The following is a 72,089-nucleotide window of genomic DNA, read 5'->3' on the forward strand; positions in this document are numbered from 1 at the left end:
AGCTTGACAGGATGTGACAATGTGAGGTATTGCCATTTGTACCAGGGAAAAAAGGGCAGTGAATGTGTGGCATATGCCAACATGGTTAGCTGTAGTTTTGTAGATAATTTTGTGTCAATTGACTGTCAAACTGACTTGTACAGATGCCTGTGTTAAAAATGTATCAATAGTGTAACTGATTAAGTGTATATGTTTAACCAAAGAATTCTGGAAGGGAAGAGTAGAAGTTTTTGAAATTGTTCTATAGTTATTAGATACTGCAACAGATCTTAACAAAGCTCTGAGTGTGTATTGTACCACAGTTAGGTGATCAAATATGATACTATTCCATAACCAGCACTGAGAGGATGGAGCTGTCACAGCAGCTTGCTTTGTTTTGTTTTCTTTGGAATCTGATATAAAAGATGTATGTCAGTTATCGCATTCAGTTAAGTTCAGTTCAGTGTAAGTTTGAAGCTCATCACCTAGCCTTGTAGAATTAAGCATCTCAGCATCTTATCTTGCGTTGCTGTATTAAGTTAGCAAGGGAATGGTTATTCTTTAGACAGTCAGGAAATACAGTGAGATTAGTTAAGCATTGTTTTTCTGCATATGTGTGAATCTGTCCAATTGTATTATTTTTATTTCTCCTGTGATTGAAACCCTGGTGTTTATTGTACTTAAATATTTAGTATTCTCATGTTTTCTATTTTATTATTTATTATTAAATATTTTTATACCTTTCATTGTGGCTGGTCTATTAGAGAATACTTTTAACATCTTGAGAGTACTTTTGCTTATTTTAGCGACACCTTGGACACCCTGGACACTCCAAAAAGCCTTGCTGCTTTGGTTACACTCCACCATTTATATTAGTATTGATTTTACTCACTATAATTAGATACTTTTGTAAGAGCCTTAGAATGGTTGACTGATGGCAGTGTGGCTACCTAATAGTCTGGGCAGAAGGGATACAGCTAGTAAATCTGTATTGACCTTTCCCAGGAGTGTGTATGTGTGAAAATCTGGGTGTGGGTGTGTCAGCTACTTGGAATTGGGATACAGTGCTCCAAAATGAGTCTTGTTTTGGGTCTGGAAAGACAAAGAGTCCACTCCCAGGTCTGGAGAATGTTCCGTGTGTGCTCTTGGGGGAAACTGTGCTTGATAAAGAGAACATCATCTGAAAAATCCTGTTTAAATCCATTATAGTTTTTAGTGACCACCTCTTTCTGTTGTCAGTAATGAGGATTGAGACTCCTTGATTGCTGGCCTGGGGTAGAGAGGCCATCACACAGGCATTATATATTTGCAGTGACATTCTTATTTTTCAAGACTTTGATTGCAGCTACAAAACATATCACTGCCACAGGCATAATGTCAAGACTATATGATGCATGTTATAAGTGTTATAGAGGATAGTGCTTAGGCTAACACGAGGACCAGTTGTTTTATGGGGTAATGCCAAAATTTATCCACTTTTGAATACAGTTTATTATCTGAAGAGGCAGGCTTTGTCAGCAATGCCTGACACACTTGTTGAGTATGAATAACTTAAGGATTGTTTTACTGGTCTAGGTTATCATCCCCATACACCCAAGAAAGTCCTCTGGATATATTTTACAAACCTTCAAAATCATTTCAACAAATTTACCACACTCATTAACATATTAACATTTCCATCCATTCCTGTCTGTTTGACCTAACACCAAGCAAAATAAATCAAGGCACGAATGTCCACACAATGAAATTTATTGTAAAGCCCTCGAGTCAGTACTTTTTTTCAATACGCATAACTTCAGTAAAAACTATTACTTATATATTCAGTGTCACCCAATCATATCAGAGACCAAAATAGGTAATTAAGCAAGGTAATTAAATAGTTAATCATATACATTTAAGTTAAACACAGATATAAAATTCTTCTCACATAAAAAGTGTCACATATAAAATAACATTATTAGACATAAGAATGTTTAAACTTTAAAACAGGTTTAATACTGTTGACCTTGTTCAGAGCTGGTGGCATGCCTGCTCTAAAATAATTAATCCAGTTGTATTCAGCTCTTTCAGTTATATTAACAATATCCTCACCTCTTTGATTTGCATAGATTCTCTGAAGTACCCTGAGCTTAAATGTATGGTCATTACCATTTTCCATAACATGCTTACATTGGGCATTTGTTTCTATTCCCCTGCAAATTTCTGAAATATGTGAAGCTATCCTTTCTTTCAATATACAGTTAGTATTACCTATATAGAAACATGAACATCTCATGCAATTCGCTAAATATACAATATTCTCACTAGTAAAAGTAGCAAATGTTTTGAAAGAAAATTGTGTTTTAAAAATAGGATGTATAAACTCCACATCTGTATTGATGTATTTACAATACATGCAGTTAAAATAAGGAACTGTGTTCCTAGTTTGTACCTGAACTACTGATCTATCATATCTAACATCCTTATAACAAAATATCTGTTTTAAGTTCTTCCCTTTCTTAAAAATGAAAAAAGTTTTTTTTTCCAACTATCCTTTTTATATACTCATCAGATTGTAAAATAGTCCAATTTCTTTCAGTTATACTCTGTATTTGATGGGGATGTCTGTTATATTTCATTATATAAACTAAATCATGTTTCTTAGGTATCCTAGCTGTAGTATTATCACAAGCCATGGTATTCATTCTGTGCAAATAAGGTTTAGCTGAACTACAATGTTCCAATGCAACATGATTGGCATTATTTTCTAATAATTTCGTATCATAGCCTCTCAATATAAAATCATTACCCCCAGATTCACGAAACCTCCATGTAAGACTAAAAATGTCTTACTCGGAAACTGCAGTTCAATGGACTGACGTCAGCATGCCATGCATATTCATGAGGGCATGCTGACACCAGTCCAAGTCTAACACGGACTGTGCAGGGAGGCAGGGGGCATGTCCGACTGCCGAGCAGTCCTAGGTACACGCCCCTGCAAGTATGTGAAATGTGAAAAGTGTAATAGTCCGCCCACATGTCAACACACCCAACACAAACACCCCTCACATTGTAAATCCCCAGTAGAGTTATAAAATGTAAAATGGAAGTTTTAATCTAATTCCCGATATAGCTGCCCGTATTTGTGCATGATTGTGCGGGTGTGCACATAGCTTAGCTAGAGTCAGCAATGCTGACATTGTAGAGCATAATACCAAATGTTTATGCAAATCAATCTAAATAGCAATAGCGTAGTGGTAGAGCCTTCGCACAAAGAGGTGGCATTCACGGTTCGACACCCACCACTCCTCACAATTTTATGTTTTAAATTAGCACATGAAATAATGCCTGACATATATATGACTAAAATATTAGTAAAAAGCATTGAAATGGCCTATGTATCAGTGAACAAACTGTAAATATAGAAATGTAAGAAGGATCTTGACATATAAATGCCCGTAGCTAAGCAGCGCTTTACCCAGCACAATATATTTGCCCACAGCTAAGCAGTGCTTTACCCAGCACAATATATTTGCCCACAGCTAAGCAGCGCTTTACCCAGTGCAATATATTTGCCCACAGCTAAGCAGCGCTTTACCCAGTGCAATATAGTTGCCCAGAGTTAAGCAGCGCTATACCCAGCACAATAATATTGCGCAGAGCTGCGCACCATGCTAACCAGCGCACCGTAGGGCAACGTGAAGCAATGTTGGGTAACGTGGAGCAACATGGAGCAATGTAGAGCAAAGCTGCCTAAACACAGTCACACCCCCTAGCCTGCCTGGACAGTATTAAAAAAAAAAAGCAATGACAAGGTTCAAACCCGGGACACTGTGCACCATAATCAAAGTACTGAACCACTAAGCCATGACAGCTTAGGATAAACATCCACTGTTAACATGCATATACTTATAAATGGTATGTTAACTATTGCTAAGCAGGTCTACAGTCAGCCGAAATTTTTCAAAAGCGGCCAATCACAAAAAAGTGTGAAAAATGCAGCATATTTAAGCACCATAGGCGGGAATACTCACCATATCTGATTGTAGCTCACATCTGCAGTTAGAATGTCTGGTGTTGGAGAGGGTAGTCACTTCCGAGCGCAATACTGGGGCATCGAGGAATCAAAATACATGGTTTGGCTCCTCGTCCACCATCATGAGTCTCGACTCCTGCAGGGCCAGTTCCAAGGAACGGAGTATAAACCAGAGGCTTGGAACCGGTTGGCTCATGATCTCACCAGTGTCACAGGCGTCCCAAGGACTGGTGAGCAGGTCCGTCACCACCATGCAGACCTGAGGAGACAGAAGCAGGACCTACTGAAAAAATGGATCCAGGAGGCCCGTCGAATGCACGATGCCCTAGTACTGAGTAGGTAGCCATGGAATGCAGTATGTAAGACATGCTAAGATAGTCTATTAAATGGATAGGTATGTCTCACTATCCCTTCATTTACTCCACAGCTGCAGGTGTCTGTGCCGCTAATCAGCAAGCCTATTCAGATAGGCTGCTAAGGCTGCACCACCAGGCAGGTTAGTAATTATTCTGCATGTATTGTTATATAATAAATGTCAGAAAGCATGAAAAATGTGTTGTAGCCTAATAATACAAATATAAAATGCCCTGAATAACTTCACTGCATGTACTGTTACATAACATAAGTCAGAGAGCCAGGAATAGAGTGTAGTAACCCATTAATAAAGGTAAAATAAGTCTGGGATAGTATCTCTGCATGTACTGTCAAAAAATAAGTGAGTGAGCCTGAAAAAGAGTGTTGTAACCTATCAATAAAGGTATAATATGTCCTGAATAGGTCTTCTGTATGCACTGTAAGTACAAATAAAGGAGAGAGCCTGTAGAAAAGACTGTTCAATGTAATTAATAAAGGTATAAAATGTGGAGTGTGTCTGTGTCACTCACTTTGAAATGTTGTTGTACCCTTGCATTAAATGAATTGGACTGTTGTATTAAGTGCTGTCAATCCACAGTTGTGCAGTCCCATATAAAGTGGATGAAGGAAGTACTAGTAGCTGTGAAGCATATAACATTTATTCCCTGAATAAATTCTCTGCCTGTACTGTCATATAACATAAGTCATAGAGCCAGGAATAGAGTGTAGTAACCCATCAATAAAGGTGAAATAATAAATGTCAGAAAGCATATAAATGTGTTGTAGCCTAATAATACAGATATAAAACATCCTGAATAACTCCTCTGCATGTACTGTTACACAAATAAGTCAGAGAGCCAGGAATAGAGTGTAGTAACCTATTAATAATGGTAAAATAAGTCTGGAATAGTATCTCTGCATGTACTGTCAAAATAATAAGTGAGTGAGCCTGAAAAAGAGTGTTGTAACCTATCAATAAAGGTATAATATGTCCTGAATAGGTCTTCTGTATGCACTGTAATGACAAATAAAGGAGAGAGCCTGTAGAAATGAGTGTGCAATGTAATTAATAAAGGTATAATATTTGGAGTGTGTCTGTGTCACTCACTTAGAAATGTTGTTGTACCCTTGCATCAAATAAATAGTACTGTTGTAATAAGTGCTGTCAACCCATGGTTGTGCAGTCCCATATGAAGTGGATGAAGGAAGTGCGAGTAGCTGTGAAGCATATAACAGTCCTCAACAGTAGATAAATGGCTGGAATGCATAGGTAATTCTGGCACATGAGTAGCTTGTCAAGGTGTTATCCAGAAATGTGAGTGTGCTACATGAAATGTAGGGTTCAGTAGAAATGTAACTGAAAATGTCACGTGAACACATCCAGATATGTAGATATTGAAATATAAATAAACTATATAAGTATGTAGCAGTAACATCTGCAACCTGGACAGTTAGTATGTCATATATAGGTCAGGTTTATAAGGAACTATCCAAAACCATTACATAATCTAATGCAAGTTGCCTAGTGTAATAATACATGTAGGGGATATACACCTGCAGTCAATAGTAATGTAGTGAACTGTAAAAGTACTTATAAGATGTTAATGGAGGTTTCTTTTTACACCCTAATCTATGTGCATAAACAATGCAATTCCACACCTCAATGGGTATGTTCATAGGTTCATAGGTTCATACTAGGCTATCTGCCCAAGGTCATTTATAAGCCTAGCCCAGAGTTTTTGTGGCTTTCGCCACCCCTTTAGTTTGAAGAAAACTATGCCCATTATTTTGCTGTGCCTCTGTCAAGCAGTGACACTGAGGTAATCCCTGGGGTATATCTGCGATCTCCCATCCATTGGTCAAGATTTCTCTTGAACATGGCCAGCAAGGTGCTCTGCCTCACATGTACCGGGATTTTGTTCCACAGCATAGGGAGTCTCTAGGTGATGAATCTGTCCCTCCAGCACATCCTATTAATAACCGTGTCAAGGTTTAAGTCTCCCGCCCTTGTAGTTCTGAGGGATCTAGATTTTTTGAGGTGAAGCATGTTCATCAAATCTGGGTTTGACATGGCCTTGTATGTCAGGCACAGGTCACCTCTGAGCAAGCGGTAAGCGACTGAATAGAGCTGGAGTTCTTTCAGTCTGGCAGCATAAGACATATTTTTGAGACCCTTTATCCTTTTGGTGAGGAACTTTTGGGGCCTTTCCAGCTGCTGCAGGTGTCGGGTCAGATACATTCCGAATGGGGCATTGTACTCAATCATTGGTCTGATGAGTGATGAGTACAGGGGGATGATGACCTCCCTTGATCTAGATGTGAATCCCTTCATGATCAGGTGGGCAATGTAGAAGGTCTTCCTAACTACTTTAGCAATGTGAGTGTCAAATGAAAGGTTACTGTCAACCTGGGTCCCCAGATCCCTGATAACCTCTTCTGTGCTCAGTGGATTGCCACCTATATGGTAGCTAGGGGTAACCTTGTTTTTCCCGAAGGGTATGACTATGCATTTCTTGGCGTTTAACTTTAGGCCATGGCTCTGGCACCAGTTATCCATTTCTATGAGACCCTTCTGAAGGATATCTGTGTCAGATGTGTTTTTGACTATGGCGCCGAGTTTGCAGTCATCTGCAAACTTTGTCAGCCATAACCCTCCTGTGTTTGCTTGTACTTCAGAAAAGTAGATGCCGAACAAGAGTGGGCCCAGGACTGAGCCCTGTGGGACACCACTTGTGACATGGCGCCAACAACTCTGACCCTGTGGGTTCTGTCACTTAGCCAGTTTGCAACCTATCTTGTGATGTATGGGTTTACATTTAAGCTGATGAGTTTTTCAATGATACCTGAGTGGGGTATTGTGTCGAAAGCCTTTTCCAGGTCGAGGTAGGCTGTATGGACTGCCTTTCCCTCATCAATGGCCTTGGTGACTGTTTCAAAAAAGTCAACCAAGTTTAAAAGGCATGATCTGCCTTTGACAAAGCCAAACTGGGTTGGATCCAAAGTCTGCAAGTTCCCTATGTCTTTATTTATGAGTTCCATTATGATCCTCTCCATGGCTTTGCAGATCAGGCTTGTCAAGCTGATGGGACGGTAATTTCCAGGGTCCGTGGAGGCACCACCTTTGTGAAGTGGGACCACAGTTGCCGTGCACCACTCCTTGGGTACGTATCCTGAGGTGAGGCTGAAATTAAACAGCTGTCCTAACTGCGGGTTTAATTCCTCATTGAGTTCGTGGAGCACACAGCCGGGGACACCATCCGGTCCCATGGATACTGTGTTTTTTGCATTAGAGAGAGCAGTTCTCACCTGGGCATTAGAGATGTTTGGGGGGCTACAATCCTCTGGTATAGATATCTCTCCTTTTGGGGGGGGGGGGAGAAGTTTGCACTGAACTTGTCAGCCAGTATATTGGCGATGTCTGTAGGTTCAGTAATTTTCACATCATTTTGAACTAATTCTGAGCATATCTGGGAGTTTCCACCCAGGTTTCTAACATAGCTAAAGAAGGCCTTATGATTGTCTTTTGAGTCCTTAGCGATTTTTCTCTCAAAATTTTCCTTGGATGATTTTATAAGAGCTGTTAGTTTTTTACTTATAATGATCAAAGGTGTCTTACCTTTTAAGGATTTTGCTCTATCTTGTAGTAGCTTCCTCCTTTTGTTGTAGAGCTTGTTTATGGCTGGGGTCCACCAGACTGGACGCTTGCCTTTGGTACAAAGAGTCTTTGTTTTGTTTGTGTAACCTGAAAACATTTGTTGGGACATATGTCCTATTGTTCTATAAATAATTGCATTTACTTTGATGCATGTGCCCTGTTCAAACACCACAATCTTGGTGGCCTGTTGCCACCAATCATCCCTGCATGCCATTGTAATGTCCACTGTCGTTCAATATATGCATGTGCTATGCTTGCTGTTCAACTGTTGGAACCCTGGTGTGTTGGTATAATGGGAATATTACTGCATGCTGTTACAACTAATCTGGAATGCTGTTGTCTATGTTGTAAATTAACACACCCAAACACAGAACGTATGGGAAGGCCGGTCCCAGTGGACCCATCTCTCCCTCTTCAGCTGGTGATTGCACCTGGCACCAGCAGGTCTGGTGCCCAGCCAGGGCCACCCTCCTCTGTTGGTCTTGTGCCACCTTTGGGTGGAAGCGCTGCAGGGGATGAGGCTCACCCCCCCCTGCAAGCATGGGTGGAGAAGGGCCACCTGTCACCCTCCGAAGGGTCCGGGTTGTGGTGCGTAGGGAGATCCAGCGTTCAGTCGCTGATCCCCTACACCAGCTTGAGGCGAGAGTGGCATGTATCATGGGTGAGCCTGCCCCTCATATGCAGCCCCCAGCACAGCCACCCTCAAGGCTGTGAAGGTGCAGTGGAGACTGTCCATGGGTGGGGATTTCAGTCCCACTGTTACCATCTGTGGGCTCATGGGCTTGCGATTTCCAAACATCCGTCCCCATCAATTGTGTTCACCCACCCTATGTGTCATACTCTGCCGCTGTATGCATCTTGTTTGTCTTGTCTGTTTACATCCCCAACCTACCTCCCCAAATATACCTACTTCCCTACCTCATATTCCACTCTCACCTGAAAAAAAAAGGGCAATCTGTTCCCACAAAAATATTACGCCCCATACATAGCTGCCCATTTTGCACACTTGTCCGCTGGACATGTAAACAGATAATTAGAATTGGCAGTACAACATACTTTGTTGTCCACACCCCTCTCTCAGGGGTGGAATGTTCCAAATTTCACTCCAAATTAGCAACATATGCACAGCCATTGCTGGTAAAGAAATGGGCAGCTATGGACCTTCCCTACACCAGTCCTGCACATCCCGAGCTTGTTTTCCTACTGTCTTTCCCTCTTTGTGCCCCCTTTTTCACCACTTTCCTATCTCCTTATTTTCTTTACTTTCAAAGAAATTAGCATGGGGGTTAGCGGGAGTAAGCACTTTTAAGCAGAAGTAAGCGGGTTTGAGCGAGTGTGCGCATGTGTGCGCTTAGCTAAACTTAGCTAAGTATCACGCAAACCCACGCAAACCCGCTTACAACTGCTTAAAAGTGCCTTAATCACTCTGTATATCAGGGCCCTTGTTCTGCTCAGCAGCAAAAAAAAACACCTCTGTTAGTCTCGAACCCCAGACCTTGGACACACTAGGCTTTATGAAGTACCACTAAGCCACAGCAGATATACAATAACCTGCTGCTGAAATAAATATATCATGCATTACAATGAGTGAATGTAAAGGGAAAATAGGAAGGCCATAAAACAAAGCTTGTTTTGTGGATCCGTACCAGCACTTGTTGTGAAACTGCATTACATGAGTGCGATGTGTACAGTAAGATATTGCTGAAAAATATATATCATGCACCAGAATGTGTGAATATAAAGTAAAGGTAGGAATGCCATAACACAAAACATGTCCTGTGGAACTATGCCAGCAGTTGTTGTGGAATTGCATTACATAACTGTGATAACAGAACCAGACATTCTACCAGTAAATACTGTTACAGCAGCACAACACAACCACACACAGTTGAGTGTGTGAATAAATGATCACAGTATGCCAGTTAACAAACAGTTCATGTGCCAAAAGAATACATCCCAATAACCACTTTTGTATGGCAGTAAATTGTATCAGTAGAAAAGAAACTACATACCCCCATGTAACTTGTGTTAGCAAATGTAGGGGTGAGTACAATTCTACACTGAAAACTGTGTAGTGGAAGTGGCAACATCCAGGTCAGAGTACAATAATAATATCACTGGCTACACCCCTAGCGTCAGATATAAGAACCATACCAACCTTCTGACTTACACATCGGTCTCCACAGCAAAGAAGCATGGGCCCCACTCTGGAAAGCTGAAAGGGCTATGCCTACCTGACATAGCAATTTATAGCATTGGGTTGCTGTGACAGTGAATACTGCAATTACCACACAGCAGGCTGCATGCAATCACCAAATGGCGGCCACCAATTGGTGCAGAGGCCATCACATGCACATGCGCAGATACCTATATAAGCAGGCTGTACTTGCTGGCCACACATGCAATCATCACATTGCAGCTGCAGAGAGAGAAACAGAGAGAGAGAGAGAGAGAGACACACACCCTCACCCACACCAGTGGAAAAAAAATAAGTAATACAATATAAAAAAAAAAACACCATCAATCAAAGCTGAAGACACAGCAATGTGGGAACTACAAACACATACAAAGGAAAGATATGTAACAGATATGTATTTACTGGCATGTAGTAGATGTTTTTGAAGACTACACTACATAGTTTGAAACATCAATATGTGGCAGCAGTATGTATCTATGCACAGATGCCCTGCAAATATACTGCCATGGATATTTTAGTGTTTAGCTGTGTGCAGTGGGACACAAGTGTGAAATATGTAGCTGGGCATTAAATGTCAAACATCTGAACCATGTCATCTGTGTCCTGTACAGTAGTGTGCACAATGTCTGTTTGGGGGTGTATCATATACAGCTATATAACCATGGATGTGACACAGTAACAAATGCATGATAGTCATATCAACATGTAGCTTAGTATTGGCAACAGCTGTACCAGGCTAGTATGGCGAATAAGTAGTGTCAGCTATATATACACCCTCTAATATTACTGTGTGCTCACATGTGACACCTTTTCATGTTGCAGCAGGGCTCAGCAGGTCAGCTGTGAGGTCCATGGACACAGAACAGTGTGGACCTTGTGTGTGTATGGCACACACATATGGAGAGATCTGTCTGTGTCACATATATTAGCATCAGTACATGTGCATAGAGCAAGGGACATACTGCAACTGTTTGTGAAGGGTGGACATACAAATGTTGTTGAAGGCTGTTCTGTGCATACTCCACTGTAGGTTGTAGTGTGTGGCAAACAAGACAGCATACAGTGCTGGTATATGAAATGTGGTTAAACGCTGTGGGTATGAATTGTCAGGCTCGCAATGTTGCAGCCAGTGAGGCCTGCTAAAGCTACATGTGCTAAGAACACCTTCAATGCATTCCGCACAACACTGGAATATGAGAACATAACAGTATAGCTTGCAGCCTTTGCATAATTGGCATTCCCACCATGAAAGGTGGACCGTATATGTGCCTATATGGATATCACTATGTACACCAATGTTTGTTTGTGTATGCGTGTTTAAATATATGTAACAGAAACATATATATATGTGTGTGTGTGTGTGTGTATATATATATATATATATATATATATATAGAGAGAGAGAGAGGGAGAAAGGGAGAGAGAGAGTAAGAGAGAGGAACGGCTCATAGTTACTGTGACAGATGGCTGTTGACAAAGCCGTGGACCCAAGTTCAATGTTGACACTGCAGTGGCATCCCTACTGGAAAAAGCTCTGCACACATGAACCACCACATAGGTGGTAGTCTACCTAACACCAGAAGTGTGATAAAAGACCATGGGACACAGGTGGACTGTAGTCTCCCCTTCGATAATCACAGTGACACACTAGTCATGTAATCTGTCTACCTGCCACACCTCATCACAAAAGGTGTGTCATCCAGGGAAATATAGGTCAGTGTTCCCTTCAACCCATCACACATAAAGCCCATTACAGGGTATAATGCCCAATGTGGTATGTACCTCACAAGACATCCAGACCAACAGGAAATGACAAAGACATACCTCACAAAGAGTAATACCAGCCCCAAACAGATGCACTATGCAAACCATCCCACAAATCCACAACTACACTGTGTCGCATACCGCCTACCCAGAAGCTATGTAAAAACCAGAGCTGTTGGACATGCTGCACGTAATCAGATCATAATCCCTACATGCTACATGCTCTAGGGACCCAAACCTTCTGACCACAATAAACAGCACATGCTGGAGGGATAGGTTCCCATCACAGAGACATCCCCTACCCTGGAACAAACCAACTATCCATAGCAAACAAAGCTCTCAATCAGCAGTCATCATAATTAATCATGAAGATTGTATGGGAGATAGTGAATACAGCCAGGCATTCACCTCTGTGACACCATTTGACAGGGCCACGTGACATGCAATGACCTGTGTGTCACAGGCCAGAGTAGCATATGGCTAAGCTTCTATAGGCCCTAGGGCCAATAGCCTCATACCTACCTATGGGGTGATACACACCCACATGTACCTGTTACCAAAACTGCTATGTGAGCTTGACTGCGTGTGATGGTGCATGTGTTGGTGAATGTGTCAGAGTTAGGTTTATGTGTGCTAGCGTAGTCGGAAACTGTATTTGTCATGGTAGTATGTGTCCTAGCTGTGATCCCAGCAAAAGCTGTGTGTACAATTGCTAGGCTGAAAAAGCTGTATGCCATATGTCCTGACATAGTCGCTTGTTGTTAACTGTGGTGCCCATTGTAGGCCAAAGCAGTGCATGCATGCTTATTGAGTGCTACTGCTGGTGAATCCAACCCCTGTATGAACTGTAGTACTACCTGAGGCTGTATGCCTAAACAGCACAGTATGGCCTACGTCCACACTGATTGGAACCACTGTTCCATGTGTTCCCTGTAGTCCATATGGATTACATACCTTAGGTAAATGGTCTCGTAACTACTGCCACACAACACTGTAAGGTACACAGGTAAAGGTCACCTGTGTCACCATACCTATGTGTCCGGTATGTATGTCTGATGTGTGTGTGTATGCCTGTACCATGGCCTTGGTCATATGTGTGTTACAGGATATAGGTGTGTATCTGGCAACATGTATAGTGTAGTACAGCAGTATGCCACCTATATTCATCAATGAGCACATGTGTTAGGCAGGGGTCTGCCATCAACAACTAGTGTGGTATACTAGTGAGACTGTCACTGGACTTCACAATCATTGCAATGGATTACACTTATCATGATGCATTAGCATGATATATACCTCCTGTGTTTGGGTTGTGCATTGTGTTGCATACAGTGTGCCATGTACTGTTGTATAGTATTACATACTGTTGTAAGTTTGTTGCTGTGCAAAATGTGGCTAGATATATAGAGTATGCCAGGAACTGTCAGACGGTTATGTGTTGAGTACTGACATGTGGTATTGAAAGTGTGTATCTTCTGACAGCCAATAGGTTGCTATACATGGTGGTTAAGTGATAACTGTACATTAGTAATATACGTGTGCCTCATGACTTGCTCACACAATTTGTTTCATTGTCTTCCAGGGCTATGTCCCACCGTAGAAATCTTTCCTATAGCACGGCGGAGGAGGAGGTATTAACAGCAAGCCTGGTGCAGCAGTATTCCCTGCTGTTCTCCAAAACCAGCCAGGACCAGCATGAGCGGACTGCACTGTGGCAGGAGCTTGTCCGTTGGGTAAATGACATAGGCATGCATAACCGGACATATGAGCAGGTACGCCATCACTGCAGTGATTTAATTAGACATGCCCAGCAGCATGCGTCTGATATCCGCAGACAGCAGCTTGCCACAGGTGGGGGGGGGGGTAGCCATCCACCCCCCCCTCACCAGAGTGGAGGAGCTGCTCCTGAGCCAGGTGGCTCCTGGCCAACAACAATTGCAACAACTAACATGTGTCATCATGGAGGCTAGAGTCACCCAGCAGGCTGACACGGAGCATGCAGGTAACATGGCATAGCTGTAGAGCACTGTTACCACAATTGTTAGAGCATGCTTATGTGAGATGTGTACTGTGTAGTTATATGATGTGGTGCCTAGTGTCGTGCAATGGTAATAAATAGGAATACAATCTGTAGGCCTGTGACTGTCAACTGTTGTACAACTGTACAATTGCGAACACACAGTAGCAATGCCACAGTTGTTAGCACTGACAAAGTGTCTCATATCCTTCTAGGTCCCTCTGGTGTGACAGCAAGGCAGATGACCCATGCTGGTGAGTGTGTTCTACCTTTAATACTGCTAATTAAATGTGCATGTCATAGGTGAGGTGTAGACCATGTACACGTAACACACATATGCATAATGCATGCTGTGGATTTTTTCTGTGAGACTATGCACGTCCCAGTAATGTGGGTAGCTGCCTAAAGCACATAGAATACAGAGAGCAGTCCACAAAAGTGTGTCAACACTGATGTGGACATTGGATAGGCAGAGTTGATACACATGCACACAACACACACACCACTGTCATAAGCAGTACACTTTAACATGCCACACATGGCGTATTCACACGTCCACTGTAAGGTCACACTACAATATCCCACACTTCATCCACACAGCACACATAACATACCTGAGGGGTAGATGCCTCACATGTGGCTATGCAACACTCTTCGACACAGTACACATTCATGGTACACAATGCCCCCTATTGTGCACCTTACAAACCCATGTAACAACTGGCTGTGAAATGGTGAATGTAGCCATGGTACTGCATGTATGTGCTGGTGTGGAACACATTAGTAGCCTTGAGTGACCACGTGATGCTGCATGATGATGGCCCATGGTAGTACACCCCATCCAGTCACAGTGACCACAGTACTACACATAGCATGACCTGCTAGGCACCTCAGTGTTGTGTGTGTGCACACATAGGCACCTATACACGGTATGCATAGCAATCACCATTTGTACAATGTGACACATATATATCTTGTCATGCTATTGAGTGTATAGGTCACATGACACACACTGTGTCCATGTGATGTATAATGTTGCAGTTGTGTTGTACCATGCCATGTCATGTCTGGCACTGGCATGTCCACATACTGTCCTACATGCACCATAACCACTGTACAATGAGTATGTTGAGCAATGGTATTCCATCAGGTAGACATGCACTACTCATCCCGTGTGTATACACTGCATGCATGTGCTAATCCTGTGTCCACAATTATCTGCTGAACACACAGATGCTCTCATTAGACATGGCTATCCATGTGACACACAGATACACATCCAGCCATGGTATGTACACCTGTGTGAGATGGTGCAATGAACATTTTAGAGCTTATAACACTTGCACAGCACTGTCATGTTCATGTACACAGTGCATGCCAGGGTGAAGCCAATCAATGAACAACAACACACATGCATCAAACACATGTATAGTGTTACTGGCAAGCACTGTCAACACACGCACTGCATGCTGTTGGGAAACACATGTCCTGCATGCTGACACGTGTGATATAACTGCTTGCCTTGTGATGCTGTACCCCACCATCACACACTACTGAGTATGTTCTGGACTGCTGGTGGTGTGTGTGTGTGTGTGTGTGTGTGTGTGTGTGTGTGTGTGTGTGTGTGTGTGTGTGTGTGTGTGTGTGTGTGTTGTAGTGATGAGTGCATTTGTGGGCATGTTTGCCTGTGTGCATGTTTTCGTGTGTGCATGTGTTCATGTGTTCATGTATGCATGTGTGCATGTGTTCATGTGTGCATGTGTTCATGTGTGCATGTGTGCATGTGTTCATGTGTGCATGTGTGCATGTGTTCATGTGTGCATGTGTGCCTGTGTGCATGTGTTCGTGTGTGCATGTGTTCATGTGTTCATGTGTTCATGTGTGCATGTGTGCATGTGTTCATGTGTGCATGTGTGCATGTGTTCATGTGTTCATGTGTGCATGTCTGCATGTGTTCATGTGTGCATGTGTGCCTGTGTGCATGTGTCCGTGTGTGCATGTGGTCATGTGTTCATGTGTGCATGTGTGTATGTGCGCATGTGTGCATGTGTTCATGTATTCATGTGTGCATGTGTTCATGTGTGCATGTGTGCATGTGAGCATGTGTGCATGTGTTCATGTGTACATGTGTGCATGTGTGCATGTGTTTTAACATCCTGTACAGATGGTAAAGTGTGTTTCCTGTCTCCCTCTCACAGATCCTGAGGTAATGTTGGATGAGTGCAGCAGGGAACCTGACGTCAATGCCACAAATAGTGGACATGATGATACATTTGTTGTGGCACAGCCAACTTTGACAGGGTGTGTCATTGGTCTGCCAGTCGACAGTGCACAGCTTTCCACCCCATCTATGCACACATACATACTGCCGATGCATCCCTCAACACCAATGGCCTTAGCTGAGGAACAGCATAAAGTAGGCATTGGCCAGGATAGTGTGGTATCAATGGCACATGCAACCCCACACAGCAGCCATGCCCAGACACCTGGAATGGTACTACATAGGCATATGTCCAGGGGTTCTCGTGGGAGCACTGCTGGTTGTAATGCCCCTGGCAGACGTGTCCCCACAGGTCTCACAACCTCAGGTATGTTCAGGGCTGTAATGCAGGCACAGGCACGTATGGAACAGTACACCAGGCAGGGACTTAGGGCGTAGAGGGCTCATAACACCGCTATTAATGACAGTATCCGTGACCTTGCCAGTGCCATACATAATTACACCGAGGTCATTGATAGACGTTGGGGGGAGACACTAGATGTCCTCCACAATGTAATGCCCATGCACCAGGACAGTGCAGGACAGTTGAGACATCGATATGGACATATTCCAGCAACTTCATGAGCTGGCAGTCATCGTGGATGGCACACAAGTCCCAGCCACTCCTGTAGTGGCAGTACCAGCCCCAGCAATGTTGGGACTGGCCTGTCGATAGACCGTCCTAGACGACCACGTGCACATGACTCTGGCCAGTCCCAGCAGGGACATGGGTCCAGTCAACATCCCTCTGCCTCTGACGATAGTACCCAGTCTGTCGTAGTACCCAATACTGTCCGTGTCACCCCTGCCAAGCACAGGTACCGTGTCTGTGGCCGGAGACAGTGATCTGTACAGCCTGGCAGGTACAGTCTGTGGCTGTCCCACAACCTCCCGTATTAGGCAGCCACAAGGGAGAACTGTGTGCATTCCGATGCACACACATAATCCAAACACCTAGGGCTAACACATACACACACACATCACATCAACACTGACCCATACTGTGCTGTTGTCCCTCACACACACTCACACACATACATGTCGATTGGATGGGTCAATGTCAGGCTCTGGCAAACCAATAACACACCCTGTGCATATGATGAAACTATGCCACCTCCTGTCATCTGTGACTGTGATGCAGGAACAGGCTAACATGATGCTGATGCACAGGGTTACCTAATAGCAGTGTAGCAATGTTAGCATGTTGTCAACATTAAAGTGTAATGATATCCTTGTAGGTATATCTGAGCAGGCATGATGCATTAAAGCTGAGAATATCAATGTAGTATTGTTTACACCAGGGTTAATTCCAAACATGGATTGTCCACCCATGTGCCACTTGGCTGATGTGTGTGGTACTGGCAGCATGTGTTGGTAAGTGGACGGTACGTGTGTGATGTATGCAGTACAGATTTGCAGGTGTACATTTGTGAACATGGTGGAGGTGCACTGTCTGCATGTATGTGCATGGAGGACACATGGGAAGGGTGACATGCCCTGTATTACACGGTGTTAACGCTTCATATGTCCTTTTTGTGGCCAGTATGCATTTTACTACACATATGTTACAACTTGAGTACACATGTGTATGACATGGTTTGACACTATGCTCTGGGTGGTAGAGTTAATATTGGTCATTGGTTTGCATTCTGGTAATGTACATAATCTCAACAGCCTGATTTTAACCAATTCGTAGATGATGTTTTGACAACTGACACACAGCTGTAGGGTACACAGTAGCATATGAATCCTTCCAGTACTATACTATACCAGTTACCAGTGGTATTGACTGCCACACATTCCCATGACCACTCCTGTAGGCATGTGGCCATCCTAGGTACTAGCAGACACACTAGGGATATGTCCGTCCACATCTAGTAATGCATACAGTGGCCTACATTGCATTCTCTGGATTAGACACTCATCCTCCACAAGGGTAACATACAGACAGATACCTGTTGACAAACCCATGCTGTGAAGCTATGAGCCAACTATAGCATAGTCATCAACATTTACTACTCATGGTATCCTGACAGTACCACATTGGTAGTAGCCCACAACATGTAGCAGGGGTACAGATGTGTATATACAGCCACATGTGATGTCATCTGTCCTCTGGTATTCACATTCCCAAAAGTATGCTGATGTCCGTCAGTGTATCACATAAGCAATAAGGGGCCCGTATGCATATCCATAGTCAATATTATTGACTAAATAAGTCATATTATCTGGACAGATAATATGTTTTGGATTAGTGTAGATGTTGCCAGTCTCTACACGAATATTAAACATTCTGATGGCTTGCAGGCATTATTTTATTTTTTGGGGGACAATCCTACCACCCACTATATTATGGACTTGACTTCCTTTTGTTTGTCTAATAACTTTTTTAGTTTCAATCAATCTATTTACCATCAACTGAAAGGCACTGCTATGGGGGCATCTTTTGCCCCCATGTATGCCAACCTTTTTATGGGTAAATTTGAGTTGGAATATGTATATACTAATACATTTTATAAACATCATGTCTTATGTTATTACCGCTACATAGATGATTTAATATTTCTCTGTAGCGGTGGTATTGAACATGTTCATGAGTTTTTCTCAGACCTTAATAATAACAAATACAATTTACGGTTTGATGGTTTACAATTTGGTGGTCAAGTCCATTATTTAGATATTATGTTAACAGGTATATCGGGTGATAAGGTTCATACTACAGTATATCGTAAGTTTATGGATGGTCACCAGTTCCTTTATGGCACTAGTTGCCATCCCCCCCATACTTTATCTGCTATTCCCTATGGAGAAATTATAAGATTGTCTAGACTATGTAATAATGAATCTGATTTAGAACAGAATATATATGACAGTATTATTATGTTCTTAAAAAGAGGATATAATATGGATATATTAGACTTTTGTATTAATAAATTAATGAATAAAACTAACTTTGTTAAAGGTAATAAATCGATTATTAGTAAAAATATGGAAATAAATAACTATTTGCCTTTTATTAGTGAGGTTAGTCCTAATAATAACTATAATAAATGTTCAAGGAGTTCTATACATGAAGTGCAAGATATTTATTTTGTCACTACATATAATTTATGTAGTGACAAAATTTGGAATATTATTAAATATTTCTGGAAATTTTTAATTTCAGATAAAAATCTTTATAAAATTTTCCCTGTTGTTCCTAAAATATCTTACAAAAGAGGTCAAAATTTATCTGATAAATTAATTAATACTTATTATATTTCTCCATTAGATAATATATATAAAAATTTGATTACAGTAGGTACTAATCCTTGCGGCCAGTGTAACATATGTAGATTTATTAAACCATATTTTGACAATATTAACGGAATTCCATTTATTCCTAATAATAATTTTTCATGTAATTCTGTAGGGGTTATTTACTGTGTTAGATGTCCATGTAAATTATATTATATTGGTGAGACAAAAAGAAAATTTAAAACTAGAATGCAAGAGCATGTTAGAGATATTAAAAAAAGAGTATTAACTAGTCCTATTGCTACACATTTTATGGAATGTCATAATAGTAATATAGAAATGTTTGAATGTTGCGTTTTAGAAAGTATTTTCATTAGAAAGGGGGATGATAAATTAATTAAAAATATTTTATTATTCAAAGAAACTATTTATATCTTGAAGTATAATACTATGTCTCCTAATGGTTTGAATTTAGAAGTAAATTTAAAATGTTTATTATAGATTTTGTATGAATAGTATTGGCATTTTTCTTCCATACTAGATATTTCCTTTTTAAATGTTAATATATTTTTTATTGGTTAATTGATTTAATTGTTTGATTAATTATGTTATATATTTGAGAGGGTGTGTGTTTGTAATTTATACTCATAGAAGGCTATTATGCCGAGGCGCTAAGTTGCAATAAATTTTTCTTCATGAACTGGCGTTGTTTTTCAGGCTGCCGCCTTTTCTTTTTTGTTGTTTTTGTGTAACATACAGACAGATACCTGTTGACAAACCCATGCTGTGAAGCTATGAGCCAACTATAGCATAGTCATCAACATTTACTACTCATGGTATCCTGACAGTACCACATTGGTAGTAGCCCACAACATGTAGCAGGGGTACAGATGTGTATATACAGCCACATGTGATGTCATCTGTCCTCTGGTATTCACATTCCCAAAAGTATGCTGATGTCCGTCAGTGTATCACATAAGCAATAAGGGGCCCGTATGCATATCCACAGGGTTGTTGTACACCTATACTGAATGCCCATTATTGACAGAATGTGTTGTGTTTGAACATGACTGTGATATGCCCCAGGCATGAATCCTCACCCACACTATTCTATACAAACTGTCATGTGTGTGTTTGACATGGATGACCTAGGGCACAGATCCCTACAGTGGATGGCCATGTCACATACATACATATGTGACCTACGGTCTGTGAAGCAGCAGCACAGACTGTCAATGGTAACAGATGTATTAGTGTAGAAGGCAGGCTTCACACCTGTGACGTGATTGAGGTCAAATGTACATCTATGTCTTTGCCACACAGTTAACAATTGAGGTCACATGTACATCTGTGTATTTGCCACACAGATACCTGACGTGTGCAATGCACATACTGTTGTTTTACTGATATGTCATACATTAGCAAAAGCAAAACCCACAGCACTCTGATCAACAGTGTCACACACACACACTTAGGAATTGCAGGATTTAAACCCCTACTTAACTATGTTACGATACTTGAGAGATACACATTAACAAGATGCTCTATACGCTTTACTGGGAGTTTTCATTTCCACTGTTGTATTTGTGGGATACTGACATCATCTAATTTGCCAAAGGGGAATTTACCTCTTTGAATGTGTTTTGCTAGGCTCCAAAAAGGCCACTCCTCTCAAAGAAATCACACACATACACACACTCAGCATTTGCAGAGATTCAAACCCCGACCTAACTATGTTATGATACTAGAGAGATACGCATTAACACGACGCGCTATATGCTTTACTGGAAGTTTGCATTTCCACTGCTGTATTTGTGGGATACTGACATCATCAGAATTGCCAAAGGGGAATTTACCTCTTTGAATGTGTTTTGCTAGGCTCCAAAAAGGCCACTCCTCTCAAAGAAATCAAACATATGCATGCACATAGCATTTGCAGGATTCAAACCCCTACCTAACTATGTTATGATACTAGAGAGATACGCATTTACACAATGCGCTATATGCTTTACTAGGAGTTTACATTTCCTCTGCTGTATTTGTGGGATACTGACATCATCAGATTTGCCAAAGAGGAATGCACCTCTTTGAATGTGTTTTGCTGGGCTCCGAAAAGGCCACTCTTCTCAATGAAATCACACACATACATACACACCCACATGCACTCAGCATTTGCAGGATTCAAACCCCTTCCTAACTATGTTATGATAGTAAAGAGACACGCATTAACACGGCACGCTATATGCTTTACTGGGTGGTTTTTAGTCTCCTGCTATATTTGTAGGTTGCTGACATCATCAGACTGGACATGGTAATGTGTGTGCACTTTGTTTTATGCAATCTCAGGAATGAACCATGTGGGTCAGCAGGTGTTACCAGCTTGTACAGGACTCCACTATTTGTGGCTTATGTGATCTATCCGTGGACAAATTGCCATTCCTTCATATGACAATACATATTTATGCACAGATTGTTGAATTTGTGGATATGACATGTGTCTGGTATGTTGAGTAAGGGCTATTCAGAGTTATTTGGGATGTGTGCAGCTCCTTTCAGTGATGTATGTCCTGGGTGGATGCCTTGCAAACAGCCTAGCAGGTTTGGGAACCATGATCTGCCCATGAACATACCACGGTTGGTAGGGTTGTGTGTTTGTCAGCTTCCAATAGCTCTGTTTATGACTTCAATCATGATGGACTACATGGCCTTGCAGTTCAGACCTCATAGGCTTATAGGACATTAGTTTCCATGGTCTGGTGTGCACCAACACTTGTGGGGTGTGCCATATATTGCTGTAGCACATTCAACAGTTTCAGATCCGGTAGTGAGGGTGGGGCTCAACAGACTGTTCGGGTGCAGGGTCTGTTTGTTCTGTAGTTCACTTATGTCACATATATGGGAAGTATGTAATCCAATTGATGCCATGTTTTTGGCTTTGGGAGGTGCTGTATACCCATTCTACGTGTGATATTTCCTGGTATGATGATAGGGCCTTTTGTCAGTGGGAGGTGGGTATGTATGTATGGGCCTGACTGACAGTTTGTCGGCATTGTCAGTCAGGTACAGTTGTCCCTGACTCAGGACATATATAGGTGCACATTGCTATTTATGACATATCTGAAGGTGGTGTCATGGTTCTGTCTGGAGTCATTCGCAGATGATCTTTCAAAAACACTGACAAACATGAGCACTACATGCCTGTTGTGCTCTTTTACACACGTACCACCCTACTGATCCTTTGTGATCAGTCAACAGAGTAGGTCATCATAATATCCTGGCATGTCCAAAGGTCGGTGTCATGTGTACTCTCCAGTCCAGCTGGTGATTATTGGACTTTTGACGCAATGTTACAACTGCCTCATATACAAAGACAACCCTCTCCTCCTCCCAAAAAACTCAGATATATGTGACAGATGCAACTATATAGACGAACAGGGGGCTGAGGTCTCTTGACCCATGACTGGCACAGTCTATCAGGTGGTGAAGGTAACCACACACACCACAAATCCTGTCTCACATAGACCTATAGTGACAACATAGACAATACATTACCACACATCGGAGGCTCTACATAAACTCAGCCAAAGCAGCGGAGACCTCCAAAGCAGTCACACAACCAACCGCTACCCCACAACATTACCCACATATCACATAATTCACAAAGTCAGTGAGCCACACAGTCACTGCCCTTAGGGCTAAGAAACACACCTAATACACTTGTCATAGATGATTCTTATTGTCAGACACACTGACGTCCCACTCACCAGGCTGAACAAGGTGAAGGTCACTTTGAGCTGTTTGTCAGGTGCCAAGATCCACCATATAACACATGCACTCAGGTCACTCCACAGCAAGTACATATATGGCTCCATCATTGTCCATGCTGATGTGAATAACCTCAGATGTTCCTCCCTGGTCTACATGACATGTGACATAAATGAGCTCTCTGATCATGTCACCCAGGACAGTATGACCCTGACCTTGTGTAGCATCATACCCTCACCAGGACTGATGTCACAGTATACAGACAAACTGATCACTTTTAACAGTTGGCTGACATATTGGTGTCATTCAAAGGGGCTCCAGTGTCTGTCAGCCTGGGATGACATGCTCGACATTCCACGTAGCTTCGCTATGGGCGGCTTGCACCTGTCACACCTAGACTTTCGAATACTGGCTGAGGCTCTTGCCACCCCCATAGTGGCTTTTTTAAGCAAGGCTCATGACACAACCCACCTCCATAAACATTACAAGGTAAAATAAACTAAGGGTAATGCTGCTCCACACCTGCTGTCTAACCCTCAAATGCACACACTCAGGACTCTCCTCAGTATGGAGGATGTCAATATCTGTGTAGTGACAGACACCTGGTTCAGGCTCATGACAGCACAACAGCACTACTAGGTTATACTTCATACCATGCTTTTTGGACACATGACTCAGACCGGCCAACATTACTGGTGGTGTATACATATACATCACAGATACACACACCTCCAGGTTATTAGCACTGCACGAAGCATCAGAGACCGTTCATGTGCAACTGACAGTGGGCAAACCTGCCTTTCAGTTTGTAGCCTGCTACAGACCACCCTCCCAAACCCAGGTACCACACTCAGTATTCCTGGGAACACTGGAGGATATGTAGATCTCTCCAACCACCATTATATCGGGTGACTGCAACTACCCAAACATTGACTGGGAATACTACACAGGCACCAACACCCTCGCACAACTGTTACTAGCATATATAGACTCAAATGCTATGGCACACCTGGTCACCACACCCACAAGAGGGGAGAACATATTGGACCTGCTCATCACCAACATGGGGACTCTATGTTCCACACCAGAGGTATACCCGTCATTGGTGAGGTCAGACCATACATTTATCTCACTGGACATCCATATCCCGTCCCCACACCCATAGTAGGTAATCCCTGTGAAGAACTTCTCAGAGCAGATGTCACACTTCTACAAACCAAGGTGGTATCCTACAAAGACCCTGGGACAGTGGTAACTATGGCTCAGACCACTGATTCCTTTACGTACGCATTCTCTGGACACCTACTGGAATGCATGGAACGTGCTTTCACAAATAACAACATGACTCACTCCTCCAAAGGCAGGGGACCTGTCTGGTGGACCCCGGACATTCATAAGCCATACAACAAAAGGGGGAGGCTACTACATGATAGAGCACAATACCAACATGGGAAAGCATCTCTGATCAGTACTGGCAGAAAGCTATGATCACTCATGTATTCATGTAAGGGCCGCTGCTAACAGAGATCTGCACCAGGCACTGAGGACAATCACAAGGCCTTCTTTAGTTATATTGGGAACCTGGGTGGAAACTCCAAGATATGCTGTGAGGTACTGCATAATGACAAAACATACACTGAACCCACAGACATTGCTAACATCTTGGCAAACAGGTTCAGTGCAAATGTCTCCACCCCTATCCCCCCTACACAGCAAATGTCCATCCCAATAAGGTGTAGCCTCCCCTGACATCACAGATGTACAGGTGTCTGCTGCCCTCTCCAAAGCAGACATCACAGCATCAATGGGACCGGACAGTGTTCCGGCCTGCGTGTTACACAAGCTTCATGACAAACGTAACCCTCACATTAGGTCACTGTTCATTTTCAGAGCCACTACAGGATGTGTACCCACAGCAACAGTGTTCCCACTCCACAGGGGTGGTGGCACAGTGGACCATGGACAATGTCACCCTATAAGCCTAGCTAGCCTGGTCTGCAAAGCTATGGAGCGTATCATCATGGAACTCATACACATAGACATCGGGAGCCTACAGACACAGGATCCTACACATTTCGCCTTTGTTGTGGACAGATCTTGCCTCTTGACCCTGTTCAACTTCTTTAAACAGTTAACAGGTCCTTAGATGTAGAGAAGGTTGTCCACACAGCCTACCTGGGCCTCGCATACACCTTCAACACAATACCCCACTCGGCCATTTTACATAAGCTGACCAGCTTTGATATCGACACATATGTCACAAGATGGATTGCTAACTGGATCAGGGATAGCACCCACATGGTCAGTTTTGCAGGTGCCATGTCTCACTATAGACTAGTTACATGTGGCATCCCACAAGGCTCAGTCCTGGGACCTGTCTTGTTCAGTAAATATTTCTCTGACGTACAGGCTATCACAGGAGGAATATGGCTGACCATGTTCGCAGATGACTGCAAACTGGGTGCCATAATCAACTCTCCAGCTGGCACAAGCATCCTCAAAAAGGGTCTCACAGAGATGGGTAACTGGTGCCAGAGCCATGGCCTACAGCTAAATGCCATTAGATGCATAGTCATCCCCTTTGGGAATGACAACGTGCCCACACATTACCATATTGGTGGTAATCCATTATGTATGGTAGGAGTTGTTATGGCTTTGGGGACACAAGTACTTAGTACTCTCCCCTTTGACAATCACATTGCCAAAGTGGTTAGACAGACCTTCTATATAGCCCACCTTATCCCATGAGGTTTCACATCTAAATCAAGTGAGGTCATTGTGCCCCTATAGTCATCAGGCCCATGCTTGGATACAATGCCTCATTTGGGATGTACCTTACCTGACACCTGCAGCAACTGTAATGGCCACAGATTACCTCACCAAGTAGATCTAGGGACTCACACAGATGGCCTGCACACTTCGGCTAACGTAACTCCAGCTATACTCAGTCGCTTACCACCTACTCGAATGTGATCTGTGCCTGTTGTTTAAAGACATGTCCAACCCAGATTTCATGGACATGATCCATCTCAGGATATCCACATCCCTTGGAGCTACATGCTCCAGGGACGTAAACCTCAGCACAGATGTTGATAAGACATTCTGGACAGACAGATTGCTATCCCAGAGGCTCCACTCACTCTGGAATGGGATCCCAGTCCCGCATATGCAAGGCCCACCACTGACCACCTACAGGAGACATCTTGATGAGTGGATGGGTGATCGTATGTTTACCCCTGGGATATCTTCTGTGTCCCTGCTAGACAGAGGCACATTAAAGTAAATGTAAATGGGCTATCTTATGTGACCTACTATTCACAGGCACAGTCTACTAATCTAACAGGGTTGCAGTAGCCAAACACACTCTGGCTAGGCTTGAACATGCCCTAGGGCAGATAGCCTAGTATCAGCCTCTGGACCTGTGATACTGTTCGGGAAGCACATTGTTTATTGATGATACTGATTTCAGGTTTTGTTTCTTCTTTGCTTTCCCACTTTCTATGAACAACCTAAGTATCTACAGAACATATTTGATTTTGACAGGGTTCTTCTTTATTATATATGTGTCTGTTGTCATTTAACTGTGTGCACAAGGCAGATTGGTGGATAGTGTGAGATTCCTGGGTTAACACATGCAACTGCTGGATATGTGTGGCCCACTGCTGCACTCAGTCATGGCCTAAGTGTGTGAGCATGTCCAGTTCGGCCTTTCAATGTTTTGTTGCCTGACATTTGTCTCATTTATTCAAGTGTGTGAGCATGCCCAGTGTGACCTTTCATTATGTTGCTGTCTGAGGTCCACTACATTTGTAGATGTGTGTGTGAGCATGAGCATTATTAACATTTATACTATCTGTGTGTTGAAAATCAGGTTCTATTCTTACTGCAGGGCTCACCTTTGTGTCATAACTCGATGGGGATTATGCTATGCCTGCAGGATTTCCATGAGATACTTTACATAGACCTATCAATATTTCTTCATACAGGCTGACCACCGACATATTGTCATGGTTTAGTGGTTCAGTACTATGACTATAGTGCACAGTATCCTGGGTTCGAGGCCTGCCACTGCTTTATATTTTCATACTGAGCAGACCAGACTGCTTATGGGCCAGTGGGAAAATATGGGCATGTTGGCTTTTGTTAGGACATGCCCAACTTAGACCACACTTGTCCAACATTGCTCAATGTTAACCAACATTGCTGAACGTTGGCCAATATTGGTCAACATTGACCACAGTTGTACTAGTTAGTGTGTGCAATTTTGTTTACATATACTGATTGGTGGTAAAAGCTGTTTAGCACTGCTTTATATTGCTTAACAAATGGCACTCATGCCTCAGGTGGTGCTGCAGGACTGCCTATGTCGGATGCACATACTACACTCCCTATACGTGTTTGAGGACAGGGTAGTGTCAAGTTAGGCATCCCTTTTATTCTTTGTGCATGTCGGAGACAGGTATCATTTCCAGGGTTCCTACTGGGCCAGTGTATGTGCTATGCGTTGCATCTTTGCCAAGGCCAGGGCATACTGGGCATGCCTCCTTCTGCCTACTGGGGCAGGCTCAGGATGTTCCTCCTCTGAGTCACACTCTGCCTGTGATGGCCTTGGCAATGGTGGGGGGCTGTTTGGCCCGGGCCTATGCTGGTCCTGCTGCAGCTGTTTTCGCAGGATCATATTATGTAGCATAGCACATACTATGACAATATGGGTACATGTAGTTGGTGAGTACTGCAAAGCTCCACCAGATGTGTCCAGGCACCGGAACCGTGACTTGAGCAGCCCAAACACACGCTCGATTACATTTCGTGTTTGTGCGTGTGCCTCATTATGGCATTCCTGTTCAGGTGTGTGTGCATTTCTGATGGGTGTCATCAGCCACGGCTCCAGTGCATAGCCAGCATCCCCCACTAGGTGACCTTGAGGGATGTCCCCACTGGCAAATGTCTGGTACAGCTGTGTCAGATGCCAAATATGGGAATCATGGTAGTTTCCAGGGCAGCCAGCACACACTTTCAGTATTATGCCCTGGGCATCACACACAACCTGGCAGTTGATGGAGGGGAAGCCCTTGCAGTTAAAGTAGACCCTACCATGCTCACCGGCTGATGCTTTGATGCGTATATGCATGCACTCGACTGCACCCACTACCTCAGGGTATTCCATAATTTGCTGGAAGTGACGCATATTGCTGGCCAGTACCTCACGGGGATTGGGGAAATATACATGATCAACAACATGTGCTGACTTGGCATCCAGGAACTGGTGCAGTACCCTGGATGCTGATGCCTGTGATATCCCCATCATATCACCAGTTGGTTTCTGGAAGGTACCTGTTGCCAATATTCTTAGGCCAACACATACCTTGGTTTCCACTGGGATGGGTTCCCCTCTGTTGGTTCTGTGTGTGAGGCGTGGCCTGCACAGCTCATCAATTTGCTGCATGAGGTCTCTGTCCACTCTATAGTGCTCCACTATCTCCAGCTCATGTAGCCCATGATAGGTTACCCTGGGCCTGTACACTCTTTTCCATCTCATCACTGTGGGTTGTCCAGCAGCATTTGCATTGTCACCACCCACAGCATGTTGCATATGTTGCCTTATAACAGCAATGGCAGCCCCTAACATTTCTTTGTCTCAGTAAAGCTTTTTCAGTTTTCATTTCTATTAGCTTACTGCAGTGTTGCAGTGTCTCTGAGGGAAACATAGTGGAATGTTGTTTGCAGAGTTTTAAGTGCTGAGCTGGGCTGGGCTAGTGTACTGCCTGTGTAATTGCCTGATTCTAATTGTTTTCACCTGCTAGCTCTGCTAGTACTCCCTGGTTACCTTCCTACTATTTGTTGTGCTTCCTTTTCCCTTTCTGTTTCCTCAGGGGGCAGCGATGCACAAACAAATGCAAACACGTGCACACAAGCTCACATGCACGCACACATGCTTACATGGACTAACACTTGCATATTCTTGCTAAAACACGCACACACAGGCGCATATGCGCTTACACAACTTTAAACAACCTTACACATGCTTACTCCAGCTTAAATGCGTGCACACAAGCGCACACACGCTCACACAGTCTTACTCAGTTTTACACGCGCGCACATGCACGCATACACGTTGCAAGCACTTCTACAAGAAAGTTTGGTGTTATACACAGCATACGCCTTCAATTTCTTGCCTTTAGCTAGGATACCTGTTGACACACCTCTTCCAGTGATGGGCAACTGACAGCATACACATACCACTCTTCTCCAATGAGCTTCACTTCTTTCATACATACCCCCCTCGTGATGTCACCTATCTTCTACTCTGATACTCCCCTTATCCTACTCCTACACTCCACTGACTGTGCTCATTTGCTATGTAAAATTGGGATTTGCTATCCTTACCCTCATTTGCATAGGATTGCCTACTAATGCTTGGTTACATGTCTTAGACTGAGCTTCCCCCCTTAGCAACCTCTACTCGGTAGCCATGTTGTCTTTGGACTGCCATTCCCTTGCATTATAATTTAGGTATTACTATGAAATCCACATTTGTGGATTTTAATTCTTGTTTTTTCTGGTTTTTAGAGTGCACTGCGTTTGCGCAGTGCTGCGCTACGCTTAAACATTGGCGATTGGCATAAAAGAAATTATTTTATTTTTATTTTGCATCAGTGAACATTGCCAATGGCCGTATTTTTGGCCATTGACATGCTTCCTCCACTGGATGCATCCTATTTTTTGAAGCTGTCACGGCTCCATTTTGCTATTTGCAGAACCGTACTCAGTTGTCAACTGAGTACATTTCTGCAAATAACACTTCTCTTACTCGGACAGGTTCGGGTTTCCTGGATTGCAAATTTACCTCATTTGCATAGCTTTCAGCAAATGAGGTAATTTGACTATCCTAGCCCTGTCCATTTAAAACTCATTTTGGGAGCTCTGTTGCACGCCCCTACCGGCTGTTCCTGGATCGCTCTGCAGACATGATGGCTGCATGGAATTTTACTCTACTCTTAGACTCTGTGCAAGCCTTCATGAATCTGGCCCATTAGTCACACTATCAATTTCAGATGTAAAGCCTTCTTCTGTAGTATTAAGCCGACTTGCTCGTAAAAATTGACATTTTACAATGCCTTTATAGACGTGTCCAGGGTGCATGCTGGCATTATGAACATACCTGGTAGTCTGTACATCTTTCTAATGTATAAAAGTGTGCTTGGTGTTTTTGATTATTAAGGCACATTCATATGTCATCTTTACCTGTCTGTTTCATGCTGTTTGACCTAACACCTTAAATTATTTGTCTGAGAAACAAATATCTGTTTCTTTATTTTCTCATAACCCTCACACTTTTCTTTAACATTTACCGACATAGATCACTTCAATTTTAGCAATATGAACATCAGATGGTATCAGTCCTTAATGTTGAAATACTATAGCAGTATATGCACAATATAAAACTACAAGTACTTTAGTGTTTGCCACATGACATGCCCAATACTGCTCCCTTTTAGTCAGCAGTCAACTCACTTTTCTTTCCTACGTAGGGGAAATTGTTGAATCTGTTTGTTTTACAACCAGAGAAGGAGCTCTATGGTTCATTTATTCTCTAGTTAGCATGAAAACTCTTTTAGGACCATTCATTCCTTCACATGTGAGGGACAAAGGACTATGAGTGGATTGACTTACTAGTCATATTGGTCATCCTAAATTCCATATGTTTCCTCTTTTAATCATTTATCTCACATGCTTTTCAATCTGATTTGTAATATTTTTATTAAAATCATATAATCACTGTTGCATAATGATAATATAAGGCTAAAAGCAAGAATTTATATAACTGATCCTTTATATCTTTATTCTTAAAAGATTATCACACTGTATCATACATCTTTGATTACAATTCCTTTAATAAGCCATTCATGTAAAACTTTTTGTGCACAATTATTTTTCACCATCAAATTTCTTATAAAATTCTCACTCCTTCTCTTTTATGACTAATATATTATTTCTGTTAATTAAATCTAACAGTTTTTAGTTTTTCCTTAGTTATTTCATTTTCCATCACTGTGCATTCCTCTACAGTTAGAAAAATGTACTTCCAACTTCTACTGTTTACTTGCATTTGTTTCCCTTTATTGTGTTAAGAAATGCATTTTCTTCTTGCCTCATAGTATAACTTTGCTTCAGTTTTATATATTTGTGTTTATCAGTTACACTTTCATGATCCATTCTCACTTTTTTATAAGTCATATTTTCATAACGGTGATACTTCGTCTTTTCTTTCAGTACTTTGTGTTTTTCTTTCCTTCAGACATAGCTTCATTTCTCTTGTTTCTTTCATATTTTTCACTTTTCTCTAATGACTAATTAGGTTATTATATTTCAAAGATCTACAATAACTGATAATTATCTTCTTGTGTCCACTTTCTTGCCTTTTATTCTGATGTTTCACTTCCTTGTTGCCTGGCTTAGAATACTTCTAACACCATCTGACATGTTTGTCTTTTTGGCTTTTTCCAGTTAGGGGTCGCCACAGTGGAACTCTGGTCCGCTAATGATTGGCAGTAGATTTTTATGGTGCTGAGTTGCCAGCCCTACGCCCAACCTTCAGCGAAGGCACGCCCATTCACGCACGTCTTTCGGAGGCCACTCAACCATGTGCAGGACATGCAGACTCCACACAGAAGGCACTCCAGTCAAGAATCGAACAAGAGAACCTCTTGCTGTGAGGCAACATTTCCGCTGTACCACCACGGCATCTGACATACAAAGTTGATATAAGTATATTTTTTTGCACTTGCTATAACTGTCTCAGTGATATTTAATAATTCTTTGCTTAGTGTTTCAAAGTTTGTTTGTTAAACTGGTTTCTGTTTCTAGCTTAGTTGTGAACACTTACTCTGGCTGGCTGTTAGAAAAATATGTATTAATGTGTGTATTAGTAATATGCTTAGTGCATTCAGAACATGAAAAAGGTTAACACATTTATTCTATTTCATACTGCATAAATCTGTACAAACTGCAGATGCTTTCTGACCTTGTATTGTTAGCTAAAATCTTGCTTGTGCCTTGGAAATTTACTGAGAAGCAGATGATAATGAATAGAACAATACTGCTTGTATGAAACTTAGACAAGAAGTTCCGCTGTGTTATGAGAACATACACAGATGTAGAAATAACAGATAATTAGGACAAAGCCTGCTTGAAAATATGAACTGCAATCAGCATTTGCTTGTATCTGTATTAGAATAGTACCTTGAAAAGTAACAGTGTACAATAGACGCTTGTAAATGAAGTACTGGTCATCAAGGCCAGGTTGTTTTTCTAACAGTTTCTCACAAATCTAGTCATGTCAGCAGAAAATCTGAAGTAACACCTGCTGTAGTACAATGCTTAAAGTTGTGTTTGATTACGTCAGCTTAGAAGGCCATGTCTTGTAAAACAGTATAAGAATGAACATACTTCCTGTTAGTAGTTAGACAAATCCTTGTATTTGCATGCTTTTGTCTCCTTGCTGCAAGTAAATTAAAGTGCCTTAACTGAACCTTACGTGTATTGGTCTTTGAAGTTTTTTCCTTTGACAGAGTGGTCTTTTGAGCCGGAGACCTTCACTTTGCCTCGGATCAGACAGGCCAGGTGGCTTGAAACCGTACGGGGAAGAAACCACATTGGTTCTTCTTATTTGGAAAGTCCTCCGACTGAATTGTTGTACAAAAGAGGCCAGCCACTTTCTGATCTGTGACTGAAGGATGGGTTTACTCGAACCAGGTGATCTATCATGAAGGCTTAGGTAAGGTGAATCCACCTTCTTTTTCTGTTTTAGATCAGGGACTAGATTTGTATTTATTCTGTTAGAGACTTTGTTTATAAGTCAGGGACAGAAAGATTACTGTCTTGTCATAGATCGGGGAAACAGAGCAGGTAGGCAGTCATTCTGAAGAGACTATAACAATATCCGTGGTACCACGTAAAAATAAGGTGTTACGTAATGTTTAAAAGGGTAGAACAAAATGGATAATAATTGCACAAAAAGGTCCCAAAATCCGCCGTTAACCGAAGACGCAAAATACATGCAGTCACTGCGTGCTGAAAATGTTAGATACTACTCAAAATGGGTTAATAGGTATGAATTTGATGCCAAATTAGAAAAATCCTCTCTTGTCAAACTTGTCAAACAGCTTAAAACCGATTCTAAAGGTCAGGTTAAAAAGCAACGCCAATTAGGAATTCCTCAGGCACACAGGTGGCTTGAGGAGGAAAACCGAAGGTAACAAAAAATAGTAAATCAAAGGCAATGTTTTTGGATAAAGAAGACAATAACTTAGCAATAGCATCGGCCCCTCCACCTCCTTTACCAAAATATGAAGCACGTGAACAAGTTAGTCCACCCCAGCGATATCCTGCTGTCACGGTAAATAGAGACACTACAAAAGCAGAACCATTTATTAGAGATCCCATAGAAACCAGGTCTCGAACACAGGCAGGAAACTCAAAAGGGGACATTGAGTTATATCAAATGGGTAGAAATTCAAGATTTATGAGTGAAGAAGAAATATGCCCACTTATAGAAGTACCTAATCCTCAGGCAGGACAAGAAGATCAGAATCCAACAATTCTAGTGTATAGACCCTGGACTCCGGAAGACATCCGGAAAGCCACTGAGGAAATTCCCCATCCAAAAGTTAATTTTAGAAAGTTCTTAGAAGACTTGCAAGAAATGAGGCTAAGTTATAACTTAAATGGAGAAGAGGTAGAAAAGGTAGTCAGACAAATTGTGGGACCAGATTGGCACATGATTAGTGGTGACTGGAATCCCCGTTATGCTGCACTCAGGCCCCTCCCACAAAGCAGTGCAGAATTAGACAACAGAGTGAAAGGTCTTAAAGACCGCATCTCTGAGAAATAGAAGCCTAGGGCAGACTGGACTTGCATTAATCAATGCATCCAACAGGAAGGTGGAGCTATTGACAGATATTATGCTAGACTACTAGAATGTTTTTATAACCATTGTGGAATGCAGGTTCCTGAAAATCAGACACAAGATTCCCCATATGAGCAGCAGTTGAAGAATGCATTTTTGAAAGGCAGTATTGCACCCATAAGCAGTTTTATTATAAAGCACATGGTAGATCATCGTACAAGCAGGTTACAGTCATTACTTGAATATGCTAGACATGCCGAATGGCATTTTAATAGCAAAAAGAAAAAGAAAGCCTAAGTGTTTTCTGTAGAGGATGGAGCAGAAGTTTTTGTAGTACAGTCCGGGAAAAAGGGCAAGAAAAATGCCCAGGGAAACAAACAATCTGATCAACGATCAGAGGACTTTGAAGGGTGAAAGAAAAGGGGTGAATGTTTTAAATGCGGTAAGAAGGGACACTTGGCAAGGGATTGCAGAAAAAACAAGAAAGCAACTATGGAGGACAAGGAGGGAGAGGATTGACTATATGATTGCCAGGAATCACTAGAAGGGGATAACAGAGAAAGGACAAATGAGAATGTGATAGAGGGAGTAGAGAATGTGACAGAAGAAATAGAGGAAGTCACGGATAGTGAAGAAAATGAAATATTGGATTTGGCTTTATTGAGCTTAGAGCTCTATTTAGCAGACACAAAACCAGAAGTTACACTCCTGGTAGAAGGGCGGGAAGTAAAATCTTGTGTGACTCAGGGGCATCATGGACCCTGATACATCCCTCCAAACTGCCAGAAAATTCAGAGTCACCTGACTACATATTAGTGAAAGCAGCTAATGAACAACTGTATCAGGAGCCCCTCTCACATAATATTGTAATAACTGATTCTGTTTCAGGATTAACCCAGAAAAGCAAAATTGTTGTTTCTGCAAAATGCCCAGTGAATCTCTTGGGCAGAGACCTTATGCAGCTATACTGGTATAGCAGTAGTCCTGACTATGCAGGGTATGGAAGCACAGTGACAAATTGACACCTTTGTAGTGCAAACGGAGGGTAAGATGCTTTACTGGTACAGCTAGAACTTGGTTACGACTGGTCCAGGGGCAGTGACCAAAGAGTTGATGAATGTAGCCATCAGCAAGTTCCCCTCCCTTGACATGGATAAACAACATTTGTTGCACTGTACTCTGTATTATTGTAACACACCAGGACCTGATAAGGAATATGAGCAAGAATTGTTTAGAAATTGTGCAAACAGATTAATATTATGTCATCTGTACTGGGACACAGAAGGGAACAGTGTAGCCAGCTGTTCATTGCCCCAGGAGTTCTTTGCACTCTATAAATCAAATCGATTACCACATGTTAGTTTAACTAAAAACAAGAAAGTGAAATGGGTAGACTTAGGAAAAAAAGTCACGAGATGGGAAAAACAAACAGAGTTAGAACTGTCAGAACAGGGAGTACAAATGCAGAAGCTGAATTGGATAACTCAGACCCACCTAGCTGTGCACTTGCAGTCTAGCAAGGACAGCTGATTACCACTCCTATTGAAGGAGGAAGAGAATGCCTTACAGAATATACCAGAAATCCTTTGGTCAACAGGAAAGTCAGATGTAGGACTTATTCATACAGCGGGACCAGTTACTATTATGCCAAAATCAGCATTTAGACCACAAAAAAAGACAGTATCCCTTAAGAAAGGATGCAGAGGTAGGAATCAAACCTATTATAGCATCTTTACTTAAGGAAGGGGTGCTGGTGGAATCTCCTGATTCACCATGTAACACTCCCTTATTTCCTGTTAAGAAAGTGAATGGGGAGTGGCGTATGGTCCAAGATTTACAAGCTGTAAATGACGCAGTGATACCAAGGGCACCCACGATACCAGACCCACACACCCTGTTGAATGATTTAAATCCTCAACAGAAATATTTTTCTGTGGTAGATATTAGCAATGCATTCTTCTCAATACCGATACACTCTGACAGCCAATACTGGTCTGCATTCACATTTCAGGGGAAAAGGTATACATATACACAACTACCACAGGGATATTGTGAAAGTCCAACAATATTTGCACAAGAAATGGCAAGTAACTTGGCGGGATTTTCCCCACCAAGAGTTAGCCAAATTTTACTTTATGTTGATGATATCCTGCTGGCTGCCCCCACCCAGCAAGATTGCAAAGAAGATACCATAGCGCTATTACAATTTCTAGCCGCTGAAGGACACAAGGTAAACAAGAATAAACTGCAGCTTTGGAAAAAACAAGTTAAATACCTAGGACATGTAATATCCAAGGAGGGTAGGACATTAGATGAGGACAGAAAAATAGCGATTTTGCAGGCACCAAAACCCAGTACTAAGAAGGAAATGATGTCCTTCCTGGGTACAACTAACTTTTGCCGGAGCTGGATTCCAAACTATGCCTTGGAATCTGCACCACTGACTAGCCTGATATATAAAAAGCCTATGGCAGCACAGGATTTGTTACAATGGACACCAGAAGCAGAATCTGCTTTCTGCAAATTGACAGTTAATAGCATCCTCGTTAGTTTTGGGATTACCAAACTATCATAAATATTTTTTTCCAAACTGTAGATTGTAAGCAAAGTTATATGACATCAGTGTTAACACAGCAGCATGGGAACAAGCAACACCCTATTGCTTATTATTCATCACAACTGGACCCAGTGGCATGGTCTTTACCTCACTGTGTATAAGCAGTAGTTGCAGCTGCAATGGCAGTACAGGCTTCGGCCTCAGTAGTGTTGTTCTACCCTCTCACATTGAGAGTGCCTCATGCAGTCACAATTATTTTACTGCAAGAGAAGGTAGCATATCTTTCCCCTGCTAGGCATCTCTCCTGTATGACTATATTGTTCAGCCAACCTCATATGACAATTGAACAATGTACGACTTTGAACCCTTCTACCTTGCTCCCAACCCCTGCAGATGGCACACCACACAGCTGCCTGCAGGTGATTGAGCAAAAGACACTGCCTAGAAAAGACCTTGCAAATGTTCCCTTGGATGATGCCGAGGTGACATACTATGTGGATGACTCGTGCAAAAGGGGTCCTGCAGGACAGAACCTAGAAGGATATGCAGTAGTTTCTGATACTGACATTATAGAAGCGAAATCTTTGCCACACAATTTATCTGCACAAGCAACAGAATTGATTGCCTTGACACAGGCATGTACCTTAGCAAAAGGTAAATGTGTGAACATTTTTACTGACAGCCAGCACACTTTTTCTACTGTACATGTTTTTGTGCAACAGTGGAAAAATCGAGGAATGATAACATCTACTGGCAAACCGATCAATCATACACAGTTTATTTTAGATCTTTTAGAATCTATTCAGTTACCTCAGAAAGTAGCTATTTGTAAATGCACAGCTCATACCAAACAACAGGACAGGATTTCAAAAGGTAATGCGAGAGCTGATACAGCTGCAAAGCAGGCAGCTTCAGAGGTATTTCTTTTGAATGAGGAATTACAACCCTCTGAGATTTTAGACTTAGAGATGCTTACTACTCAAGTTGAAAAACAAAGATGGGTAAAATGAGGAGCAATTCTTGAAAAGGGGCTGTACATCTCTAAAGAAGGGAAACTGATATTGCCATCTAATTTATTTAGATATGCAGCTTTGTTGAGCCATGGGCAGTGCCATGTCTCAACAGGAGGGATGGTACAGCTGGTGAACCAAGTGTTCACGACGTTCGGATACACAAATTATTCTAAAAAATTCTGTTTGTTATGCCACACCTGTAATAAACATCATGCACAAGGGGCATTAAAGCCCAAGAAAGGGAGTTTCCCTACACCACCATATCCGTTCCATACTAACTGTATGGATTTCATAGAATTGAATAAATGTGAAAATAAGAAGTACTGTCTTGTCATTGTAGATATGTTTTCCAGATGGGTGGAAGCCTTTCCAACTAAAAATCTAGATGCTACAATGGTGGCCAAAGCCCTTGTTAAAGAAATCATCCCTAGATTCAGCATTCCGGAAAGGATCTACAGTGACAATGGCACACACTTCGTGAATCAGACCATACAGCAGTTAAGTAAATATTTTTGCATTTCCCTAAAAAATCATTGTGCGTATCACCCTCAATCAGCAGGGCTAGTAGAGAGGCATAATGGGATTTTAAAGAGTAAGCTAAGGAAATTAGTAGCAGAAATGCAGAGAAACTGGGTGTACTGTCTGCCCCTGGCACTGTTGAGCATGAGAACTGTTCTGAATGCAAAAGGATTGACTCCTTTTGAAAAGCTCTTTGGAAGAGCTTACTATATACCTCAGTGGAAATCTCTCATGCCCGCAGGCCAGGAAGCTGATAGTACATTAGCAGAGTATATGTGTAAGTTATTAAATTCTAAACATTTGTTACAGTTAAATTCTGTTTCAGATAAAGAACGAACCAGACCATTAGAAGTGGCAGTGCCCCCTGGAGCATGGATCTGGCTGAAGGTAGTTAAAAAGACGAACTGGGCGACTCCAAAGTGGGAAGGTCCATACCAAGTGCTTTTGTCAACACCCACTGCAGTAAAAATTGTGGAGCGTGCCTCCTGGATCCACCTGACACACTGTAAATTAGTGAAAAACTTTGAACTGGACAAAAATCTTGTTACATGCCAAAAGTAAAAATGATAGAGTCCAGAAGAGACAGGAATGCGGAGCAGCCTTTTCCTCAGAAGTATTGCATAATCATCCTGTTAACTGTACTAATGACAATAATCTTTTTGCTGTGGCCTTTCCTTTTCCCAGCCACACAGACTGAACTGAATAAATGTGAAGCGTTACTTATAGACTGGCATCCAAACTTCAACACCTACCAGGCAATTAAACATGTGTATGCTGAGACTTTCAATGTTTTGAATTGCTGGATTTGCACAGCTTTGCCAACAGCATACAGGGGGTTATTAATGACTACAGTCCCCCTAGGGGTCAATGAGAACTGGGAGAACTTGATTTATGATACCTCAACCATTACAGCACAAGATAAAATAGCATTGCATTTGTCTGTTCCACAAAAGGGAACTGTGTGTTTTTATAAAAATGATACTGTTCAGGTGGGTTGGAGTAATTGCAATGTCACTTATAGATGTTACACTAAGGGTAACAAGATCGATCTTTATTGTAATACAAACTATGATTCATTTCTTGAATTGATGCACAAAACACTTGATGAAGTAAAACATAATTCTGTTCTTTATAAACAACTGTCTATAATTGATGGAAAAATGTTTCATGCAGGGCGAGTGTATATTCATAACAGAGTTACTACTAAAGTAAAGGACTGTTATTTTGTGTGTGGCAGAAAAGCATACAAATGGTTACCTGAGAATTGATCCGGCAGTTGTTTTTTGGGTTACCTGGTTCCGGCCATATGAAATACTGCAGTCTTAGCTCAAGAAAGAATTTGGAATGTCCGAGAGGTCAACAAGAAACCTGTCAGAAAACCTGTAAACCCAGTAGGGCAAATCGATGCGCACTGGAAAAACTATCAAGCTGTGGGCGATGGACTGACACACATGGACTTGAGTGATACTGTTATATCGTGGGCAAGCATATTACCAGCATATGGAGCGACAAAATCAATCTGGGAGCTGAGAAAACTGTCTAAACCTCTCAAAGTAATGAGTAATGCAACTTTTTCTGCCCTTGAATTGGTGACTGATGAACTGAATGCCATGAGAACTGTAGTGTTACAAAACCGCATGGCTCTTGACTTCACCCTAGCGCCGAAAGGTGGTACTTGCGCTTTAATCCAAGAAGAGTGCTGTTCATATATTCCTGACCATAAACAAGAGATAGACAATCACCTTGAGGTAATTCAGCAAGTGTCTGCCATGACCAAACCAGGCCCAAATCCACTGACGGACTTTTCCAGAAATGGTTTGGGGGGGTGGGGTACCATCCTAGTGAACGTCCTGACTGCCATTTGTGTAGGAATGCTCCTATTGGGAGTATGTGTTTGCTGTGGCATCCCCTGTATGAAAAGACTGATAAAAAACTTTATAGATATGTCGGTTTCTGAAACCTTATATCAAAGTACTGAGCTTGAAGAACTGTTAAAAGATTGAAAATGCTTTCATAAGTTTAAACGGAATCACTCTCTTAACTGCAAATCCTGAGTGGAAGAGGTTAGGAGAAGAAAGCAAACTGTTTATGCTTATTTTGAAAGTAGAATAAAAGTATTAATAGGGGGGAAATGTTAGAAAAGTATGTATTAATGTGTGTATTAGTAATATGCTTAGTGCATTCAGAACATGAAAAGGGTTAACACATTTATTCTATTTCATATTGCATAAATCTGTACAAACTGCAGATGCTTTCTGACCTTGTATTGTTAGCTAAAATCTTGCTTGTGCCTTGGAAATTTACTGAGAAGCAGAGGATTTCTGCTTGCGTTAGGAAAATAATGAATAGAACAATACTGCTTGTATGAAACTTAGACAAGAAGTTCCGCTGTGTTATGAGAACATACACAGCTGTAGAAATAACAGATAATTAGGACAAAGACTGCTTGAAAATATGAACTGCAATCAGCATTTGCTAGTATCTGTATTAGAAAAGTACCTTGAAAAGTAACAGTGTACAATAGATGCTTGTGAATGAAGTACTGGTCATCAAGGCCAGGTTGTTTTCCTAAAATTTTCTCACAAATCTAGTCATGTCAGCAGAAAATCTGAAGTAACACCTGCTGTAGTACAATGCTTAAAGTTGTGTTTGATTACGTCAGCTTAGAAGGCCATGTCTTGTAAAACAGTATAAGAATGAACATACTTCCTGTTAGTAGTTAGACAAATCCTTGTATTTGCATGTGTTTGTCTCCATGCTGCAAGTAAATTAAAGTGCCTTAACTGAACCTTACGTGTATTGGTCTTTGAAGTTTTTTCTTTTGACACTGGCTCCATTTGATTTAGGTGGAAGATAGCTATTTGTGTCCTTATCTGATTTGCCTGAGGGTTAGTCTTTCATCCTACAACTGTAAAAGATTCATATATTTGCAAGATTGTGCTCAATATTCAAGAGTTTATTTCCTTGTTGCCTGGCTTGGAATACTTCTAACACCATCTGACATATAAAGCTGATTTAAGTATATTTTTGCACTTGCTGCTACTGTTTCAGTGATATTTAATAATTCATTGCTAAGTGTTTCAAAGCTTGTGTGTTAAACTGGGTTTCTGTTTCTGACTTAGTTGTGAACATTTACTCTGGCGGGCTTCATTTGACCCCCCCCCCCACACCTTATTGTTGTTGTGTTCTTATAACTCAGTGGCTTTTGCTTTGCCTGCCTCTTATTATATATTTGTTATTGGAGCACTCCTCCCAGTCCCATTGCATGAGCTCTTTCTACTGAGTACAGTAAGTCTATTTGGGAAGGCCCACCCCCTTACTTCTTAACCATGAAAACATTTTTTTCACTTTGTTCAGCTGCTTTTACTGTATTTTACTGTACTTATACTGTGCCTTTTCCTACTTTAATACTTTCTTTTGCTGCTGTTCTTAAAAATGTTGAATTGTATTTATACTGCGCCTTTTATTACTGCTTGCTTGTAGCCCAGTTACACTGATAACATTGTTCAACCGAATTGCTGCTTTATTCTTTTTTTTTTTTTAATTAAAAATACCTCTACACTTAGCATAAACTAGATTCAGTCTTACGGAATCTTAGACTGCCTTGTATCACTTGAGCACTAAAACCAGCTCTTCACTGAGATGCTGAAAGATCTGAGGCATCCCCTGCTTCCAATTAACTATAAGTGCCAGTTTTTGTTCTTATATTGCACTCTTAATTAGTATTTGCATTCTACTGTTTGAATTGTCGGAACTGTTTTTGGCCACATTTTACCGCATACCATACTAGTTCAGCTGTAGCACAGCTCAGTTCCAGGCTTGCTGTTTCTGGGTCTGTTTTGTTACCTCTGAGCATCAAATTCAAGCCATCCTTGTCAGAGGAGACCTTTCTACACTCTCGTCGGAGGAGACTGCTGTCTGCGTCCCATATTTTCAATCTGATTGGATTAGAGCTCAAATAGTGCATCCTTATTTGCTAGTTTGAGCTAAAAGGGTTATTTCCATTCTTATTTGCTAGTCTGAGTTAAAAGGGTTATTTCATGTTTTATATAAGCGATGCATCTGCACTTCTTGTGTGTAGTGTACCATCGTGCACTGCCACGTAGCAGTAGTTACCATTGGTGGTTATAGTAACAAACGTTTTACTTGTTAAATTTTCCCTTAGCACTTTGCTTGTTGTCCTCCAGAGGTTTTCCTTGGCTCAGTTCTACTGTCAGGAAGAATACTAAGCCTAGCCTCAGAGGTTCCAACACACCTCTCACCCACTAGCCATTCCTAAGTGTGACCTCTCTTCCTGACCATATAAATTCACCCAACACTATGAATGTTCAATTTCTCAAAGTTTCTCTAACCAGTTTGGTTGGCATGGGGATCCTGAGATAGTGTAGTAACTGCTTCATGTTCACAAACAATGGTCCTAGACCACACAAACTCAACATGTGAGAAATGCAACTATTACATCCAAGTGACACCTCCAGGTGCATCTGCAGTTAACTCCTAATGATGCATCTCCTTTCAACTGCCCCTGATTTTCAGGGACGTCCCTGTTTTTGAGTTAAATTTTAGCTCTGTCCCTCTTAATCCTTCTTAACACTGATACCCTTTGGACAAAAGGTGGTGAGTTATACTTAATAAATAATGACAATAATTAATAACTAAACACTTATTTTACTTCAGGAAATGTATATTAATTCATATTCTCCAATAATTTTAATGTCTCAGGTTACTTGAACTAATATTTTAAAAGTGTCCCTGATTGTCCCTGATTTTTTTCTGGATCTGTCCCTGATTGGTTGAGAGCTATGCATCTAGACATCAAATATTGCTTGTTCATATTTGCATCAATAATTCTAAAACCATGCTATCTGCAAGGTTTTACAAACTTTCATTTTTAAGTTTACACAATGGCAAACTCAACTGCATTGATATTTGACGTCTGTTTATTGTAGGTAAACAGATATTGACTGTTGTTTTTATGGTATTCATTTTAATCGATATAATTTTCACATTTTTCTAAATATCTTAACCATCATGTAACACAGAAAGGACTCCTTAGCCTCACATGAAAGCTCTCAGCTAGATGAATAAAATGCTGCTGCCAGTATGTGCGTAACTTGAGTCGTTCCTGCAATATTGTAAGTTGTTTACCAAATATTACAAATATAATAGTTACTGTGTTTACTGTGACTTATAAAATTTGGTTTAAGACCTAAAACCCAAAGAATTTTTTGATGTGTCTTTCGGCTTTTCCCGGTTAGGGGTCGCCACAGCAGAACTCCGGTCCGCTAATGATTGGCAGTATATTTTTATGTGCCGAGTTGCCGGCCTTGATGCACAACCTTCAATGAAGGAACACCCATTCAAGCATATCTCCACACAGAAGATGCTCTAGCTGAGAATCGAACAGGACAACGTCTTTCTGTGAGGTGACAACGCTACCGCAGCACCACCACTGCAGTTAACCCAAAGAATACTATCACTATAAAAATACTTTGTGCTGAACAGTTTGCATTTACACTTCTTTCATAACCTCCATGGTTTCAAAGATATGAACATTTTTTTAAAATGTGAGGATGTAATTTTATTCTGTCAAAAGGCTTAGGGTCCGCCAATTAGAAGTTACAGTGCAAACTTCCTGAGCTCCATTAGAGTGAATGAGTTAAGAACCTTAAAACCATGCTCTCTCACAAACCAGTCAGTACATATGACAATGAGCAGGTCATCAGCATGCACACATCACCTTCTACTCAACCCAAACACACATCCCACATACCTACGTACCTACATATGTGGAGGTCCTCACTAGAAACCTACCTGATCACCAGAGACCTCTCAAACACAAGCACAAACATGCTACACATAATACTTCCTCCGCACAACACAATATGCATAATAGCTCATGTACCAGTGCCTCACCTGTCAAGCCCTTAAGGCAAAACACAAAACCAAACATATTAGTCATAGATGATTCCATCATGAAACACATAGGTGTCCCTCTTACCAGGCTGGATAAGGAAAAGGTCACGGCCAGCTGTCTGTCAGGTACCAGGATCCACCATATCACACTTGCACTCAGGTCTCTCAACAACAGGCATTATTATGACTCTGTCATAGTCCATGTTGGTGTGAATGACTTGAGACATACCTCTCTGGACTATATGAAGAGAAATGGGATTGAGCTCTTGGACTACATATCTTAGGCTGGTATGCCCCTAGCCTTAAGCAGCATTTTGCCTAGAATGATGCCTCAATACAAACAGGAAATGGTTGACTTCAATAATTGGCTTACTGAGTGGTATCATTCCAAGGGGATACATTATCTGTCAGCCTGTGATGACATGACTGACAGACCTCAATGCTTTGCCAGAGATGGTCTTTATCTGTCATCCCTGGGATTTTGGCTACTGGCCAAGACTCTTGCCACCCCCATAGTGCCTTTTTTAGGCAGTGTCTCAAGGACAAAATTCCCAGTGTAAGAACTCCATCTAAGAGCAACCTCAAGGTTTTGCTGCTAAACGCTAGGAGTCTTAACACGAAACTGCATTCACTGGAAGCAGTCCTCACCTTGGAAGACATACACATTTGTGCAGTCATGGAGACCTGGTTGAAGGCCTGGGGTGAGCACCCCAGCCTTATCAAACTACATCTCCTTCCACACGTTCAGACCACAAACGGAGGGCATGAAAGTTAAGGAGGCACTGTATCAATATTCATTAAAGACAAATACACCTCTAGATTGGTTTGACAATATGATTCCCTGGAGATACATCAGGTGCAGTTAACTGTTGGTAGGGCACCTATTCAAGTCATTGCCAGCTACAGGACCTCCTTCATGAATCAGGACACCCACTCTGCCTATTTGTATCTACTTGAGTCTATCAAGATACATCTCAACACCATGGTTTTGGGTGACTTTAACTACCCATGCATTGACTCGGGAAAGTACTCATGTGGAAACTCACTTGCCCAAAGTTTCCTTGACTTCATTAACTCCAATGTCCTGGACCAGCTAGCTGATACCCCATCAAGGGGTGCCAATATCCAGGATCTGATGCTTACCAAATGGGGGACCACTGTATCACCCCCATTGTGAAGTCTTCTTTAGTGAGATCGGACCATAAATTAGTCTCATTCAAAGTTGCTATCACACCTGACCCCCCACCACCCTGGTAGCAAAAACTAAACTAAAAAACTTCTACAAAACAGATTATAACCTGTTACAGGATGGTATAAATAGCTTCACTGCACCTCTTCCCTCAGACAGAACTGGCAACTATTCCAAGTTCTACACAAATGCTTTATGCAAACACCTGAACAACTGCATTGATGTGGCTGTACCTGATAGGACCAAAGCAAGCGCCTCAATGAAGATCAAACCTGTCTGGTGGACAACTGCCATTAACAGGCTTTACAATAAGAGGAAGAAATTGCTGTTTACGAGTAAGAGGGAGTGAGTCCAAAACTGAAACACTCCCTCCTCAAAATAAACAAGCATATAAGGCTCCTTGTGAAGTCCTCAAAAGCTAACTATGAATCCAAATTAGCTTCCTCTACTAGGTACAACCATAAGGTGTTCTTTAGTCACATCCGTAACCTAAAAGGAAATCTCAGATTTGTGCAGAACTGGTAGTTAATGATACCACATATACCAAACCTGTGGACATTGCTAACCTGTTAGCTGACTGGTTCTGTGAAAACTTTACTCACCTTTCCCTGCCACACTTACCCCAAGACATCCCTACTACCTGCCCTCTACCCTGTATTTCTAAACAGCAGATCATGAAGGCCCTCTCTAAACTTAAAAACACAAGATCCATGGGACCTGATAACATCCCAGGCTGCATCCTACATGGACTCAAGCAAGAATTAGCAATGACATTGGGTACTGTTTTCAATCATAGCCTAAGCACTGGCTTTGTTGCAGCTGAATGGAAAAAAGCTACCGTTATCCCCTTGCACAAAGGTGGTGCTTCCACTGACCTCAAGAACTATAGACCTATTAGCTTGACTAGCCTTATCTGCAAGCACATGGTGAGAATCAACAAAGACACTGGTATCCTCCAAACACTTGATCCTGCTCAATTTGGATTTGTTAAAGGGAGATCATGCTTGCTAAACCTGGCGGACTTCTTTGAGACAGTCACTAATGCCCTTGATGAGGGGAAATCTGCTCAACAGCCTACCTAGACTTAGCCAAGGCTTATGACACTATCCTTCACTCAGGCATAATTGACAAATTCATCCAGCTAGTTATCAACCCGTTTATCATTAGATGGGTTGGTACATACCTCTCAAGTGTACCTCATTATGAGGAACATACATCATTTGGGGTCTTAAAAAGTTCATGTTCCTCAAAGTTCCACATTGAAACTCTGTCACACATCCAGTGTTAGGAATTTTTTAAGTGAAATCCATTGTAAATAGAAATGAATCATATTAAGTCATTAAAAGATCTTCTTTATAAGTAAAACCAACATATTTTAACCATCCTATAACCTTCCTAATTGAAGTTGTTAGCAAGCCATTAGTATGTGTTCCACATTTTGCCCATTTGTTCCACATAATGAGGGCTAGTGTTCCTCATTTTGGACATGGAAGGTTGAGAGCTATGAATTGGTAACAGGCTCACTGATAGAACCCATATAGTCAAAATACAGGAATCCACCTCCAACAGCAGACCTGTAACCAGTGGTGTTCCACAGGGATCAGTTCTTGGACCAAACCTGTTTAGAAACTATTTCTCTGAAGTGCAAGCTAAAACTAAAGGCCTGTGGCTGACAAAGTTTGCTGATGACTGCAAACTGGGAGTGGTCATAGAATCTCCAAAAGATGTCAACATCCTACCAGAGGGTCTTAAACAAACAAATGACAGGTGCCAAAGTCATGGCCTTAAACTTAATGCAAAAAATGTATTATCATCCCTTTCTGTAAGAGTGATGTCTGTGCTAACTACCACTTCAAAAACAGCACCCTAAGTATGCACTCAGTGGTGAGAGACATGGGCACACAGGCTGACAGCAACCTTACCTTAGATCACCATGTCTCCACAGTGGTAAGAAGGGCATTCTATATTGCTCATCTCATAAGTAAGGGCATTGCCTCCAGAAAAAAAGAAGTTATAACCTCCCTGTACTCTTCTCTCATCAGGTCAATAATTGAGTACAATGTCTCTTTTGCTATGTACCTTTCCAGGTTGTTGTTTATCTTTTGGCTTTTTCCTGGTAAGGGTTCGCCGCAGCGGAAATCCAGTCCGCTAAGGATTGGCAGTAGATTTTTTTTACAAAACGCCGAGTTGCCAGCTCGATGCCCAACCTTCAATGAAGGCACGCCCATTTACGCATGCATGTCTTTCGAACGCTACCCACCCTCGGGGAGGACATGCAGACTCCATACCTGCAGCAATTGGAGAAACCACAAAGGTTCATCACAAGGAAAATTCAAGGTCTTCAGCATCCTATTTAGATCATCTGAAATCACTGTCACTTTATTCTGCTTCATATAGACTGCTCAGAGGTGATCTCTTCCTTTCTTTAATGGAAATGCTGCATATCCGTAAGGCAAATGGTACATGGGTTACTCGTTCTAATGGCCTTAACCTGGTATGTGACATTAATAGAACCTGTTGGAGGGACAGATTTATCTCCCAGAGGTTACCACACCTTAGGAACAGACTCCCACTTCATGTCAAGCAGAGCACCTCTTTGGCCCTCTTCAAATGCAATCTGGATGACTGGATGGGTAACAGTAAATTCACCCTGGGGGGGTCCATCTGTGTTCCTCTTGGACAGGGGTGATAGGTGCTGATCATGGAAATAAGAGTAAAACTTGGCTAGACTTGTAAGGGCCTTAGGGTCATTAGCCTAGTAATCTCCTATGATCCTATGATCATATTTTAATATTTCTTTAAATCTAGTTTGCATAAAAGTTTTTCATTGGTTCATTTGCTTCCCCTAAGCCTCTCACTGAGTTTTTTCATCTCTGGAGTCCAGTGCCTCTAACTCAGCTTCCTACTTCCTTTTCTTATTCTGATTCTGATTATTATTAATGCTACTAATAATAATTTACTCAAAATAGCTAAATGATCAAATAATTCTGACACATTTTTACAAAAAATATTTTCCCTCTGAGTGTTGCTATGTAGCATAGATATATATTTTTATATTCATTAGTCAATTTCCATATGTATTTTTTATTTTCCCCAAGTTTCTAAATGACAAGATTTAGCTCATCTCAATGTAACTAGTAAAAATACAAGAAAAAACTAGCCAAGCTAGAGTTTTCACCATGTGAGACCTTAAACCTCCTGTATTAGAGGCCCATAGGATATATGCAAATGACCTCTTAAGGACATTACATTTTTCAGCTGTATGGCTTCTGAATGTCCATGACTCTTTACTTTCTTTTTAAGTCTTTATGGATACAGTCAGGCCAATAAAGCCAACCCCTTATTAGTTGTTGACATGCATGTTTTGGCCTGTATACTCTGTAAAAATGGACGCAGGAAAAAAATACAATACACTATTACAATACTGTGCTGCTAAAGGAGAAAGTACAAAATAATGTGAAATATCTTCAAATAAAAATAGAAAACTGAAATCAGTTTGAACAGGATTTCAATTTTGCTAAATATGCTGAAATTGAAAAATCTTACATTGGCAACAATGGCTAAGTACAGAATACTCCAAATATTTCAGAATATTCTGAATATTTTGAGGTTCATTATTATGTGTTCTACACATTAATATACCAGAGTTTGAGGATAGTTATTGCCTTTCATTCAATTTTCAGCTTTACTTACTTGCAAGGTGAAGTGCTCACTTCTGCATTTATTTTAAAATACTCCTTATCACTCAGAAAACTAACGACAAATATTGTTTATGATAATCTTTTCAAAATAGTCTCTGCTATTTCAGTGATGCTACAATGAACAGTTCAAAATGTAATTTACACAGAAGATATCATTGTATGCATAACATTTTGCTTATTTGTTATTTACTTACTCATTTATGGCATTCCTAACTCCATCTACATATCCCGGGATTCATAAAGCTTGCACCAGGTGCAGGCATAGCATTGACATTCTAACACCAAATATGGCCACTGAGCGATCCAGGTATGAGTTGTTCCCATATGCACTACCTGCGTACGCTACACCCACACAACTCCCAGGCCCTGTATGCTAATTACCCCATGTGCAGCAGTGTAGCATGCAAATGAAGGTATGTAGCGATCCAGGAAGTGGTGCAGGCATAGTGTAAGCATGCAGAAATGTAAACCGTAGAAAACGGTTTACATTTTTGCAAACATTAAATCGGAGCCATGACAGCCGACCAAACACATGTATTATATTGTTAATATATGCCAATGGCTAAATATATAGCCATTGACATAAAAAAATGTACAAAATATAAAATTAACATTTAATATATATATAGTCGCACTATCATGACGTGAAAGTGCAGGGCAGCGGTGAGCAAAGGGGGTCGCAAGGAAAATATAAAAATATAGAATAAAACTGCAGTGTAACACATATCATGATTTCCCCATAATAGTCAATGGCAGGCATGCTACACCATACTAAGGCACAAGGGTTGCTAAGGGGCTGTGACAGTGTTATGCGTGGTAGCTAGGAAATAGTAGGCAATACCATGCAAATGAGAGGAGTAATAGTGAATCACAGATTCCCTGCTGGCGTAAGGATACACCTCACAGTGTAGCGTTATAACACCGAGGTGTGCCCTTGAGATAAAGATGACATCAAGAGAGGGGTGTGTCGCCATTGCTATAAGCACATTGGAGCATTGCTAAACCGGTTTGCCCCTAGCTAGGTAAATCTGCAGGATAGGGGTGTGTTGAACTGGCCATAGCTTTGCTTAGCTGAGAGTACACAAGGTAACTGAGTATGCATGTGAACGGAGATGAAAAAGCTCGTAAACACGGTGAATGGATTTGCGCGGCGTGCACTGCAGCTGAAATAGGAAGGATATAGGAAAGAAATAAGGAAATGCTGTAGCAGGGAAATTGGAGTACAAATGACTGATTAACACATAGGAGCCTACAGTGGGTCATTGACAACAGCTAACAAGGCTGCAAGCAGCTACCTACAGAACAGGAAAGGGGAGGGGCTGTACTGCAAAGAAAACAGTAAAGTGTCAAAGCAGAACAAAGCTGATTTGCAGTATATCAGCTACAAGACACATTTTTCCATAACTGAGTAGGGAAAGTACAAAACAAGAAAGATGGCAGGTGGATGCATGCCTGATAATGGGAGGGGATCCAGGTTTAAAAGTGAATTAAAGGGCAACATATTAATCCAGGCAGGCAAGCATAACTCCACAGTAAAGCCCCCACACTTTCAGTACTCATTGTAAAACCCATAATTAAGACACTCTGCAGCTGGAATAGCTCATACACACCCAATGACATCAGCAGCATCCATAGCACAATAGTATAAAGTGCGAAAGCACCTCACGCACATTTGTGTATTCCCATACACTCTGCACCAGTGGTGTATAAAGACGGGGAACTTTTAGTATGTACGTTAGGGTCTGCCATAGCTTTGATCCACCAGCATGTGTTGGAGACTGAAGGTGGTGTCAAGGATGATGCACACGACCACCTCAGGCCCCAGAGGAGGAGGAGAGTATTCAGACCCAGGGTAACCTACCAGGGGCTACATGATCTGGAGATAGTAGAGCATTACAGGGTGAACAGGGCCATCCTACAGCAACTTGTGGAGCTGTGCCGGCCACACCTCAAAGCCAGAACAAATAGAGGGGAACCCATCCCAGTGGATAGGAAGGTATGTGTAAGCCTGAGAATACTAGCCACAGGTACCTTTCAAAGATCAACTGGAGATATCATGGGGATCTCACAGGCATCAGCATCCAGGGTACTACACCAATTCCTGGATGCCATGTTACCACATGCCAATAAGCACATAATATTTCCGCCAAATGCAGGAGGAGTTGGCTAGCAATATGCGTCTCTTCCACTGTGTGGCAGAATACCCAGAGGTACTGGGTGCAATAGACTGCACGCACATACACATCAAGTCACCACATGGTGAGCAGGGTAGGTGCTACATAAACCGCAAGGGATACCCCCTCCATCAACTGCCAGGTCATGTGCAATGCCCAGGGCATTATCATGGATGTGTGTGCTGGCAGCCCTGGAAGCTATCACGACTCCCACATCTGGCATGCCTCACTGCTGTATCAGTTATTTGCCAGGGGGGACATCCCAAATGGCCACCTGGTGGGGGATGCTGGCTAAGCACTGGAACCGTGGATGATGACTCCCATCAGAAATGCACACACACCCATGCAGGAATGCCATAATGAGGCACACGCATAAACCAGAATCATCATAGAGTGTGTGTTTGGAATGCTGAAATCATGGTTCCATTGCTTGGACATATCTGGTGGAGCCTTGCAGTACTCTCCAGGCACGTGTGCCTACATCTTCATAGTATGTGCCATGCTACATAATATGATCCTGTGGAAACAGCTGCAGCAGGGACAGAATGGTGAAGGCCCTCACAGCCTACCACCATTGCCAAGGGCCCCACAGGCACAGAGGTACTCAAACCATGAACACCCTGAGCCAGCTCCAGTAGGCAGATGGAGGTGTGCCCAGTATGCCCATGCCTTGGCATGGAGGGAACGTATAGCACACACATGGACAGTGTAGGCACTTAGGGACTGACACTTTTCTCAACCTGCACACACAGTAAAAATGGATGGCTAACACACAAGACTACCTGTAAAATGTCATGTATAGGCAGTCTACTGTGTGCATCCAACATAGGCAGCCCTCAACTATTGCACACACAACTGCCATTGGCACAAGGTAAGTCAACACCTGAACAGTAAATTAAGCTATCAGCATGTGCTGATACTGTATGTATATGTTCATAGGTAGGTACTTGGCCAACAGCCAGAGGCCATTTATAAGCCTAGCCAAAATGTGCCAGCTTTTGTCACCCCATTGATTCATTAACTGTCCCTCTGTGGAGCAGAGCAAATGGCTGGATCCCTGGGGTGCATCTACTATTCCCCATCCATTCTTCAAGGTTTCTCTTGCAGATTGTTAGTGATGGGCTCTGTATAATGTAGTTAGGTATATTGTTCCAAAGTATGGGAAGTGTCTGTGACAGGAATCCATCCCTCCAGCATCTTCCAGTTCTTGTTGTGGCAAGGTTCAGCTCACTACAGTGTGTGGCTCACTGTGACATGGATTCCCATAGGTGGAGCATATCCATTAAGCCTGAGTTTGACATGGCTGTGTTGGCCAGCAGAGATCATCTCTCAGTAAACGAGATGCCACTGAGTAAAGCAGGAGTTTATTCAGTCTGGCTGCATAGGGCATATGTTTGAGGCCAGTAATCCCCTTGGTGAGGTACATTCGTGGACCTTCCAGCTGTTGGAAGTGTCTTCTTAGGTACATCCCAAATTGGGTTATTATACCCTATGATGGGACTGATGAGTGATGAGTAAAGGGACACTATAACCCCAGTATGTCTAGATGGGAACCCTTTAGTAATCAGATGACCTACACAGAAGGATGTCCTAACTACTTTGGAGATATGATTGTCAAAGGAGAGATTACTATCAACCTTAGTCCCCAGATACCCCATTGCCTCTTCCATATTAAAGTGGCTGACACTTATGTGTTAATATGTGGGTGCTTAATATTCCACAAAGGAATAAACATGCAGTTAGTGGCACTTGGCTGGAGGCCATGATGTTGACACCCTGTGTCGGTCTCTGTGAGGCCCCTTGAGGGATGTCTGTGTCAGCTGGACTATCAGTCATGGCTCCCAGTTTGCAGTCATTGCCAAACATGGTCTGCTGTAGTCCACCTGTGTTTTCCTGTACCTCTGAGAAGTATATGCCACACAGCAGGGCTCCCAGGACTGAGTCCTGTGGCACACCAGTCATGACTGGTCAAGAGTTGGACCTGGAGACCGCTAGTCGTACCATGTGGGTTCTGAGTGTAAGCCCTTTGGCAACCCAACCTGTGATGTATGGGTGTAGGTACAGGCTGGTGTGTTTATCAATAATATTGGAGTAGGGCATGGTGTCAAAACTCTTGGCGAGGTCCAGGTAGTATGTGTCAACCACCTCTCCGATCATCTAATGTCTTGGTGACCGCATGTAAGATGTCAAACAGGTTCAGTAGGCATGAAATGCACTCAGCTAAGCTGACCTGGGTTGAGTCACGTGTTTGGAGGTTACCAATGTCTTTGTTAATGAGTGCCATGAGGATGCGATCCATACCATTGTAGACCAGGCTAGTCAGGCTTATGGGGTGTTAGTTACCATGGTCAGTTGTGATTCCACCTTGATGGAGTGGGAATAACCGTTGCCATGTGCCATTGTATGGGCATGTAGCCTGTGGAGAGGCTGAGGTTGAAAAGCTTAATTAGGTGGGGGGGTCAGGTTGTCTTGTACAGTTTTCAAGATGCAGTCTGGGACAACATCTGCCTCCACTGATGCTGTGTTTAGCTGTTAGAGAGAGACATTTCTACCTGTGTGTCTCTGATGTGTGGGATGCTGTACCTTTCGGGTAGTGTTGTGGGCTCTTTAGGGGGTGAAGTATGCACTGAATGTATCTGCAAGGATGTTGGCGATATCAGTAGGGTCAACATATTTTGTGTTATATTTCACTGGCACAGTGCAAATCTGTGTTTCACCACTTAGATCCTTGACATAGTCAAAGAAGGCTTTGTGGTTTTCTTTTGAATCCTTGTGTATTTTCCTGCTGATGTTAGCCTTGGATGATGTCATGAGGGACCTATGTATCTTACTAATAGTGGTTACTGATGTCTGCCTTTTGTGGGATTTGCTGTTTGTCTGGAACACTGTCCTACTTCTGTAGTATAGCCTGTTTATTGCAGGGGTCCACCAGACTGGTGTCTTTGTCTAGGAGGAGTAAGTCTTAGTTTACCAGTGATGGCACAATCCATACATCCATGTAGGTGCTTATAGATAGCATTTGTAAATCTGTCTGTACCTTGAGCAATGTTTCCCCTTAGAGTGGGGGCTGCGAAACCCCCCACCCCTGTCACTAGTAGTGTACATTTAGCTGCAGGAAAGGTATACACTGTGGTTTTCGTGGGTGGGGAAGATGTTTGGGTGTGGAAACAGTGAATAGTTCATGATAAGATCTAACCAGTGACCGGTTAACCTCTGCTGTGGTGCACCTGTTGCCCATGTTGGTGATGACCACTTCTAGTATGTTTCCACCCCTCGTTAGGGAGGTTACCACCTGATACAGGGCATATGAAGTAATACATTCCAGGAAGCGAGTTTTTGAATAAGTTTCCCAGTTAATGGTAGGGTAGTTGACATCGACCAATGCCAGGGTGTGCGTTAGGACTGTCATGTTCTCCACTGTCTCCAGGTAGGTGGAGTGGTGGTCCTGGGTCATGGAGGGTGATCTGTAGCAGGCCACAGTTTACATTGCAGTTGTGGCTAATGTTAGCTGCACATGGATGATCTCAGAGGTATCATGCTGCTCCACTAACCTGGAGGTGTAGGTATCTATACATCTATCTTTTTTATATATACACATATATTTTAACATATATATATATATATATATATATATATATATATATATATATATATATATATATCTATCTATCTATATATATATATATATATATATATATATATATATGGTTCCCTATCAGAAGCCTGAAACACTATAAGCCTGAAAATCAAAATCCTGAAACCAAAAGCCTGAAAACACAAATAATGCTAATATGCCAATACAAAGACACTAATATCTGCCGACTGACCTTGACCCTAACCCTATCCCTAAGGTCCGTCACTATCGCACACTCACCTGACCCGCGCCCTAACCCTAACTCACTTAAACCGCCCCTAACCCTAATTTTTGTCACTATTGCATACATGCCTAACCTGCGCCCTAACCCTAACTCACTTAAACCGCCACTAACCCTAACATAAAACCAACCGCACACTTACCTGAACCAGCATGACCTAACACCACAGGGCTAACAATAGCAAAGCCACAATGATGTCAGTATGTCTATTTTGTGTTTTCAGGATTTTGAGTTTCAGGATTTTGGGTTTTCAGGATTTTGAGTTTTCAGGCTTTTGGTTTCAGGATTTTGATTTTCAGGCTTATAGTGTTTCAGGCTTCTGATAGGGAACCATATATATATATATATATATATATATATATATATATATATATATATATATATATATATATATATATACATACATATATTGGTTTATACCATGCCTTCCCAGAAATTGAATAAGTAACATGAACTTTCCCAAGATACACATTTAAGTATATGTTTGTTGACAAATGAATGATTACGTAAGGAAATATATTTATTAATTGCATTGTTATGACAATATGTAGCTATGAAGATTTATTGCCATGACGACTGATTGCTAGCCACAATGAGTATTTAAACTGGAGTAAATTGAGTTATTATTGATTCTGAGGAAGTCTTGGGATCTGAGGCAGTATGCTAAATCTGTTGTCTGTTGTCCGTTTTTATTTTTGGTGTATTAAAACTTCTTTGGCTGTGACTCATGAGTTGTAATTTTTGGATTGCCATTGGAAGATTAGTGGAGGACAACCTTCATTGTGCTGGTCAACGGAGCCATTCATAATGGTTTTAGAGTGAGTTGTGGAGTTTTTTGGTGTTTACAAGTTTTTTCGCAGGTCGGTTACGAGGAGTCCCTGATGATGGAGAATGATAATTCCTTATTGAGTCAACTCATTCGGGTCATTCAGACCCATTCACTAAACTCAGAGACATTAACTGAGCAGTCGGATTCGAGTACATTTATTCTGTGTGCTCAGGGTAGTCCAATGAATCGAGACGTACCGGATGTGACGTCAGGAGTGAGGGAAGGAGGAACGGGTGTATCCAGCCGAACCGGCAATGGTGAATGAGACTGTGAGAATGCTGTAGGAAATCGGATGGCAAGAGTTCCACAGTATTCAAGTGAAACTCCTGGAAGTTTGCAGAAATGTTTGGACACATACAATAACATATTTTGCTGAGTGGTTGGATAAATTGTTTTCATCGATGCCGAGGGAGGCAGAAAGAAGGGTGCCAACTAACACTTGTTTTAAGGACAAATGTAAAGTTTTTAAAAATGAACTAACCAGGTACTGGAATTTGGTTTTGGACAATTGGTATTTGACTAAATGAATAGAACAGAAAATTGTACCGAAAGGTCTAAGACTGAACAAGTTTCCCAACAATACTAGTAGGAAAAATGAGTTTTTTAAAACTATTTTGAATATATTAAATGATTGTGGGCTAGCAATTTTGAAAGCAATGATAGAAAACAATGTTAGCATTATGGAAAGTGTTAAGATTGACATTGATAGGTTAAAAGATGAAATTAGTAATGATTTATTATTTACAGTTACTGAATACAAGAACATATACTGCAGGGTACTGCAGGATGTTGATTATGATATTTCAAAATATTATAAGAGGAAAGCGAGTAAAATTGAATGAGATATAGTAGACTATAGGGAAGGCAGAGCTTATGTTAATTTTAACAGGAGGAGGTATGATAGGTATGTACCACGTTTTAATAATGAAGAACAACCACAAAGTGGGGATTGTACATCTAGTAATGATTCAGAACATAGGTACCAAAACGACAGTTTTCATTACAATAATAATCATTATAATAGCTTTTGAAAAGCAGTCACCAGAGAAATTGAGGATCCTTTAGGGGAGGGACATGAATTGAGGACCCTTTAGGGGAGGGACATGGACCAAGGAGGTTGGAAAGAATCAGGAACCAAAACCGGCAGCACACTTATGCAGAGGTAACGGGCAGTCAAAATGTGAGACAAACAGGCTGTGGGAGGTACAGGAGATAGATCCCGTTATTATTTGTAATACAAATAGTTACATGTGTAGCAAGCGTGATGGAAATGGGACAGATTGTGATACCACCACCATTTGTACTTTTGATACCTTTGATCTAAATCATGAAGAATTTTTTAGAGACAATTTATGTAGTTCATTTGAAAATATAGATAATATAGGTAATAATAGCAACAATAAATATACAATTCATACATATAATAATTTTAATATTTATAATTATACAGATCTGGAGATTACACAAGGATTTTTTGGATTATTTACAAAGGGATTCAGTTTTGTGCCAACAAGGAAGCCTAAAATTGAAAAAAATGGTATTAGATATAAAATTATTTACTAGAAAATTGAATTTAGGAATTTTATTTCAGGATCAATATCACAATGAAATGAAAGTATTGAAAAGAAGAAGTATATACAATCCACCCCTACAGCAAGATATCCAGAATTTTGAAATGTGTGTCCTGAATATGGTGAGGGATGACTATAAGAAAAGAGATGGGATAATTAATAATAATAATTTGACAATGGAGGAAGGTAAAATTCTTGAATTACTGAAAAGTAATGAAAAATTGAGAATTATGAAGCCAGACAAGGGGGGAGGGGTGGTCCTCATGGATAAATGGGATTATACCAACAGGATGATGAAAATTCTAGACATGGAAAATAGATACCACATTATCTCTAGGAATTAAATTAATATATTATATAGGAGAATTTACCTCATATTAGAGGATAATCTTATGCAGGGACTTATTGACATGGATTTGTACAATTTCCTGAGGGTACCCAAATCAATTATACCTGAAATCTTTGGGATTCCAAAGATACACAAACAGATCAAAGACCCCCCCCCTTGAGACCAATAGTGGCATCCCAGGGATCTAAGACACAAACATTAGCCATTTATGTGGATACTAAACTAAAACATTTTCATTTGCAGTATCCACATATATTAATAGACTCCTGGGACTTCTTTAATAGACTCCTGTGACTTCTTAAATAAATTTAATACTATACCATTCCAAGATAATTACTTGTTCCTAACCATAGATGTTAAAGATTTGTTTTCGGTTATTCCCCACATGAAAGGCCTAGAATGGTTTGAAAAAATGCTTACTGAATTTAATATGCTTAATGTGGATGAATATAGGTTAGTCCTAGAGGCATGGAATTGGTCCTCAAATATATTTTTTTATATTTTCAAGGGGACATTTATCATCAGCTCGATGGAGTTGCAATGGGTTCAGCATGTGCCCCAATTTATGCAAATATCATTATGTTGTATTGGGAATTAACATATGTTTTTGGTTCTAGGTTTCAACAACATATAATAAAATACTTCCGGTTTTTGGATGAAATTTTTATTATATGGGATGGGACCATTGAAAATATTAATCCATTTATTGATTATTTAAATGGAAGTACTAAGTTCCTTCAATTTACTTTTGATTACAACAAAGATGAGGTGCATTAATTAGATGTTAGGATTTACAAGGATTATATAAAGAACACATACAAATCCAGGATTTATAGAGAGGAATGCTTCTCAAACTCTTATTTACATTACCAGAGTGACCATACAATATATTTAAAAAAGAATGTTATAAAAGGGCAAATGATTAGAGTTTCGAGAATGACATCTGCCAGAATGGAGTTCATGGAAGAGATTGAAGTTGTTTATAATATGTTTAAGGAGAGGGGGTATCCAGCAAAGATGATTAAGAATATTAAAAAGGAAATTATCAAGAGTTGTGACACTAAATTTGGTCCACTTCTGATGTACGATAAAGACCAGAATACATATACTACCACAAGACACCTGGAGGGCAACCAGATAGAAGCTAATGATGCCATAACAAAAGTAGTTGAAACACCCCGACTAATTTTGACATATTATGCTGGAATAGGATGGATGAAAAAATGTATTAGTGGAATTTGGAATATGTTTAGTAAGATGACAAACAGAACAACAATTTTCCAACAACCCCTAAGATTTAGCTATAGGAGAAACATGAATCTTAAAAATATCTTTGAGAAAAAGAGAGGTGTTATGAATGAAGGGGCACATACTAAAAAAGGTACCTATAAATGTGGTAGATGTGTGCAATGTCCATTTTTAGCTGGTGAAAAAGAACTATTTATTCCTGAAATTGGCCTTAAATTGAAAAGCTATAGTTACTCCAGTTGTTATACAAAAGGAGTGGTCTATTTAGCATATTGTAAGAATTGTTGGGCCTACTATGCGGGGAAAACTGAAAGGAATTTAAGAACTCGTATCTATGAACACATTAGAGATATTAACAAAAAGAAAGAAAATAACGCACTTTATAGGCACACTTTGAAATGTAAAAACATGAATATTAAGCTTTGGGTATTGGAAGAGATGAAACAAAGAGAGAGGGGTGGTGATTGGGAGACGTTTTTAGAATATCGAGAGATGATATGGCAGATTAGATTGAACTCATGCTCTCATTTGGGCATGAATGACCATATTTCTTTAAAACCTGCCTTGAAATTATTGGCATTGAACCCTAAGTGACTATATTAATTTGAATTTTCATTTTTATCCTTAAATTTGAAGGTTGTGAAGTTTCATGCTTTATTTAAGTAGTTGTTTATATTATTGCTTTTGTTATTTATTTTATTTTTATTTTATATATACTATACATGTTATTACATATATTACATATATTAACTATTATATTATATATATATATATATATATATACATATTTATTATTTTATATTTATATTTATAATTGTTGCTTTTCATATGTGCACATCTGTACACATATGTTTTGTATGATGTTTACATTTTATTGTTTATTTTTAATGCGCAATTACATATAATATGTTTTACATATCTATCTTTTTTATATATACATATATATATATATATATATATATATATATATATATATATATATATATATATATATATATATATATATACATACATATATTGGTTTATACCATGCCTTCCCAGAAATTGAATAAGTAACATGAACTTTCCCAAGACACACATTTAAGTATATGTTTGTTGACAAATGAATGATTACATAAGGAAATATATTTATTAATTGCATTGCTATGACAATATGTAGCTATGAAGATTTATTGCCATGACGACTGATTGCTAGCCACAATGAGTATTTAAACGGGAGTAAATTGAGTTATTATTGATTCTGAGGATGTCTCGGGATACGAGACGAAAGCAGGCTAAATCTGTTGTCTGTTGTCCGTTTTATTTTTGGTGTATTAAAACTTCTTTGCCTGTGACTCGTGAGTCGTAATTTTTGGATTACCACTGGAAGATTAGTGGAGGACAACCTTCATTGTGCTGGTCAGCGGAGCCATTCATAGTGCATAGGGCATATGTTTGAGGCAAGTGATCCCCTTGGTGAGGTACCTTCATGGACCTTCCAGCTATTGGAAGTGTCTTCTTAGGTCCATCCCAAATTGGGTTATTATACCCTATGATGGGACTGATGAGTGATGAGTAAAGGGACACTATAACCCCAGTATGTCTAGATGGGAACCCTTTAGTAATCAGATGACCTACACAGAAGGATGTCCTAACTACTTTGGAGATATGATTGTCAAAGGAGAGATTACTATCAACCTTAGTCCCCAGATACCCCATTGCCTCTTCCATATTAAAGTGGCTGACACTTATGTGTTAATATGTGGGTGCTTAATATTCCACAAAGGAATAAACATGCAGTTAGTGGCACTTGGCTGGAGGCCATGATGTTGACACCCTGTGTCGGTCTCTGTGAGGCCCCTTGAGGGATGTCTGTGTCAGCTGGACTATCAGTCATGGCTCCCAGTTTGCAGTCATTGCCAAACATGGTCTGCTGTAGTCCACCTGTGTTTTCCTGTACCTCTGAGAAGTATATGCCACACAGCAGGGCTCCCAGGACTGAGTCCTGTGGCACACCAGTCATGACTGGTCAAGAGTTGGACCTGGAGACCGCTAGTCGTACCATGTGGGTTCTGAGTGTAAGCCCTTTGGCAACCCAACCTGTGATGTATGGGTGTAGGTACAGGCTGGTGTGTTTATCAATAATATTGGAGTAGGGCATGGTGTCAAAACTCTTGGCGAGGTCCAGGTAGTATGTGTCAACCACATCTCCCGTCATCTAATGTCTTGGTGACCGCATGTAAGATGTCAAACAGGTTCAGTAGGCATGAAATGCACTCAGCTAAGCTGACCTGGGTTGAGTCACGTGTTTGGAGGTTACCAATGTCTTTGTTAATGAGTGCCATGAGGATGCGATCCATACCATTGTAGACCAGGCTAGTCAGGCTTATGGGGTGTTAGTTACCATGGTCAGTTGTGATTCCACCTTGATGGAGTGGGAATAACCGTTGCCATGTGCCATTGTATGGGCATGTAGCCTGTGGAGAGGCTGAGGTTGAAAAGCTTAATTAGGTGGGGGGGTCAGGTTGTCTTGTACAGTTTTCAAGATGCAGTCTGGGACAACATCTGCCTCCACTGATGCTGTGTTTAGCTGTTAGAGAGAGACATTTCTACCTGTGTGTCTCTGATGTGTGGGATGCTGTACCTTTCGGGTAGTGTTGTGGGCTCTTTAGGGGGTGAAGTATGCACTGAATGTATCTGCAAGGATGTTGGCGATATCAGTAGGGTCAACATATTTTGTGTTATATTTCACTGGCACAGTGCAAATCTGTGTTTCACCACTTAGATCCTTGACATAGTCAAAGAAGGCTTTGTGGTTTTCTTTTGAATCCTTGTGTATTTTCCTGCTGATGTTAGCCTTGGATGATGTCATGAGGGACCTATGTATCTTACTAATAGTGGTTACTGATGTCTGCCTTTTGTGGGATTTGCTGTTTGTCTGGAACACTGTCCTACTTCTGTAGTATAGCCTGTTTATTGCAGGGGTCCACCAGACTGGTGTCTTTGTCTAGGAGGAGTAAGTCTTAGTTTACCAGTGATGGCACAATCCATACATCCATGTAGGTGCTTATAGATAGCATTTGTAAATCTGTCTGTACCTTGAGCAATGTTTCCCCTTAGAGTGGGGGCTGCGAAACCCCCCACCCCTGTCACTGGTAGTGTACATTTAGCTGCAGGAAAGGTATACACTGTGGTTTTCGTGGGTGGGGAAGATGTTTGGGTGTGGAAACAGTGAATAGTTCATGATAAGATCTAACCAGTGACCGGTTAACCTCTGCTGTGGTGCACCTGTTGCCCATGTTGGTGATGACCACTTCTAGTATGTTTCCACCCCTCGTTAGGGAGGTTACCACCTGATACAGGGCATATGAAGTAATACATTCCAGGAAGCGAGTTTTTGAATAAGTTTCCCAGTTAATGGTAGGGTAGTTGACATCGACCAATGCCAGGGTGTGCGTTAGGACTGTCATGTTCTCCACTGTCTCCAGGTAGGTGGAGTGGTGGTCCTGGGTCATGGAGGGTGATCTGTAGCAGGCCACAGTTTACATTGCAGTTGTGGCTAATGTTAGCTGCACATGGATGATCTCAGAGGTATCATGCTGCTCCACTAACCTGGAGGTGTAGGTATCTATACATCTATCTTTTTTATATATACACATATATTTTAACATATATATATATATATATATATATATATATATATATATATATATATATATATATATCTATATATATATATATATATATATATATATATATGGTTCCCTATCAGAAGCCTGAAACACTATAAGCCTGAAAATCAAAATCCTGAAACCAAAAGCCTGAAAACACAAATAATGCTAATATGCCAATACAAAGACACTAATATCTGCCGACTGACCTTGACCCTAACCCTATCCCTAAGGTCCGTCACTATCGCACACTCACCTGACCCGCGCCCTAACCCTAACTCACTTAAACCGCCCCTAACCCTAATTTTTGTCACTATTGCATACATGCCTAACCTGCGCCCTAACCCTAACTCACTTAAACCGCCACTAACCCTAACATAAAACCAACCGCACACTTACCTGAACCCAACGCATGACCTAACACCACAGGGCTAACAATAGCAAAGCCACAATGATGTCAGTATGTCTATTTTGTGTTTTCAGGATTTTGAGTTTCAGGATTTTGGGTTTTCAGGATTTTGAGTTTTCAGGCTTTTGGTTTCAGGATTTTGATTTTCAGGCTTATAGTGTTTCAGGCTTCTGATAGGGAACCATATATATATATATATATATATATATATATATATATATATATATATATATACATACATATATTGGTTTATACCATGCCTTCCCAGAAATTGAATAAGTAACATGAACTTTCCCAAGATACACATTTAAGTATATGTTTGTTGACAAATGAATGATTACGTAAGGAAATATATTTATTAATTGCATTGTTATGACAATATGTAGCTATGAAGATTTATTGCCATGACGACTGATTGCTAGCCACAATGAGTATTTAAACTGGAGTAAATTGAGTTATTATTGATTCTGAGGAAGTCTTGGGATACGAGACGAAAGTATGCTAAATCTGTTGTCTGTTGTCCGTTTTTATTTTTGGTGTATTAAAACTTCTTTGGCTGTGACTCATGAGTTGTAATTTTTGGATTGCCATTGGAAGATTAGTGGAGGACAACCTTCATTGTGCTGGTCAACGGAGCCATTCATAATGGTTTTAGAGTGAGTTGTGGAGTTTTTTGGTGTTTACAAGTTTTTTCGCAGGTCGGTTACGAGGAGTCCCTGATGATGGAGAATGATAATTCCTTATTGAGTCAACTCATTCGGGTCATTCAGACCCATTCACTAAACTCAGAGACATTAACTGAGCAGTCGGATTCGAGTACATTTATTCTGTGTGCTCAGGGTAGTCCAATGAATCGAGACGTACCGGATGTGACGTCAGGAGTGAGGGAAGGAGGAACAGGTGTATCCAGCCGAACCGGCAATGGTGAATGAGACTGTGAGAATGCTGTAGGAAATCGGATGGCAAGAGTTCCACAGTATTCAAGTGAAACTCCTGGAAGTTTGCAGAAATGTTTGGACACATACAATAACATATTTTGCTGAGTGGTTGGATAAATTGTTTTCATCGATGCTGAGGGAGGCAGAAAGAAGGGTGCCAACTAACACTTGTTTTAAGGACAAATGTAAAGTTTTTAAAAATGAACTAACCAGGTACTGGAATTTGGTTTTGGACAATTGGTATTTGACTAAATGAATAGAACAGAAAATTGTACCGAAAGGTCTAAGACTGAACAAGTTTCCCAACAATACTAGTAGGAAAAATGAGTTTTTTAAAACTATTTTGAATATATTAAATGATTGTGGGCTAGCAATTTTGAAAGCAATGATAGAAAACAATGTTAGCATTATGGAAAGTGTTAAGATTGACATTGATAGGTTAAAAGATGAAATTAGTAATGATTTATTATTTACAGTTACTGAATACAAGAACATATACTGCAGGGTACTACAGGATGTTGATTATGATATTTCAAAGAATTATAAGAGGAAAGTGAGTAAAATTGAACGAGATATAGTAGACTATAGGGAAGGCAGAACTTATGTTAATTTTAACAGGAGGAGGCATGATAGGTACGTACCACGTTTTAATAATGAAGAACAACAACAAAGTGGGGATTATACATCTAGTAATGATCCAGAACATAGGTACCAAAACAATAGTTTTCACTATAATAATAATAATTATAATGGCTTTCGAGAAGTAGTCACCAGAGAAATTGAGGACCCTTTAGGGGAGGGACATGAATTGAGGACCCTTTAGGGGAGGGACATGGACCAAGGAGGTTGGAAAGAATCAGGAACCAAAACCGGCAGCACACTTATGCAGAGGTAACGGGCAATCAAAATGTGAGACAAACAGGCTGTGGGAGGTACAGGAGATAGATCCCGTTATTATTTGTAATACAAATAGTTACATGTGTAGCAAGCGTGATGGAAATGGGACAGATTGTGATACCACCACCATTTGTACTTTTGATACCTTTGATCTAAATCATGAAGAATTTTTTAGAGACAATTTATGTAGTTCATTTGAAAATATAGATAATATAGGTAATAATAGCAACAATAAATATACAATTCATACATATAATAATTTTAATATTTATAATTATACAGATCTGGAGATTACACAAGGATTTTTTGGATTATTTACAAAGGGATTCAGTTTTGTGCCAACAAGGAAGCCTAAAATTGAAAAAAATGGTATTAGATATAAAATTATTTACTAGAAAATTGAATTTAGGAATTTTATTTCAGGATCAATATCACAATGAAATGAAAGTATTGAAAAGAAGAAGTATATACAATCCACCCCTACAGCAAGATATCCAGAATTTTGAAATGTGTGTCCTGAATATGGTGAGGGATGACTATAAGAAAAGAGATGGGATAATTAATAATAATAATTTGACAATGGAGGAAGGTAAAATTCTTGAATTACTGAAAAGTAATGAAAAATTGAGAATTATGAAGCCAGACAAGGGGGGAGGGGTGGTCCTCATGGATAAATGGGATTATACCAACAGGATGATGAAAATTCTAGACATGGAAAATAGATACCACATTATCTCTAGGAATTAAATTAATATATTATATAGGAGAATTTACCTCATATTAGAGGATAATCTTATGCAGGGACTTATTGACATGGATTTGTACAATTTCCTGAGGGTACCCAAATCAATTATACCTGAAATCTTTGGGATTCCAAAGATACACAAACAGATCAAAGACCCCCCCCCTTGAGACCAATAGTGGCATCCCAGGGATCTAAGACACAAACATTAGCCATTTATGTGGATACTAAACTAAAACATTTTCATTTGCAGTATCCACATATATTAATAGACTCCTGGGACTTCTTTAATAGACTCCTGTGACTTCTTAAATAAATTTAATACTATACCATTCCAAGATAATTACTTGTTCCTAACCATAGATGTTAAAGATTTGTTTTCGGTTATTCCCCACATGAAAGGCCTAGAATGGTTTGAAAAAATGCTTACTGAATTTAATATGCTTAATGTGGATGAATATAGGTTAGTCCTAGAGGCATGGAATTGGTCCTCAAATATATTTTTATATTTTCAAGGGGACATTTATCATCAGCTCGATGGAGTTGCAATGGGTTCAGCATGTGCCCCAATTTATGCAAATATCATTATGTTGTATTGGGAATTAACATATGTTTTTGGTTCTAGGTTTCAACAACATATAATAAAATACTTCCGGTTTTTGGATGAAATTTTTATTATATGGGATGGGACCATTGAAAATATTAATCCATTTATTGATTATTTAAATGGAAGTACTAAGTTCCTTCAATTTACTTTTGATTACAACAAAGATGAGGTGCATTAATTAGATGTTAGGATTTACAAGGATTATATAAAGAACACATACAAATCCAGGATTTATAGAGAGGAATGCTTCTCAAACTCTTATTTACATTACCAGAGTGACCATACAATATATTTAAAAAAGAATGTTATAAAAGGGCAAATGATTAGAGTTTCGAGAATGACATCTGCCAGAATGGAGTTCATGGAAGAGATTGAAGTTGTTTATAATATGTTTAAGGAGAGGGGGTATCCAGCAAAGATGATTAAGAATATTAAAAAGGAAATTATCAAGAGTTGTGACACTAAATTTGGTCCACTTCTGATGTACGATAAAGACCAGAATACATATACTACCACAAGACACCTGGAGGGCAACCAGATAGAAGCTAATGATGCCATAACAAAAGTAGTTGAAACACCCCGACTAATTTTGACATATTATGCTGGAATAGGATGGATGAAAAAATGTATTAGTGGAATTTGGAATATGTTTAGTAAGATGACAAACAGAACAACAATTTTCCAACAACCCCTAAGATTTAGCTATAGGAGAAACATGAATCTTAAAAATATCTTTGAGAAAAAGAGAGGTGTTATGAATGAAGGGGCACATACTAAAAAGGTACCTATAAATGTGGTAGATGTGTGCAATGTCCATTTTTAGCTGGTGAAAAAGAACTATTTATTCCTGAAATTGGCCTTAAATTGAAAAGCTATAGTTACTCCAGTTGTTATACAAAAGGAGTGGTCTATTTAGCATATTGTAAGAATTGTTGGGCCTACTATGCGGGGAAAACTGAAAGGAATTTAAGAACTCGTATCTATGAACACATTAGAGATATTAACAAAAGAAAGAAAATAACGCACTTTATAGGCACACTTTGAAATGTAAAAACATGAATATTAAGCTTTGGGTATTGGAAGAGATGAAACAAAGAGAGAGGGGTGGTGATTGGGAGACGTTTTAGAATATCGAGAGATGATATGGCAGATTAGATTGAACTCATGCTCTCATTTGGGCATGAATGACCATATTTCTTTAAAACCTGCCTTGAAATTATTGGCATTGAACCCTAAGTGACTATATTAATTTGAATTTTCATTTTTATCCTTAAATTTGAAGGTTGTGAAGTTTCATGCTTTATTTAAGTAGTTGTTTATATTATTGCTTTTGTTATTTATTTTATTTTTATTTTATATATACTATACATGTTATTACATATATTACATATATTAACTATTATATTATATATATATATATATATATATATACATATTTATTATTTTATATTTATATTTATAATTGTTGCTTTTCATATGTGCACATCTGTACACATATGTTTTGTATGATGTTTACATTTTATTGTTTATTTTTAATGCGCAATTACATATAATATGTTTTACATATCTATCTTTTTTATATATACACATATATATATATATATATATATATATATATATATATATATATATATATATATATATATATATATACATACATATATTGGTTTATACCATGCCTTCCCAGAAATTGAATAAGTAACATGAACTTTCCCAAGACACACATTTAAGTATATGTTTGTTGACAAATGAATGATTACATAAGGAAATATATTTATTAATTGCATTGCTATGACAATATGTAGCTATGAAGATTTATTGCCATGACGACTGATTGCTAGCCACAATGAGTATTTAAACGGGAGTAAATTGAGTTATTATTGATTCTGAGGATGTCTCGGGATACGAGACGAAAGCAGGCTAAATCTGTTGTCTGTTGTCCGTTTTTATTTTTGGTGTATTAAAACTTCTTTGCCTGTGACTCGTGAGTCGTAATTTTTGGATTACCACTGGAAGATTAGTGGAGGACAACCTTCATTGTGCTGGTCAGCGGAGCCATTCATAGTGCATAGGGCATATGTTTGAGGCAAGTGATCCCCTTGGTGAGGTACCTTCATGGACCTTCCAGCTATTGGAAGTGTCTTCTTAGGTCCATCCCAAATTGGGTTATTATACCCTATGATGGGACTGATGAGTGATGAGTAAAGGGACACTATAACCCCAGTATGTCTAGATGGGAACCCTTTAGTAATCAGATGGCCTACACAGAAGGATGTCCTAACTACTTTGGAGATATGATTGTCAAAGGGGAGATTACTATCAACCTTAGTCCCCAGATACCCCATTACCTCTTCTGTATTAAAGTGGCTGACACTTATGTGTTAATATTTGGGTGCTTAATATTCCACAATGGAATAACCATGTAGTTAGTGGCACTTGGCTGGAGGCCATGACATTGACACCCTGTGTCGGTCTCTGTGAGGCCCCTTGAGGGATGTCTGTGTCAGCTGGACTGTCAGTCATGGCTCCCAGTTTGCAGTCATTGCCAAACATGGTCTGCTGTAGTCCACTTGTGTTTGCCTGTACCTCTGAGAAGTATATGCCAAACAGTATGGCTCCCAGGACTGAGTCCTGTGACACACCAGTCATGACTGGTCAAGAGTTGGACCTGGAGACCGCTAATCGTACCATGTGGGTTCTGAGTGTAAGCCCGTTGGCAACCCAACCTGTGATGTATGAGTGTATGTACAGGCTGGTGTGTTTATCAATAATATTGGAGTAGGGCATGGTGTCAAAACTCTTGGCGAGGTCCAGGTAGTATGTGTCAACCACCTCTCCCATCATCTAACGTCTTGGTGACTGCATGTAAGATGTCACACAGGTTCAGTAGGCATGAAATGCAGTCAGCTAAGCTGACCTGGGTTGGGTCACATGTGTTTGGAGGTTACCAATGTCTTTGTTAATGAGTGCCATGAGGATGCGATCCATACCATTGTAGACCAGGCTAGTCAGGCTTATGGGGTGTTAGTTACCATGGGCAGTTGTGATTCCACCTTGATGGAGTGGGAATAACCGTTGTCATGTGCCATTGTATGGGCATGTAGCCTGTGGAGAGGCTGAGGTTGGAAAGCTTAATTAGGTGGGGGGGGGTCAGGTTGTCTTGTACAGTTTGCAAGATGCAGTCTGGGACAACATCTGCCTCCACTGACACTGTGTTCAGCTGTTAGAGAGAGCCATTTCCACTTGTGTGTCTCTGATGTGTGGGATGTTGCACCTTTCGGGTAGTGTTGTGGGCTCTTTAGGGGGTGAAGTATGCACTGAATGTATCTGCAAGAATGTTGGTGATATCAGTAGGGTCAGCATATTTTGTGCTATATTTCACTGGCACAGTGCAAATCTGTGTGTCACCACTTAGATCCTTGACATAGTCAAAGAAGGCTTTGTGGTTATCTTTTGAATCCTTGTGTATTTTCCTGCTGCTGTTAGCCTTGGATGATGTCATGAGGGACCTACGTATCATACTAATAGTGGTTACTGATGTCTGCCCTTCATGGGATTTGCTGTTTGTCTGGAACACTGTCCTACTTCTGTAGGATAGCCTGTTTACTGCAGGGGTCCACCAGACTGGTGTCCTTGTCTAGGAGGAGTAAGTCTTACTTTACCAGTGATGGCACAATCTATTCATCCATGTAGGTGCTTATAGATTGCATTTGTAAATCTGTCTGTATCTTGAGCAATGTTTCCCCTTAGCGTGGTGGCTGCGAAACCCCCCACCCCTGTCACTAGTAGTGTAAATTTAGCTGTAGGAAAGGGATACACTGTGGTTTCCATGGGTGGGGGAGATGTTTGGGTGTGGAAACAGTGAATAGTTCATGATAAGATCTAACCAGTGACCAGTTAACCTCTGCTGTGGTGCACCTGTTACCCATGTTGGTGATGACCACTTCTAGTATGTTTCCACCCCTTGTTATGAGGTTACCACCTGATACAGGGCATATGAGGTAATACATTCCAGGAAGCGCTGGGCCTGGAAGTGAGTTCTTGAATAAGTTTCCCAGTTAATGGTAGAGTAGTTGACATTGACCAATGCCAGGGTATGCGTTAGGACTGTCATGTTCTCCACTGTCTCCAGGTAGGTGGAGTGGTGGTCCTGGGTCATGGAGGGTGATCTGTAGCAGGCCACAGTTTACATTGCAGTTGTGGCTGATGTTAGCTGCACATGGATGATCTCAGAGGTATCATGCTGCTCCACTAACCTGGAGGTGTAGGTATCCCTGATGAATATGGATACAGCCTCTCCATGTCTGTGTCAATCCATGTTCTGTGGCTGAAACGTGTGGTATGCGTTGTAGTCTGGTAGTGCTGGTGTGCTCTCAGGAGCCTTAAGACAGGTCTCAGTTACTGCACAGATGTTGACATTGTCCATCTTGAGGAGTGCTGTGAGTGCATGCATGCTGTGATCACAACCCCTGGTATTGAGTTGCATAACCCTCATTGATTCTGCTATTGTGTTGTTTACAGAGCTGGTATTCACCTTTGAGACTGTCGTAAAAAAGGCACGATGGGGGCGCCAGTAGCCCTGGCTAGTATTCCAAAGCCTAAGGCTGACACATAAGCCGGTATGGTATTGTTGCATGCATGTTTCCCATCTGTGCTTTTTTCTCATCTGTCCTGTAGGTAACCTACTGGTAAGCAATAGAAAGCCTTAAACTTATACAAGTCTTCTAGCTTCCAAGATAGGTTTTTGGAGTGACTAAGAATCAGTGTACTGTATGTTCTTGCTGTACTTAACTTTTTCCTGACTACATGGTGATTTCCTCACTGTATATTGTGATCTGAAAGTCTGTTTATTCACATATTATGGATGTGATGGCCTGCACTTTAGATGTTCACAGATAACCTACTACCTATCTGCCCAAGGGAAATTAGAAACATAGCTACAGTGTGTTGGCTTTTTCTGCACCATTGATGAAATAACTGAGCCTCTGTCAAGCATAGCCAATGAAGCAATTCCAGACAGAGTTGCTGGAAGCTGTTGAAGACTGGGTGGTGGAGGGTGATAGGGGCACTTAGTGATCTAAAGAGGGCATGTTAATGTGACAATTCAACACCATTCAATTTTCCCAACAGGTCTCGTAGCTATCAAACTAGATGGGTTCCTCCACCCCCTGGCTGTATGGTTCTGGGACACATGATCCCAGAGGTATATATTCTGTTACCCATTAACACAACAAGGTTTCCCATGAAGTGTGTCAGTGAGGGGCTATGCCTAATGTAGTTAGGAATGTAATGTATTGTCTCACATTACAATTGTTATATGTTGTTATTTCAAGAAAAAGTGAAGCTCAGTGGGTTTGGGGGCCTCCACCCTTTGCTTCGCCTAACGTACACATAGAAATCATCTAAATAGGAAATAGGCAGAAGCAAAGTTAATGTCAATAGTGTAATGGTTACAGCATCTGCATAGTATCTGTGCATTCGAGGTCCCAATCCCAATAAAGTCATGGATGTTTGTCATGTTATAAAGTATACCTTAACCACAGCTTCCATATATAGGCAGTAATCGGCTGTATAATAAACATTCGAAGCACCCATATAAACCCATGTGTGTTGGAGAGTAAGGTCAACAGAGAATGTAATGTTATGTAAGCACATAGTGAGATGTTACTTCACTGAAATGTATATATCCTGAGTAGTTAGTGGATGTGGCCGTGTTTGCACGCACAAGTTATACATTACAATGTTTGTTTAAC

This window comes from Protopterus annectens, chromosome 7.part1 (genome assembly GCF_019279795.1).
Source record: "Protopterus annectens isolate FY-2018-M chromosome 7.part1, PAN1.0, whole genome shotgun sequence".
Taxonomy (NCBI): Eukaryota; Metazoa; Chordata; order Ceratodontiformes; family Protopteridae; genus Protopterus; species Protopterus annectens.